This window comes from Sapajus apella, unplaced genomic scaffold, assembly GCF_009761245.1.
Source record: "Sapajus apella isolate SASKATOON/1434 unplaced genomic scaffold, GSC_monkey_1.0 scaffold49, whole genome shotgun sequence".
NCBI lineage: Eukaryota > Metazoa > Chordata > Mammalia > Primates > Cebidae > Sapajus > Sapajus apella.
This window is the reverse complement of record NW_022436989.1, coordinates 472204-544292: the sequence shown is the minus strand read 5'-3', so window position 1 is coordinate 544292 and position 72089 is coordinate 472204. Positions and strand designations below refer to the sequence as shown.

At 39.2% G+C, this 72089-nt stretch overlaps 4 protein-coding genes and 1 long non-coding RNA gene across 8 annotated transcripts in view; 2 read left to right on the top strand and 3 right to left on the bottom strand.

The window, feature by feature from the left end:
* LOC116525926 (olfactory receptor 1C1) overlaps positions 1-2491 on the bottom strand; it is an 18812-nt gene extending 16321 nt beyond the window's left edge. The window contains exon 1 of one of the 2 annotated variants that reach the window (XM_032242064.1): positions 1576-2491. In XM_032242064.1, coding sequence (XP_032097955.1) covers positions 1576-2147 — 572 coding nt within the window. In that variant the 5' untranslated portion in view covers positions 2148-2491. Of the gene's footprint in view, positions 1-1123 lie in introns of those variants that run through there. The other variant, XM_032242063.1, reaches the window with a different exon arrangement.
* Positions 2492-14539: 12048 nt separating this feature from the next.
* On the bottom strand, positions 14540-24683 carry LOC116525924. The gene is made up of 3 exons (XR_004257880.1): positions 24593-24683; positions 17304-17307; positions 14540-14550 (listed from the first exon to the last, which is right to left on the bottom strand). It is a non-coding gene; the product is annotated as an uncharacterized LOC116525924 (long non-coding RNA).
* On the top strand, positions 18592-39996 carry TRIM58 (tripartite motif containing 58). 3 transcript variants are annotated; one of them, XM_032242058.1, is made up of 6 exons: positions 18596-19062; positions 21426-21521; positions 25857-26018; positions 29634-29656; positions 29752-29852; positions 36629-37500. In XM_032242058.1, the coding sequence occupies exons 1-6, from the start codon at positions 18640-18642 to the stop codon at positions 37216-37218; spliced, it is 1395 nt and encodes a 464-aa protein (XP_032097949.1). In that variant the 5' UTR covers positions 18596-18639; the 3' UTR covers positions 37219-37500. The 3 variants fall into 3 exon arrangements, with proteins under 3 accessions (XP_032097950.1, XP_032097949.1, XP_032097948.1); XM_032242057.1 differs by having other exon boundaries at positions 18601-19062; positions 25788-26018; positions 36629-39996; XM_032242059.1 differs by lacking the exon at positions 25857-26018 and having other exon boundaries at positions 18592-19062.
* LOC116525923 (olfactory receptor 2L13) lies at positions 39803-41084 on the bottom strand. The gene has a single exon (XM_032242061.1). It carries the CDS (start codon positions 41060-41062, stop codon positions 40124-40126), a length of 939 nt encoding a protein of 312 aa, XP_032097952.1. The 5' UTR covers positions 41063-41084; the 3' UTR covers positions 39803-40123.
* A 17796-nt stretch (positions 41085-58880) lies between these two features.
* LOC116526166 (olfactory receptor 2AJ1-like) lies at positions 58881-60149 on the top strand. Its single transcript, XM_032242469.1, is given in 2 exon segments — positions 58881-59580; positions 59583-60149. Coding segments are annotated over 2 exon segments (942 nt in total). The 5' UTR covers positions 58881-59144; the 3' UTR covers positions 60089-60149.
* Positions 60150-72089: the final 11940 nt, after the last annotated feature.

The following is a 72089-nucleotide window of genomic DNA, read 5'->3' as shown; positions in this document are numbered from 1 at the left end:
CATTAGGTATACATGTTAGAAGAGCTAAAATATCTATGTCAACATTCTTGCTTTTTTGAAGAAACATTTTTTTCCCTGAATGGATTTAAATTTTCTTATGTATGCATGTATTTGTTCTTCCTTGAAAAAAGGGTGTATGTGTGTGTTTAAAAGGTTCTAAAAGTATTGTACATGTGTTCATTCAAGAAATTATTTACAGAGGTCTAAGAGCAGACATTTTAATTCTAGAAAAGGACAGGCAGAAATGATCTTAACTTATTCTTAGATGTGAAATTGTAGAAAGGAACTAGAATAGGTTGAATACACAACTAGATTGGATTGGATGGTTAATACCTTACATGGAGTCTGTTTAATTGAATGACCTAAAATATAATTATTTTTGCATATTGTACATTCATTTTTGTTAGGAAATCAAGATAAAATAAAACCCAAGGAATTGGGCATGAGGCTTTGTTTTGAAGGAAGTTAATGTATTCCCCACATGAAAAACACAACTGAGAGCCTGATCTCTTCCTTAAAAATGTTGTATACCCAAAGCACTCCTAGTTATTGGGGATATCAGCTAGCCTCTGCCCTATAAAGATGGCTGGGAGATTCTGAGTTCCTCCATGCCTCAGATTGATTAGGGACACACATGACAAGGACATGAGTCAATAGAATAAAATCATTGACTGTATTTGAAGTGAAGGGGCATTGGAGGAAAGCATACATACTTTAAAACTTGAATAAATTATTTGAGTGATTTTTTTTAAGATGACTTATTATTTAAAAAGTGAGAACCTTGATATTCTACCACATTGTGGAATTAACATACGAGCTTATGTCCCTTTAATTCTAAATCTGAACTCACAGACAAGAAGTTTAGGAAAATGTATCTTGATTGGTAGCATTTGGGGACTATATCACAGAGATTTTCATCACTAAGGTATATGTGTACTGGAGTCAGAAACTATTTATCAGCTGTGAATTGTATGCAGACTATTTAACTTCCCTAAGATTCACTTTCTGTATAAAGAATGCTATGTAGTTTTTATATATTTACTCGGAGGATTTAATGTGATAATTCATATAAAGTACTTAACACAATTTCCAGCATAAGGGAGACATTTAATAGCAGTTGGTTTCTTTTATCACTGTTATGAGCCTTTAGTCACATTTTCTTATCACCAGGTTAGTATTATTTAATTCAGTCCCTGAGGTCATTATTGCTGCTGAAAGACTATACACCTGAAAAGTATTTTCTGAAGTCCTCTCTTCATATCCTTATTCCTTAGGGTGTAGATGAAGGGATTCAGCATCGGGGCCACCACTGAATACATGACGGTTGACAGAGTGTCACTCTCAGGCGTATGGGAGGATGAGGGGCTAAAGTAGATGGCAATGGCTGTGCCATAAAACAGCACCACTACTGACAGGTGGCAGCCACAGGTGGAAACAGCTCTCTGTTTCCCCTGAGTAGAGGTGATTTTCAGAACAGTAGAGAAGATAAATCCATAAGATACGAGGATACAGACAAGGGGTGTGAGAGCCAGTAGACCTCCTACTGCAAATATGGTCATTACATTGAAGGAGACATCAGAGCAAGAGAGCTGTAGGAGAGGGTTGAGATCACAGAAGAAATGATGGATGATATTGGAGGCACAGAAGGACAGATGAGCTATTAGGGAAGTATGCAGGAGGGCGTGGAGGTAGGTAACAAGCCACAGTCCAGCCACTAGCTGGACACAAAGGCGCAGGTTCATTATGGCAGTGTAACGTAAGGGGTGGCAAATTGCCACATATCTATCATATGCCATCACACACAGAAGGAGGCTGTCCATATTCACAAAAGAAACGAAGAAGAAGAGCTGGGTGAGGCAACCTGCAAAAGAGATAGTCTTGGTGCCAGTCAAGATACTCACTACCATTCGGGGGACAGTAGTCGACGTAAAACAGATGTCAACAAAGGCCAAGTTACTAAGGAAGAAATACATAAGGGAATGGAGGTGAGAGTCAAAGCCAGTGGTCATGATGATGAACATGTTCCCCAAGGTGGTGACCAGGTACATACAGAGAAAGAGCACAGACAGGAGGTGCTGCTGCTCCACTGAGCTGGGGAGTCCCAGAAGGACAAATTCCCTGATGACGGTTAGATTTCTTTCTTCCATGTTCCCAACATATCTAGAAAAAGAAATTATTAATTGTAAAAGCCGGAAGTGTCAAGTCTCTTATTCAAGAGAGTGAGAGAAAGAGAGAGAAAGACAGAGTGAGAGTGTGTGTGTGTGCAGGTAAGTACAATCCAAACTCTTGCTTGCTTGAATGCTTGCCAGTTACATCTTATGTTTATGATATTCTGTCTGCATAGTCACATGGATACGCTGGACATGTCAGTATCAACTTCTTTCAAGATTGATTTCTTCCCCCAAAAGAAAATGCAAATTATATGAATAATAACCATTTTTATTTGGGTTAATTATTTTGCCTTGTTTACAGTAATCACATAATTCATATCGACTTTATATATAGGATTGTTTTTTTCTTTTGGTGTTTTTTGTTTTTTTTGATGGAGTCTAACCCTGTTGCCCTGGCTGGAGTGCAGTGGTGAGATCTTGGCTCACTGCAACCTCTGCCTCCTGGGTTCAAGCGATTCTCCTGCCTCAGCCTCCTGAGTAGCTGGTACTACAGGTGCACACCACCATGCCTGGCTAATTTTTTGCATTTTAGTAGAGACGGGGTTTCACCATGGCCAGGATGGTCTCTATCTCCTGACCTCATGATCTGCCCGCCTCCAGCTCCATAAGTGCTGGGATTACAGGTGTGAGCCATCGCACCAGACCAGTTGTTATTTTTTAGTAGTCAAGCTATTTACTCTTATCCAGTAGAAATATGTACCTTTAACAAATAATTTTCCTTTCAATCTGATGCTTATACTTGTGATGGAAGATATCCTCATGTTAGCTTTCTTTCCTTTTAATGTATTTGGTCACTGATAACCGCCAGCTCACCTCTGTTCCTTGAATACACCATTGCTGTTTTGGTCTCTGCTGGTCATTTGGTGGAGCCTCTAACTTGTGTAGTAAGTCATCGAGAGCCCAGTGTTTGTGGTCTGTGCTTTCAGGACCTTCTTTATAGCATCTTGGGTGTACCTCGTTATCTAGAAGATACCAGTATCCTCCCATACCTATCAACATTTTTTATAGAATATCTTGCTTCTTGACATCCCACACTGTACTCTCCAAATTCTCACTTCTGCGTCAATCCAATTTATACCTTCTTTTTAATTATAAAAATTATCAAATTACACAGATTGTTTTATAACAAAAAGCAAGCAAACATACATCATTTATGTAACCCCTTCAGCAAACATTTATTGAGCAACTTCTATGATCCAGGTGCTGGGCACAACTTATTTAGGACGAAAATTTTTTTCTGACTGAAGCAAAATTTGTGATGTTTTCCCAAACATTCTCTTTGACTTCTGAGGCCTTTCTGGTCTTTTCAAACCTATATTATTTCAGTTTGTGTTGTTTTAAGCCATATGGCTGTCAAGTAAAGGGCATGGTGTAGAAATGGGAAGAGATTTGAGATTTTTAGTCCAAGTATCATTATTTTCTCACAATGTTCCAATAGTTTTTCTAGGACTTTTATTTTATTGATTTTTATGACAAGGATCCTAATGAACATAATTTTTAAAATACTTCTCTATAGAGCTTGTGTTATATATATTTATTAGAAAACTTTTTTTTTTTTTACATTTCAAGGTTATCCCAAATTGATAATATATATGTTCTTTATTTGTTTAGAATTATTTACTTAAACATTATCAAATTATTGTATTCCACCAGATGTATTATTATATATAAGTAAGGAAAACATCTCCTTCAAGACATAGTCATATACACATGCTCAGAACAGGGTTGTAGGATCAATGCCTTAATGGAGGCTACTCAGGATGCCTCATTTTCTTTCTTTACCCATCATTCCTGCCATAAAATAATATAATGTAGCACTGTATAATATATATGTTCTGGTTTTATGCTAAGACAGCTGATTAATTCTAGAGAACACAGTACAGTATGTTTGTTTCTATTACAATGTTTTGAATTCCAACTTAATCAGAAACCTCACTAACACTAATTATTACATTCATCTTCCTCTGATTCCTGTCAGCTTAAATTCCATGTGTCTTCTCTTGCCCAACTTGAAGCATGTCAGGATAAAAAGTGTACTGAGAAGAAACTACACACTCTTGTACTTGCATGCCTTTGAGGGAGAAGCACTGTTTCAAAGACAGTTTCCTTCTCCTGTAGGCACTATCGGTTATATTATTTTTATTAATCTCATACTCTGTACAATATTCCTTTCATGACAAGCATAATAATTCCCCTTTTTCTTGGTCTACTTCATTGCAATTAGTGAAATATTAAGGAAATAATTGTTATTTATTATATTGAATTCTTAGGATATAACACATATAGGCATGTAGTTTGCACAGAGTTGGTGTGAAAGAGTGCTTATGGAAATAACATTCTGGAGAAACCATTTGAATATACAATGAATATATGAATTTTGGAAGGTATTTTTTAATTCTATATTCTTATTTGCAGCATGTCTTCTTAACTTCAAAATGTTCTCAACTAGGATTTGGAAAAAGTTAGCCCACCACTGAAATGCTTAACAGCTTCATTAAAAAACTTTCATACATTACAACTCAGAGGATTATATATTAGGTTTGTCTTTACTAAAACAAAGAAAAAAATGTGTGAATACATACCCTTTCCTGAGACCTTTTGCCATCTATGATTTTTCTCTGTCCTGAATATCCAATGACAAAAACATAGATGGACCTATGCATTGATTCAGATTTCTAGTCAAGAGTGAAAAAGAGAAGAATGAGATATAGACAAGTGAGTTTCTCTCAACAAAGAATAACAGTATGTCAAAAGGGGAGTATTTGCTGAGATTTGTTTATTTTTATAATACAAAGGGGCAGGCCTTTAACACGGCACAGTTTTATCCTTTGAGCTGAGCACCCAAGAGGCTTCATGAAGTTCTAAGTTTAGCTTCTAATGACTTTTAGTTTACAAATTACTTTTATTTTGAAGAGAAGACAAACACAGGTTAAAATATTGTTTATAGGAAGAAAGCATGAAAGCTCATGCAGTTTCCAAGATACACTCTTGTTTTCTTTACTGGGTGCTTGGGCAAATGAATAATACAAAAAGATGGAAAACTGAAGCCACAATTTTACAAACATATCTATGCCATCTCAATAAAACTTAAAGCGTATCATGTCTCCCCAGTGCTAAAGAGAGATATAGAGATACACTTTTGGAGTAAGATACATTTCAGTTCAAATCTTAATTTGTAAATAATAGTTGCTTGATCTTGCACAAGACATTATATTTTGTATACTTTAGTTTTTTCATCTATAAAAATATAAATACTACTTATCTCCTTTAGTTGCTATAAAAACACTATAATATTTATATAAAAACCTAGTATTGTGCATAGACCCAGAGGTTATCCTGAAGCCTCTGGGCATCTAATGAATTAATGGCTGAGATAATCAAATATTTGCAAACAAGAATGAAAATCAACAGAGAGTCTTTTTGGAAATGAGATTTTTCACTGTACATTAGATAAAGATTATGTGTGTGGGTGATTGCAGATAGATAGATAGATAGATAGTTAGTTTTAAATCATACCACGAGCTACACTGTTACTCCACAGGGCTATATAACTTAGTTCAAAGACTACAGCTAAACCAACCAATATTATTTAAAAACATTTGAAACATATGACCATTTAGCTGAATCCAAAGATGTATTTATTCTTCTTTATTGAAACCGATATTTTATTAAACACATAGGTTTTGGTTTAATGTATTTAGGTAAATATAGGAGCAGTCTACAATGACAAACATTCAAATAACCTTACTGTATGCTATACATGTATATAGATATATTATGTATACAGACACACACACATATATATGATGCAAGGTATACATTGTGTGTTATATACATATACAATTTGTGTATTGTGTATAAGTGTACATTTGTATTTACAAATACATTTATACTTTTTTTTGTAATATGGGAAAGACCTCTATATTATCAATTGAAAGGAAAGAAAAGAATGGAGATTCATTTACATTGATGTTTAGTGATAATGTATGTTTCAAATTTCATACAATGTGGATAACTTAACAGCTTTCGTAAAATTCTTCTGTAACATAAGTATTAAGTATTAGACTCTTGCAGAAGATCCATGAGCTACCGAGAACACTATAGATTTAGAAATCTGGAAAGGAGCAAAACAGGGATGATCTGTTAATAATTATCATGTGTGGTGCATTATGAAGTGGCTTTTAATGCATCCTCTTAGGTAATACCTAAAACAGCTTTGAGACAATTAATTTTCCTTTTAGAGAGAAAGAAACAACACTTAGAGAAGTTAAGAAGCATGTAAGAAGTATGTAAGAATGGAGGAACCCTGAATATGCTCTGTGTTTGCATGTTCTATTTGTACATGTTAAACCTTTTAAAAACACCCATGTAATAGTAGCTTATATTCAAGAAGACAAAATATATTTGTGTCTCTGCCAAACAAAATTTGATTTACCTTAACTCATGCCTATGAAGTGATGGGGTGAATGGTAAGCTTCATGTTAACAATTTGATATCCAAGCAAAACTCCAGTTTTTACGCATTTCTATCCAATATGTGTGTGTGTGTGTTTGTATGTGTGTATAATGGGAAAGGTCAGAGGGGGGTTGAAATAGACAATATTTTGTGGGTCTGTTGATAGGGCATCACAATTTAAAACTGTTTATGATTCAGGAATACCTGGAGTAGCCATGATCTGTCCACAGGCACTGCAGTAAGGATGTTGGAATAACACACATCTACTATATAAAATTTATACCGTAATAATAGACAAATTCAGTAAAGTTATGGTATACAAAATCAACTAACAAATACCAGTATTTTATACATAAATAATGACCTAGTTGTCAAAAAATATTAAGAAAACCCCATTTATTATAACATTAAAAAACCTTAGCAAAAAATTAAAGGAGTAGAAGATCTGTACACTGAAAACTATAAAAGATTGATTAAAGAAACTAAAGAAGACACAAGTAAATGGCAAGATATCCATCTTAGAAAAGGTTCATGGATCAGAATAATATCAAAATTCTCATAAGAAAATCAATATACAGATTAAAATTAATCCTATTAATAACTCAATGTCATTCTTGATAGGAAAAGATAAAATAATCTTATAATCTGTGTAGAACCACAGAGGACCTGGATAGTTCAAACAATTTTGAGACAAAACATAAAAAAATAAAACAACTAAGAGGTACATACTTTTGATTAAAAATTATATTACAAAGCTATAGTAATTAAAACATATGGCATAAAAACAGACACATACACCAGTGGAACAGAGGAGGGATCCCAGAGATAAATGCAAGCATATATGGTCAACTAATCTTTGAAAAAAGAAGAGCACGCAACAGAGGAAAGGATAATCTCTTCAATAAATGGTTCTGGGCCCATATATTTATCACAGCACTGTTAACAAGAGAAAAGACATGGAATTGACCCAGGTATCCATCAACAGTGGTTTGGGGAAAGAAAATTTGATATGACTACACCATGGAATACTATGTAGCCCCCCCCCACACACACAAAACACAAGAAATCATGTCCTTCACAGCAACATAGATATAGCTGAAAACAATAACCCCAAGCAAACTAACACAGAAACAGAGAACAAAATATCATATATTCTCAGTTACGACAGGGGAAGAGTGAAGGGTTGATAAACCTATTGGATACCATACTCACTGTCTTGGTGACAGATTCATTCATACTCCAAACCTCAGCATCATGCAATATACCTTAGTAACAAACCTGTACATATACCTCCTGTTTCTAAAACAGAAGTGAAAAAAATATTAAATAAATAAAAACAGTACTGGGACAAGTGGATTTGCACATGTAAAAGAATAAACTAAACCCTTACACCATACATAAGTCAACTCAAAATGGTTAAAAGTCCTAGATGTAAGACTTAAACTATATAATCACAAGAAAATACTATAGGGAAAAAGTTCCTGGACTTTGGCCTTGGCAATGATTTTTTTTTGGATATCACACCCAAGGTGTTAACATCCAAAATTTATACGGAACCCATGAAATTCAATAGCAGGAAAACAAATAAACCAGTTATAAAGTGGGCAAAGTACTTGCAGAGACACGGAAAAGTATAAAACATAGATTAAAGAAACTGAAGAAGACACAAATAAATGGAAAGATATTTATCTTGGATAAGAAAAGATTCATGGATCAGAAAAAATAATGTCAAAATGCCCCTAACACTCCCAGCTTTTCAGTTAATTTGGATATTAACCCCTTATCAAATATATGGCTTACATTTGTTTCCCCAGTCCATAGGCTGTTAGTTCATTTTGTTGATTGTTTTCTGTGCTGTGCAAAACTTTTTAGTTTGATATGTCCCATTTATTAATTTTTGCTTTTTGGCCTAAGCTGTGGGTGTGATATCTGAAAAAAATCATTGCCAAGCTTTTCCATGCTTTTTAACTGTTTCAAAGAAGACATAAAAATGACCAACAAGTATATGAAAAGGTGCTAAACATCATTAATAATCAAGGAAATGCAAATCAAAACTATTATGAGGTGTTATTTCACACCTGATGGGATGGCTACTATTAAAATGTCAAAAGATAGTAAATGCTGGCGGTGATGTGCACAGAAGGGAATGCTTGCACATTGTCAGTAGGAATATAAATTGCTGCAACCATTATGGAAAACAGTAGGGAGGTTTTTTTAATATATATATACTTTTAAGTTCTGGGGTACATGTGCAGATCATGTAGGATTGTTACATAGGTATATACTTGCCATGGTGGTTTGGAGCATTTATCCCCCCATCACCTACATTAGGTATTTCTCCTAATGTTATCCCTCCCCGATCCCCTCACCCTCTGCTTTCCCTCCCTTAGCCCTCCTATCCCCCAACAGGCCCCAGTGTGTGGTATTTTCCTCTCTGTGTCCTTGTGTTCTCATTGTTCAACACCCACTTACGAGTGAGAACATGCGGTGTTTGGTTTTCTGCCCTTGTGTCAGTTTGCTGAGAATGATGGTTTCTTTTTTTTTTTTTTTCCATTTATTTATTTTATTGCATTTTAGGTTTTTGGGTACATGTGAAGAACATGCAAGATTGTTGCATAGGTACACACGTGGCAGTGTGATTTGCTGCCTTCCTCCCCATCACCTACGTCTGGCATCTCTCCCCTTGCTATCTCTCCCCAGCTCCCCACCCCCCACCGTTCCTCCCCTATTTCCCCCCAACTGACCCCAGTGTGTAGTGCTCCCCTCCCCGTGTCCATGTGTTCTCATTGTTCAACACCCGCCTATGAGTGAGAACATGCGGTGTTTGATCTTCTGCTCTTCTGTCAGTTTGCTGAGAATGATGGTTTCCAGGTTCATCCATGTCCCTACAAAGGACACAAACTCATCGTTTTTGATGGCTGCATAATATTCCGTGGTGTATATGTGCCACATCTTCCCCGTCCAGTCTATCATCGATGGGCATTTGGGTTGGTTCCAGGTCTTTGCTATTGTAAACAGTGCTGCAATGAACATTCGTGTGCATGTGTCCTTATAGTAGAACAATTTATAATCCTTTGGATATATACCCAGTAATGGGATTGCTGGGTCAAATGGAATTTCTATTTCTAGGTCCTTGAGGAATCGCCACACTGTCTTCCACAATGGTTCAACTAATTTACACTCGCACCAACAGTGTAAAAGTGTTCCTATTTCTCCACATCCTCTCTAGCATCCGTTGTCTCTAGATTTTTTTAATGATCGCCATTCTAACTGGTGTGAGATGGTATCTCAATGTTGTTTTGATTTGCATTTCTCTGATGACCAGTGATAATGAATATTTTTTCATATGTTTGTTGGCCTCATGTATGTCTTCTTTTGTAAAGTATCTGTTCATATCCTTTGCCCACTTTTGAATGGGCTTGTTAGTTTTTTTCTTGTAAATCTGTTTTAGTTCTTTGTAAATTCTGGGTATCAGCCCTTTGTCAGATGGGTAAACTGCAAAATTTTTTTCCCATTCTGTTGGTTCCCGATTCACTCTAATGACTGTTTCTTTTGCTGTGCAGAAGCTGTGGAGTTTGATTAGGCCCCATTTGTCTATTTTGGCTTTTGTTGTCAATGCTTTTGTTATTTTGGTCATGAAGTCCTTGCCTACGCCTATGTCCTGAATGGTTTTGCCTAGATTTTCTTCTAGGGTTTTTATGGTGTTAGGTCTTATGTTTAAGCCTTTAATCCATCTGGAGTTAATTTTAGTGTAAGGTGTCAGGAAGGGGTCCAGTTTCAGCTTTCTGCACATGGCTAGCCCAACCATAATTTCAACCATGTTGCTCAATTTTGTTAGAACAAAAAAGGACTAAAACTATTTCTTTTCAATTTATCTTGAATTTTATAATTTGATGAGTGAATTACCTTGTTTCTTCTATAACTCTCTTTACAGTAAAACAAGATATGAAGCATGGAAAGGGGAAATTGGACATTAACTGAATTTATTCTTATGAGGATACCAACAACTGGAGTTGGTGGTGGTCTCCTCTTTGTGATATTTTTATCAGCCTATTTGGTGATGGTCCTTGGAAACACCCTTATTATTACCCTGATTCTTGTGGATTACAGGCTGCACTCACCCATGTATTTCTTACTCAGCAGTCTTTCAGTGAAATGTTAACCATAACCTGTGCTGTTTCTACAATGCTAGCGTGCTTCTTGCCAGGAAGAAAAACCATCTCATTTGGTATATGCTTTGCCAAATTGTATTTCTATTTTCTTTCTGGATGCACTGAGTTTATTCTTTTAGCTGTCATGTCCTATAACCGCTATGTGGCCATTTGCAGTCCTCTTCAGTACCCTGCAATTATGACCAGCTCACTAAGTGCCCGCCTCATCATCCTTTCCTGGTTGGGTGACTTTCTCCTCATCCTCCCATCTACCATCCTTAAGGCAGGACTGCCATACTGTGGTCCCAATGTGACTGATCACTTTTTCTGTGACAGCGCCCCTCTCCTCCACCTGGCCTGTGCTGACATTCATGCCATTGAGCTGTTGGACTTCCTCAGCTCCCTGGTCCTGTTCATCAGCTCCCTCTCACTCACAGTGGTCTCCTATGTTTACATCATCTCCACCATTCTGAAGATACCCTCAGGCCAAGGTCAACGCAAAGCCTTTGCCACCTGTGCCTCTCACTTCATGGTGGTCTCCATGGGCTACGGGATCTCCATCTTTGCCTATGTTTACCTGCACAGAAGAGCAGCCTGCACCTCAACAAGATCCTCTTTATCCTGTCCAGCATCATCACCCCCCTCCTGAATCCCTTCATCTTCATTCTGCGGAATGAAGCCATGACAGATGCATTGAAAGACGCCTGGCCAAAGGACAGAGCTTGCTCAAGAGTATGAAGCTTAAATGACAGAACGTTTGAGAATCATCCCCAAACTTGAGTAATCTCTGCCTTGCAGAGAATGAATTAGGGAACTGAAACTATGAATGCGGAAGAGTGGCTATGTTAAGTCCTATTATTTACACTCATAACACAAACTGTATTTACGAGTTATTTTTAATATGTCTAAATAAATATTAAACATTGTAGTTGGCAGTGGTGACAGTGATACAGTACTGCATTCACTCGTTTACCAATGTGCTGGTGGCAGATCTGTCTTTAGGATGGTCAAAGCAATAGTCAGTATTACAGATGGCCTCTATTGTGTATATTACTTTGTTGAATTTATATGTTGCAAATTCAGGAAAAAGAAAAAAACCTTTCAACTCTGTGATTCTACATGAAGTATGCGCAAACACATTAGAATATAATTAGTGTGAAATAAATTTTAAGAAACATCTGGATTTAAAGAATTTTAGATCAACAGATACCTCTTGGTGTGTTTGCTAATTAATAAAAATCAGTTTCTTACAAATAAAGTTTGTAAGAAAATGTTCATTTTAAGTGCTAGATAACGGAGAAAATTTATCACCTAAAATATGCCATCACTATAAGGTAAGCAAAATCTTAACGTGGCAGCCATTCTGCCTTTGCCATGGCCCTGTCCTATTTAGTTCTCAATGGCTTTATTTTTGTACTTTTGCAGAAGAAACTTAAGCAAGCTAGAACTGGAAGGTACTTTAATTTTTCATATATATTTGTTTTTCCTTAATGAAGGCTCATTTACTTGAAATGTAAAAACTTTCACTGAATACAAATAGAAAAAGTGATGTAAAAAATATAATTAGTCAATAACTTCTGAGGTATTTAAACCTCAACCATTTGCTGATGTTTAAACTGAATTAAACTTAAGAGTTTAATTAAACGAGAGTTTCTGCACAGCAAAAGAAACAATCATTAGAGTGAAGCCCCATCTCTACTAAAAATAAAAAATTAGCCGGGTGTGGTGGCGCATGCCTGTAATCACAGCTACTCAGGAGGCTGAGGCAGGAGGATCGCTTGAACCTGGGAGGCAGAGGTTGCAGTGAGCTGAGATTACGCCATTGCATTACAACCTGGGCAACAAGAGTGAAACTCCATCTCAAAATAATAACAATAATGTTGTTCTTAGATGTAGTCTTGCCCAGAGTAAACTAAATGGCTTTTTGACTTCTCGAGAACTAAAGTTGTCAGAGTAAGCTTTAGTTTAGTTGCCAGAGTAAATTAAATGACCTTTTGACTTCTCAATAACCTGAGGTCAGGAGTTCGAGACCAGCCTGGCCAATATGGTGAAACCCCGTCTCTACTAAAAATACAAAATCAGCCGGACCGGTGGTGGATGTCTGTGATCCCAGCTATTTGGGAAGCTGAGGCAGAAGAATTGCTTGAACCCAGGAGGCGAAGGTTGCAGTGAGCTGAGACTGTGCCATTGCACTCCAGCCTGGGTGACAGCGACACTCTGTCTCAAAAAAAAAAAAAAAACCAGAAGAAAAATTCAGGGTGAAGTTGCTTGAATGAAGACAAATGAGATACTTTTAAAAGCCAGAAGCAGGAAGGAAATGTTGACTCAGCAGCTGCTACATTTGAGGGCTGTGCTTTTTTTGGGGGTGGGGTGGGGTGGGGCGGGGGGCATTGTGAATTTGCTAACCCAATAGTCCCATAGCTAGTTTTTTTCTTTCTCTCTAAACATGGAATTTGACACTTCTTGTCTTAGAGTTTGAAACTTCTGTTTCATCTGAGTTCCTTCCTCAGGAAAGGACACCCAGGCCTCCAAATCACCTCAGATCATCTCAACCAGATAATGAGATGCCAGTCTAGTCCCTTATTCAACATGATTGCTTCCTTACATCTCCATAGTTCCTATTTTCCCACACAGTGTTACATTTCTTCCCTGCTGCTACATAAACCCTTAATTTTAGTCAGACAGAGAGATGGATTTGAAGCTAAGCTCCTATTTCCTCTGCTGCAGCACCTGATGAAAAGCTTCTTGTTTGGCAATGATTGTTGTATCAGTGATTGGCTTTCTGTGTGGTGAGCAGCAGGACCTAGACCGAACTCCTGGTTTGGTAACAAATTGGGCTGATTTGGGAGCTATGGAGCTAGGTGATTGTGAATCCCCAAAGCTGAAGCAAAGGGTTTGGCCAAGGAGATCTGAGAGCCTCCATGAAAGGGTTCAAAGTAAGGAAGAAAACACTGTTGTCCTGAAGAAATGGTTTCAGGAGCCCAAAGCCATGATGCCAAAGAAGTTACAAAAAAGAGTAGGGAGGAATAATGGTCAGATGACTGCAGATTTCATGTTTAAAGATGTCACAGAGTAGGGAGAAATATGGTCAGATGATTGCAGATTCCATGTTTTAATGATGTCACAGAGCAGGGATGAATATGGTCAGATGACTGCAGATTCCATGTTTTAATGATGTCACAGAGCAGGGAGGAATATGGTCAGATGACTGCAGATTCCATGTTTTAATGACGTCACAGAGCAGGGAGGATTATGGTCAGATGACTGCAGATTCCATGTTTTAATCATGTCACAGAGTAGGGAGGAATAATGGTCAGATGACTGCAGATTCCATGTTTTAATTATGTCACAGAGTAGGGAGGAATAATGGTCAGATGACTGCAGATTCCATGTTTTAATGATGTCACAGAGTAGGGAGGAATAATGGTCAGATGACTGCAGATTCCATGTTTTAATCATGTCACAGAGCAGGGAGGAGTATGGTCAGATGACTGCAGATTCCATGTTTTAATGATGTCACAGAGTAGGGAGCAATATGTTCAGATAACTGCAAATTCTATGTTTTAATGATGTCACAGAGCAGGGAGGAATAATGGTCAGATGACTGCAGATTCCGTGTTTTAATGATGTCACAGCAGGGAGGAATATGGTCAGATGACTGCAGATTCCATGTTTTAATGATGTCACAGAAGGCAGGACACAATTGGAGAGCAACATTAGAGAAGGAGGATGGTTGAGAGTGGTATTAGCTAAAAGACTTGCAACTCTGCAACCTGTAAATGAGTCAGAGGATGGATTTATGCTACAAATTAAGGAGGGAGTGGATTAAAATTTGGTCGTATTGACAAAAACAGAGATGCTTTATTCAAAAACCCAAAAGAACTCCCAGAAGACTATACAAATTTAAGTTAGATTATTCCTATTAAACCAGAAACTGCCTGGCGAGGCATTCCACATAGCATTTGTAAATACAATGACATCTACATATAATCCAGTCCACCACTTCAATGCATGGATGTGCTGTAAGGGAAATGTGTTTCTAAGAACAAAGCTACAGATGACATTCTGTCAGCCAGTTAGAGACAAAACAGCTTAAGCTCAGCAACTCTAGAACCAGCAGGAGAAGAAGCAAGCTGATCCACTCCATCATACCCTCCTCAAAACTAGAGTAACCCTCAACATCAGAAGCCAGTGCCTTTACTTAGGATCCAAGGCACTAGGAAATCTGAATTCAGGTGAGCCTGGTTATCAATTCGCCCATACATTTGAGCAAATATATTGTTTTGTTGTGTCTCTTTATGCCTGCAAAAGAGAAAAATGTTCCAGCATCTGCCAGAGTTACATAGAACCAGAGCAAGATCATATACGTAAAATGCAGAAAAACATGGATTTTACTTTTGACATAATCATCTTTTAAATTCTCTCTTTCAATAGCTTCTATGATAAACTGTACTAATTCTGTTCATTCACTTATTAACTTGTTTATTCAATATTTGTTGAGTGTCCATATGTGCCAGTTACTCTTCAAGGTCATGGGGATAAATAGAGCAGTGAACAAAGTCGAAAAAATCTCTCTACCTAACGCAGCTTACCTTTTGACTCACCATTCTTCCACTCATTTTGCTATTTCATTTCCTTTTCTTCAATTAAATATATTTAATACATGCCCAGGCGAAGTGGCTCACACTTGTAATCGCAGCACTTTGGGAGGCCACGATCAGCAGACTGCTTGAACCCAGGAGTTGGAGACCAGCCTGGCCAACATGGCAAAACCCTGTCTCTACAAAAAATACAAAAATTAGCTGGGTGTGGTGGTGCATGCCTGTAGTTCCAGATACTTGGGAGGCTGAAGTGAGAAGATCATTTAAGCCTGAAAGGTAGAGGCTGCAGTGAGTCACTCTGTGCAACTGCACTACAGCCTGGACAGCACAGCAAGACCCTGCCTCAATATATAGACATATATACATACAGATATATGCCAGGACCTATATTAAGCATGTATTATCTATTACCTCATTTAATACTCTGAATGGCCTTCTAAGAGTGACACTAACGCCTGTTCATTAACTGTCAGAAGAAATGCAGCAGCTGGGTGCGGTGGCTCATGCCTGTAATCCCAGCACTTTGGGAGGCTGAGATGGGTGGATCACCTGAGGCTGGGAGTTCGAGACCAGCCTGACCAACATGGAGAAACGCTGTCTCTACTAAAAATACAAAAAAATTAGCTGGGCATGGTGGCACATGTCTGTAATCCCAGCTACTCAGGAGGTTGAGGCAGGAGAATCACTTGAACCTGGGAGGTGGAAGTTGCAGTAAGCCGAGATCATGCCACTGCACTTCAGCCTGGGCAACAATGAAACTCTGTCTCTCCAAAAAAAAAAAAAAGAAAAAAAAAAAAAAGAGAGAGAGAGGAAGAAATGATGCAGCACGGAAATGTGGCACAGCTTGCCTCGATCTTCTTAGCAAGGGAGGGACACAGCCTTTAATTTGGAGCCAGAGTCTATTTTTCTTTGCTAAGCTTTCTGCTATTTATCTTTAATGTCACATCTTAAATGTTTTGCTAATACAGATCTATGTGTGTTTTCCAAGAAACTATTCATTTTAATTATGCATTTGGCCAGGTGCCTGTAATTCCAGCACTTGGGGAGGCCGAGACCGGTGGTTCACCTGAGGTCAGGAGTTCAAGACCAGCCTGGCCAACATAGTGAAACCCTGTCTCTACTAAAAGTACAACAATTAGCTGGGTGTTGGTATGCACCTGTAATCCCAGCTACGTGGGATGCTGAGACAGGAGAATTGCTTGAACCTGGGAGGCAGAGGTTGCAGTAAGCTGAGATCATGCCACTGCATTCCAGCCTGGCAAGAGAGGGAGACTGTCTCAAAAAATAAAAAATAAATTATGCACTTAACCTTTAGGCAGAAGGCCTCAAAATCCTTTGCTCTGGCTGCCACCAGAGATCCGGGCCAAGACTTTGTCCTTATAATAAAGATGCATAAACCCCACAGGATCGCCAAGGACCTGAGTCATCTGGCCAGGCCTCTCACTGCAGCCTTATCTGCTGCCACCAGTCTGGTCCCACCTGCCAGCCTGCCTGGCCTTCTTGTGTCATCTGGATATGCCTTGCTCCCTCCTGCTGACATTTACCCTGTGCCCTTCATGCCTTCTGGGTGCATGGCCTTGTGGAGTCCCACTTCTGGCTTTCCAGTTTGTGTTCACCTGCCAAAGGTTAGCTCAGAGACCTCAGGAGTCTGCCCCCAACCCTGCAGCCTAGTTCAGAGTCCTCTGTTCTATTCCTACAGGACTGGTGAGTGGCCTTCCTTGAAGTTATTAGTTCATAATTGTATGTTTGCATGACTTCATATCCACCTCTTCTAGTTGATCTTAAGGCTCCTTGAGAAACGGAGTCCTACCTCTTTTCCTTAACGTGTGTGCTTTCAGTACCTGGAGCAATGTCTGAGGCTCCTGGCCACAAACAAACGCAATGTGTGCTCAGGGACGGATCGATTTGCCAGAGGCACATCCCACCGTCCTTTAAACTCAGCCATACTAAAGTTATTCTGCATAGATGCAGACATTGCCCCAGATTTGTCTCCTTTCTGGACGACATTAGAGACTTTAGTCCTCCCATTGGATGAAGTAACATACTCTGTCAAATCATTTTGCTCCTGTCTCAGCCTCCCCCACCTGACAAGTACAACACTGAGAGGCTAAGCTTGAATTATTCCTTCTGATAATCTCTACAGCTTTGTCATCTCCAAGACTGGCTTTGCAACAATCCTAAAACATGTGTATTCCTTATAGGACCCTCGTTGAACAAGGCCAGATATTTTTTCAAATATTTAGAATTGTTTTTTGCTGGCCTACAAACCTGTGATTATACACACCTAGGCAGGCCTCTTCCCGGGTCAGGCGGTGTCTCATGTCTCTATCAAGGGGTAATTAGTGTAAGAGAAAAAATGAAGTTTGAAAGAAAACATTTTAAAGAGTGATTATGCCAGATAAAGGGGAAAAGGCTTTTAAGAAATGAAAGGCATGAGAAGACCAGTAGCTCAGTAAACAATGAAAGGGACTTGGAGGGTGGAAGGTGGGCGAGGATGAGAGATCACTTAATAAGAACAATGTACAGGATTAGAGCGACTGCTGCACTAAAGCCTAGACTTGATGCAATGTATCCAAGTAAAAAAACTGCACTGGAACCCCAGAAATCTCTACAGAATCTATTTAATAATGATGGAGGCCAGGCGTGGTAGCTCATGCCTTAATCCCAGCATTTTGGGAGGCAAGTTTGGGAGGCCGAGGGGGGGCGGATGACCTGAGGTCAGAAGTTCAAGACCAGCCTGGCCAACATGATGAAACCCCCGTCTCTACTAAAAATCCAAAAATTAGCCCTGTATGGTGGTGCATGCCTGTAATCCCAGCTACTTGGGAGACTGAGGCAGAATCGTTTGAGAGAGGTGGAGGCTGCGGTGCGCCGTAATGGCGCCACTGCACTCCAGACTGGGCAACAGAGCAAGACTCCTTCTCAAAAAAAAGATGGAAGGAAGAGTTTGGTAATTCTCCAAATCTACAGAAAGTGAAGGTGCAGCACGAGGGATTCCAGTTAGAAGCGCCCGGTTTCCTCCGGTTTCCTGGGGAGCAAGGCGGGATGTCACCCAGACTGTTAGTTTTATCCTCTCCGGTGGGAGGGTCGGGGCAGCAGCTCGTCCCAACGCTTTAACTGGAGCCAGCGGCCGCCGCCCACCAGCGCCTGCTGGTCCCGCGGCGTGGGGCTCCTCCCTGCCGCGCCGGCGCCCGCGCGGACATAGCGCAGCGGCCCCGACGCAGGGAGGAGGGCAGCGCCCCGCAGTCGGGGAGGCCGGTCATGGCCGCGGGGCCGCCCGCGGAGCGTCTGCGCGACGAGGCCCGGTGCCCCGTGTGCCTGGACTTCCTGCAGGAGCCGGTGAGCGTGGACTGCGGCCACAGCTTCTGCCTCCGCTGCATCTCCGAGTTCTGCGCCAGGTCGGACGGCGCGCAGGGCGGTGTCTACGCGTGTCCGCAGTGCCGGGGCCCCTTCCGGCCCGCGGGCTTCCGGCCCAACCGCCAGCTGGCGGGCCTGGTGGAGGGCGTGCGGCAGCTGGGGCTGGGCGCCGGGCCCGCGGGGGCGCGGCGGTGCGCGCGGCACGGCGAGGACCTGAGCCGCTTCTGTGAGGAGGACGGCGCGGCGCTGTGCTGGGTGTGCGACGCCGGCCCCGAGCACGCCGCGCACCGCACCGCGCCGCTGCAGGACGCCGCGGGCCGCTACCAGGTGAGGGCGCCTCCGGCGGGGTCGGCGCGCGCCGGGAGGGGAGACGCGGGCGGCGGCCAGCGCGCAGCCGTCGAGGCCGCCGCGGGCTCCAGCGGCTCCTGCAGCCCCGCACCCGCCCGGCGCCCGCCACCGGCCCCCGCGGCGCACGCGCAGCTCGGCCGCCCTGGCCTTTGCTGTGGGGACCCCCTTTGCGACCCCTGTTCCGGAGCGCGCACACACCCACTGTTTTGGACTGGACGCCTCTGCGGCAAGCCCTCTCTTGTCTTCTAATTCTAAGTCGTCTTTAATCTGCGGACATATTTAACCGAAGGGCTGTCAATCACGCTGTAATGCATTGCAAATACTAGCTTTCTTAAAATTTTTATTTATTTTGTTTGATTGTTTTTAATTAAGGTTTAGAATATTTTCCCCTTCTCTCTGCGTTTACCAGTGTCTCTCTTATTATTTCTTCTTGATTTTGGTCATTTGAGAGATTTAGGTACTAGGTAATTTCTAGCTAGACTTTTGTGATATGTTCTTGGCTTTTTTTTAAATCCAGGAAACACCATACAGAAGATTGCTAGTGTAACATTTCTTTTCTTCTTCTTCTTTCTTTTTTTTTTGAGACAGGGAGACTCCGTCTCCCTTGTAGCCCAGACTGGAGTGCAGTGGGGTGATCTCCACTCACTGCAACCTTAGCCTCCAGGTCCCATTTCAAGTAGTTCTCCTGCCTCAGCCTCCCGAGTAGCAGGGATTACAGCCACGCACCACCACGCCCAGCTAATTTTTGTATTTTTAGTAGAGACGGGGTTTCACCATGTTAACCAGGCTGGTCTTGAACTCCTGATCTCGTGATCCTCCCACCTCCACTTCCCAAAGTGCTGGGATTACAGGAGTAAGCCACCGCCCCGGGCCTCTACTGTAATATTTCTAAAGGTGTTCTCTGTATTTTCCCTAGTGATTCAGTGAAATACCAAATAAATATTATCTAAACTCCTGAGCCTGTCAGTGAAAGCTTTCTAGGGCCGTAAGTTATTTTTCTATAGCTCCTGTCTTAACCGACCAGGAGACCCAGCAAATTCAGCTGAATCACTGTTGTCCTAAGTGTGCCACATCTGCTTGCTTTTGCTGACAGTCTGTTTGGCCTGCGGGAGCTTTTCTCTATCTACAAGTGTCAAAGTGCTCGGTTCTTTGTAAACACCAAAACAAATGCCACTTCCCCGGCTGGGTCAAATGGTATCATGAATTCTACTGTTATTTTATGTATAACAATTATAATGTTCTCCTTTTAAAAACAATTGATGTGTATGTAGGATTTATTGAGTAACTTTGAGAATAGAATTTTTAAATTAAAATCCTGTTTTTATATGTATCTTTGTGGGTGTTTTCTGTAAATAAAATACACACATTTACCTCTAGCGAGGGCGCTATCATTAAAGGGATATTTAGTTCCCATTGTATTTTTACTTATTGTAAGATTTAAAGTATATTGTATTTTTTCATATGAAATATGTTAACCTACCAAGTTTCTTCTGACCTAATAGTACTACTAATAATACAATAATAAACGCGTGTTTTATCATAATCAATAACTTCAAGAAGTTGAAATATAGAGATATTATAGCATCACTCTTCAACCAAACACCAATAGATGACATTTCATCTAATATCCTTCTCATTTACATCAGCCCAGTTTCAATATATCCATTACAAGCACATTGTTTTCAAAATTAATGTTGTTTTGTAAAATATTCTTATCTATTGATGTTATTTTATTTCTTGTCATGAAACATTCTGTAATGTCTTATTTTAATTCTATCCTATTAATGTTTTTTCTCCCCTATTTTTAACATTTTAGTTATTCTATCATATATAGTGATGCAGTGAGCATACTTTTAGATAAATACTTGATTGTATCTGGCATTAAAATACATTTAGGGAGGTAGGCACCGTGGCTCATGCCTGTCATCCCAGCACATTTAGAGGCTAAAATGGGACACTCTCTGGAGGCCAGCAGTTTGACATCAGCCTGGACAACATAATGAGACCCCATCTCTACAGAAAACAAAATTAACTGGGTATAATGACATGTGCCTGGAGTCCTAGCTACTTGGGAGGCTGAGGTGGGAGGATCACTTGAGCCCAGGAGTTGGAGGCTGCAGTGAGCCATGATCGCATCAGTGTGTAACAACCTGAGTGACAGAGTGAGACCCTGACTCTAAAACTAAAATACATTTGTTTAGTTTTTAATGATATTGAACATTTTTATGTGCTTTCTAGGGACTGTTTAAGTTGATCTTTGTATTTCCTCTCACATCTGAGTGACGTCGGGTACTGACTGACGTCAGGCATCTGTAACAGCTTTGGAATATCTTCCCAAACAGGTACAGCTCCAGATGGCTCTGGAACTTGTGAGGAAAGAGATGGAGGAGGCCTTGACTCAGGAGGCCAACTTGGGGAAAAAGACTGTCATTTGGAAGGTAAGAGCATGTTGGGGCTTTAGGAGGCTTGTGTGTTTGAAGGATCCAGGTTTGGATCAATAAGTCTTCAAGCATCATCCATTCTCCAGCACTTTTGTTCCATCTCTATAGTTGCTCAAGAAGAACATCTCAGGGCCATCCTGGATCATCGCTGTCCCCTCAAATGATATGGTTCATTTTTGTTTTGGTCTCTATTGCCATCACCCAATCCAAATTATAATTCAGTAACTTTACAAGCTTGATCTTACTGTGAAATCCACTGCTGTATCCCTATCACATAGAATAACATCTTATACTGTCACTACTGGTTTAAAAATATTAGGTGAATGAAATAATGAATATTTCACAACTTTGTAACAGATGAAACTACAGCACAAGATGATCATCTTATGTACAGGGAATAATTTGAAGATGCAGCCTTTTTTTTGATCATCTATACACATATTCCATCTTTTTTACACCTCACCAGCTCTTTTTATTCCCTTAATGTTTCGTTTATGCACATGTGTGTGCACACATGTATACACACACACACGCATACACACAGTGATTCACATACACACAGTGATTCTCAGTCTGGGGCGACACCCCCCCCCCTTAGATACATTTTGCAATATCTGGAGATATTTTTGGTTGTCACAACTGAGGAAGGGTGGGTGCTGTACACCTATCATCTAGTAGAGGCAGGAATGCAGCTTAACACCCTGTAGTCCACAGGACAGTCCCCATAACTTACAAGAAAAACTGATCTGTTCAAGATGTCTATATTGTCAAGATTGAGAAACTATATATAGAAACTGTGTGTATAGTTCTATATATTCATATAGTGTATTACATAATACGATATATATATAATAGGTTATACTGGACAGAATATTCCTATTCTTTTTCCTTTTCCAAATAACCCTTCTTTTCTGATCACTCTATATATTTCTAATTCTTTCCTTCTTTTCTTTGAAAATTTAATCTTATACTCCATCTTTACACAGATATTACATAAAGACTTTTTTTTTTGAGATGGAGTTTCACTTTGTCGCCCAGGCTGGAGTGCAGTGGAGCGATCTTGGCTCACTGCAACCTCTGCTGCCTGGGTTCAAGCAATTCTCCTGCTTCAGCCTCTTGAGTAGCTGGGATTACAGGCACCTGCCACTGTGCCTGGCTAATTTTTGTATTTTTTTTTAAGTAAAGACGGGGTTTCGCTAACTTGATCAGGCTGGTCTTGAACTCTTGACCTTGTGATCCACCCGCCTTGGTGTGAACCACCAGGCCTGGCCATAAAGACTATTTTTTAACTACATTTTTCTACATTTACTACAGTACTAGATTATAATATATATACATAGTGATAGGAAAGGATAACACTTACCCCAGAAGAAAAATGTACATTATAGGTAAATACTGTACATAGTGCTAGAAAAGGATAAAAGTTATCAATATTAAATAATATGGTTGTTAATAACATCAGTACCTGACGTTACTCAGATGTGTGAAGAAGTAGTAAAACTTATTAATGTTAATACTGACAAGCTTGTTTATCAATATTATTAACAAATATTTTTAAACTAGTAGTGACAGTATAAGGTGCAATTCTAGGTGATAGGGATATGACAATGGGTTTTACAGTAAGAGCAAGCTAGTAAAGCATAGTTTGGATTGGGTAGTGGCAATAGAGATAAAAAGAGTAAGAACAAATCTTTACAATATTAAATAATGTACATTATTGACATGTAATGTACCTAGTGATAGGATGTACATTATTTTATTGTAATATTGATTAATAATGTTTGTTCTTTTCAGGCTGAAATACAAGTCCATTGTTTTCAATCCTGGCTTGACCATAGATCTATAAAATCAGAATCCCCATATTCGGAGATCTGAGATCCTGCATGCTTTAAGCCCTCTACCCATTATTCTTAAGTAGGGATGATACTAATATCTTTGTTCTAAGCCAGGTAAACTTGCATGATCACTACCATCAAGAATGTATCCGTGTGAGCCAAGTACAGCAAGCACATGTTTGGTAAAAAGGTTTCTAAATACTACAGAACAACCTTTCCTCTTTCTCTATCTGCAGATATAGTTGTGCTCAAGAGGGTGGTGTGAAAGGAAGATGAATTGCAGGCAAATCGCTTCCCACCACACCCTCCCTCACGCCCCAGGTATGACTCTACTCTTTTCTAGCGGCTGTGTTACTTGCCCCACCCCACCACAGCCCAGCCTCTGATATGAAGAGAGCTTCTCATATTTACATGAGTTACATCTTTCAGGAATCACCACATGGAATTCAGAGTTGACTGATTTCAGAAACAAGGTGAAGTCTTCTGAATCTGGTGATCTAGAAAATGGTAGAAGGGGCCAGTCATGGTGGCTTATGCCTGTAATCCCAGCACTTTGGAAGACTGAGGTGGGAGGATCACCTGAGGTTGGGAGTTTGAGACCAGCCTGACCAACATGGTGAAACCCTGTCTTTACTAAAAATACAAAAATTAGTTGGGCGTAGTGGCAGGTGCCTGTAATCCCAGCTATTCAGGAGGCTGAGGCAGGAGAATCGTTTGAACCTGGGAGGCACAGCTTACAGTGAGCCGAGATTGTACCACTGCACTCCAGCCTGGGTGACAGAGTGAGACTCCATCTTAAAAAAAAAAAAATGGTGGAAGTAGAGATGGAAAATGGAAGGAAGGAGTTAAGTCTTAGGGGATGTTTAGAGTTTAAAAAGGTGATAGCTTCTGCCTTTTAGTCAAAGCAAGAAGATAACCACATTTAAAAACAGGCAAATGACTTTACCTATGAAGCAATATAACAATGTAATAAAACTGCATTTGTACCCCATGAATATATACAAAAAATGCAATCAATAAAAACAGGACAGAGAATCCGAGGTATGGGTACTTCAAGGGAATGATTTGCCTGTCAAACTCAGTTTAAAGTTAGCTTCTTGTATACTCATCTTGAGAGAAGGAAATCTACCAAATAAACCTGTGACAAAGTATGTTCCTTAGGTCTATTCAAAAACTGTAGATGTGAGATTTGGGTAGCAGTCAGGATTAGTTCCCTGATGTGAACGCTGAAACTGTGGCCTGAGCATCGCTTAGTTCTTTCTTGGCTTTGTAGAGAACGTTAGGCTTATGGTTGTGTTCACTATTACCATATTATGAAACAGCATTCATATTTTCTCATCTCTAGGCCTTTCTTATTCAAACAATTCTAGGTCTCTAATATTTCTTCAAGATTCAGTTGTTTCGAGTGGTTCTAGTGAGTAATCTACTGGTAAATAGTAACTTCTGTTGTGTCACTGCTCTATGCTAATCACTGTTCTTGCAGTTTAATAGATATTTAACTGTAATCCACATATTCTTCTTTTCCCCACATTTTTAAAGAGATGGAGTCTTGCTCTGTTGCCCAGGCTGAAGTGCAGTGGTGCAGTCATCGTTTACTGCAGCCTCGAGCTGTTAGGCTCAAGTGATCCTCCCACCTCAGCCTTGTGGGTAACTGGAACTGCAGAGCTTACCACCATGCCCAGCTAGTTGATTTTAATTTTTTTAGAGATGGGGTTGCGTCTTGCTTTGTTACCCAGGCTGATCTTGAACTCCTGGCCTCAAGCAATCCTCCCGCCTCAACTTCACTGAAATCTCACATTTTGTGTATGGTGCTGAAACTTGAATATGAAAGTGCCTCACCCCAAAGCCTATGGCAAAATGGGAACCCCAGTCCAACATTATTTTTCAAACTTTAGTTTGAACACTTGGCTGGGCACAGTGGCTCATGCCTGTAATCCTAGCACTTTGGGAGGCCGAGGCCAGTGGATCACGAGGTCAGGAGTTTGAGACCAGCCTGGCCAACATGATGAAACCCCATCTCTACTAAAAATACATACACATACACACACACACACACACACACACACACACACACACGCACGCACAATCAGCTGGGCATGGTGGTGCACACCTGTAGTCCCAGCTACTTGGGAGGCTAAGGCAGAAGAATAACTGGAACTTGGGAGATGGAGGTTGCAGTGAGCTAAGAACGTGCCACTGCACTCCAGCCTGGGTGACAGAGTGGGACTCTGTCTCAGAAGAAAAGAAAACTCTACTGGGCTGCTTCTTATATGAATGGACTGCAGTCTGCCCATGTTGTTGGAATGCAGCCAGTCAGTCCACAGAGTTACGGAGCTCAGGAAATGCTGGATGTTGCCTTCTCCAGCATCATCCTGTACACAGCTGCAGGAGGCCAAGTGTGATGACGTGATCCACTGTGTCACCTCAGGAGAAAGTGGAAATGCAGAGGCAGCGCTTCCGCTTGGAGTTTGAGAAGCATCGTGGCTTTCTGGCCCAGGAGGAGCAACTGCAGCTGCGGCGGCTGGAGGAGGAGGAGCGAGTGACCCTGCAGAGACTGCGTGAGAGCAAGGGCCGGCTGGCCCAGCACAGCAAGGCCCTGAAGGAACTGGCAGATGAGCTGGAGGAGAGGTGCCAGCGCCCAGCCCTTGGCCTGCTGGAGGTGAGGCCGGGTGCCACAAAAGCAGGCAGATGTGAGACTGACGTGGGAGACAAGGACAGTGGCTTTCAGAGACAAACACTTTGGCATTTGTGTTCTTTAGGAAACGGCACCCTAGAATTTCTCAGAAGGCAGCTTAAACACCCTAGAATTTCTCAAAAGGCAGCTTAAACACCCTAGAATTTACTCAGAATCGTGAGATTCTAGAGAATTCTATAGTTTGAATCTGGCATGGTGGCACATGCCTGTAGTTCCAGCTACTACAGAGGCTGAGACAGGAGGATCGCTTGGTCCAAGGAAATTGAGACCAGCCTGGGCAACACAGCAAGACCCTCTCTCAAAAAACAAACAAATAGTGTATGGTTCATATTAAGGACTAAAGAATTGTTTAAATTAAAATTAATTTAATGATTTCTGAGAATGTAAACAGCTAGGAAAAGGACAGGCTGCCCTCTGCTGGTGACGAAGTGTTTCTTGAAACCTCACATTCAGGTTGTCACGAAGGCACTGCAGTTTTTCAGTGATGGCTAACCCAGAAAGTCTGCATGACACATTTCAGTGTCACAGCCAAAAGGGTGAATAATGATTTAAATTGTCCAGCTTGAAACTGTTATACTGGACTGTAAAGCAAACACTTGTTTCCTGGCCCACGTTGCATGCCTGTTTCAGGCACGGTGAGGAGGGGTTACGTGGACTCCTGTGTAGTTTGCTCCCAATCTATTTGGGATTAGAGAACAGAAAGACAAATAACAGTAAAATGAAATCTTTGCTTTTAATCCTCTGTGGAGACATCATATCCCAGTGAACAGTGAAAGCCGCAGTTGTTGATGAATCCGTGTTTTCTTGAGAGAATCAATGCCAACAGGAATTTATCTGGGCGACTTCTTTTTTTGGAGATGGAGTTTTGCTCTTGTTGCCCAGGCTGGAGTGTAATAATGACATGATCTCAGCTCACCACAACCTCTGCCTCGCGGGTTCAAGCGATTCTCCTCCTTCAGTCTTCTTAGTAGCTGGGATTACAGGCATGTGCCACCAGCCAGGCTAATTTTTTGTATTTTTAGTAGAGACGGAGTTTCTCCATCTTGGTCAGGCTGGTCTTGAACTCCCAACCTCAGGTGATCTACCTGCCTGAGCCTCCCAAAGTGCTGGGATTACAGATGTGGGCCGCTGCGCCCAGCCTATCTGGGTCGACTTCTGTCTCCTCCCCAATGACTCATTCAGGGAGTTCTAAACTAAGTGATTCATGTCCTCATTTAACAGCTGACCCACAGATTCTACCTTTTCAGACTTAGTTCTAGACACTGAAAGACCATGAATATAAATAATCATATTAATTATCTGTATAATATTTACAAGTACAGTGACTAAACAGTACTGGTGACGTGTCAGGGGAGCATTAAATGAATGAATTTATAAAGCAGTTTAATTTGTCTCATTTTATCTTTTATATATATATATGCATATGTATATATAAAAGATATATATATATATAAAAGATATATAAATTATATTTTATTATTATTGTTATGTTCATTTCCTTAGTAAACTAGAGTCAGAAAGGAGTTAATTTTCTAAATAGCAGATAGCAAATAAACACAAGAACTTTGACAGTTTCTTTCTTTTTTTTATTTTTTGAGACAGAGTCTCACTCTGTTGCCCAGCCTGGAGTACAGTGGTGTGAACTTGGCTCACTGCAACCTCCACCTCATGGGCTCAAGCGATTCTCCTGCCTCCGCCTCCTGAGTAGCTGGGATTACAGGCATGTGCCACTGCACCTGGCTAATTTTTGTTGTTGTTGTTGTATTTTTAGTAGAGACAGGGTTTTGCCATGTTGGCCAGGCTGGTCTTGAATTCCTGACCTTAGGTGATCCATCCACTTTGGCCTCCCAGAGTGCTAGGATTATAGGCATGAGCCCCCGTGTCTGGCTTGACAGTTTCAACAATAACATTTATTGCCTTAACTCACCATGTCTCACGTAACAACCATTTAAATTTAGCACTTTACCACCAAATAGATGTTATAAAACAAATTATAGGGAGGATAAATTCTTGAATAATGTATCTATCTATTTTTTTTAAAAGACAGGATCTCGTTCTGTCACTCAGGCTGCAGTGCAGTGGCATGATCATAGCTCATTGCAGCCTCAGTCTCCTAGATCAGGCAATCCTTGTGCCTCAGCCTCCTGAGTAGCTGGCTAATTTTGTAAAAAGTTTTAGTAGACATGAGGCTTGGTTATGTTGCCCAGGCTGTATATTTTTACACTTTCCTTTCCCTTTCTTCCCTGGTACTAATAAGCTACATTTTACCCCCAAAGGCCAGGACCAAGACCTGACATTCCCATACAGGGTAAAGCAGATTTTTTTTCCCTGCTTTTATGCCATCAGGACTTATCTGACTGGTGACTGTTTTTAAGGGGGGAGGGGAAATGTATCCCAAATACAATTATTAATGTAATAAATATATTACAGATATATTTATTTAATAATCTACTTTGAGAAAAATTGTTGCTAGTTATTAAAGGCTTTCTTTTTTTTTTTTTTTTTTTTTTTGAGACGGAGTTTCACTCATGTTACCCAGGCTGGAGTGCAATGGCACGATCTCGGCTCACCGCAACCTCCGCCCCCTGGGTTCAGGCAATTCTCCTGCCTCAGCCTCCTTAGTAGCTGGGATTACAGGCACGCATCACCATGCCCAGCTAATTTTTTGTATTTTTAGTAGAGACGGAGTTTCACCATGTTGACCAGGATGGTCTCGATCTCTTGACCTGGTGATCCACCCGCCTCAGCCTCCCAAAGTGCTGGGATTACAGGCTTGAGCCACCGCGCCCGGCCAAAAGGCTTTCTTTTTTAATCTACTTAGGTAACCGACTCGATATGAATGGCTCTGGTATGTTGGTTCAAAGAATTAGGAATTTGTAATTCTTATAAAGACATTTAGGGAAACATTTTGTGTCTTTATTTGAGGAACCTTTCCCTGCCCTCCAAATAAATTCTACAAGTTCTTAGGATCTATTTTATCCTATTCCGTCTGAATTACATGCAGAATGTTACTCTGCTACAATATCCAAGTGCCAGAATTATTAATTCAGAAGATAAATTGATAGATGTTACAGGAATTAATCTAAATTTTGTGTGGCTTTAAAGAAAAGAGATTTGGCCAGGCACAGTGACTCATGCTTGTAATCCCAGTACTTTGGGAGGCTGAGGTGGGTGGATCACCTGAGATCAGGAGTTTCGAGATCAGCCTGGTCAACATGGTGAAACCCTGTCTCTACTAAAAATACAAAAAAAATTTAGCCAGGTGTTTGGTGGACATCTGTAATCCCAGCTACTCGGGAGGCTGAGGCAGGAGAATCACTTGAACCTGGGAGGCAGAGGTTGCAGTGAGCCGAGATCGCGCTGTTGCACTCCAGTCTGGGCAACAAGAGTGAAACTCCATCTCAAAAAAAAAAAAAAAAAAGAAAAGAGAAAATAGTTTTATTGTCCCCTATAATTTTATCTTAATCGTTAATGTTTTCCAGTAATTTCTAAGGAAATTTTCATGGTGTCCCTAGTCTGACTGTGAAAAGCAATTTGGAGGTCCAGCTCATGCAGTTTGTGTTTTTCTTTCCTTTTCAGGGTGTAAGAGGAGTCCTGAGTAGGTGTGTCTGCTTTCTGAATTGGTGAAGGGATTGGGAGAGGCAGAGGAGCTGGTGGATGGCGCTGCTGACTTCTGTGGTTTCTGTGCTCTTCTCAGAAGTAAGGCTGTCACGAGGCTGGAAGCAGAGAACATCCCCATGGAACTGAGGACAGCATGTCGCATCCCTGGGAGGAGGGAAATGCTGAGGAAATTCCAAGGTAGTTTGCACTTTAGGGATTGGAAATTCAGTGCGTGGGGTTTGCCTAGTATTGCAGTGTGCCAGTCAGCTGCAGTGACCCACAGAACCTGAAGTCTCAGTGGCCCACATCAGCGGATATTTATTTTGAGACTGTGCTGTTGGTTTGTTACTGGGTGTGGGGCCTTCTGTGGTACCTCTCCTCACTCTGGGACCCATGCTGACAGAGCTCCACCTTCCTGCTGGTGCTGGGAGCCATACACAAGGGCAAGGTTATTAAAGGGATGGGGGATAAGTTCTCTTTACAGCATCAATACAGCATATCACTTCTGGTCACCAAAATGTGTGGGGATTTCTCCCGCAAACAGCCAATCTGTTCTCCAGCAGATGCTCCAGCCAGAAGTCCTTCCCTGCCATTTGATTTTGACACTATCTACCTGGAGATGGCATCAGGTCCCACAGGCTGAGGGTTTAGTCCCACAGACTGACCCCACTTCATATGCTGGTCACAAGCACAGGTTGTGGCCTATGATTCTGACCAACTGACTGTAAATTGGGGTTCCCACCACCTCCTTCTTGAGTTCACCTAATTTCCTGAAACAGCTCACAGAACTCAGGGACACATTTTTACTCACTTATTATAATGGGTGTTACAGAGGATACAGATGAACAGCTGGAAGAGATTCATAGGGTGAGGTTTGTGAGAAGCGGTATGGAGCTTCACACCCTGTAGGCATGCTACCTTCAGAACCGCCATGTGTTCAGCTATCTGGAACTCCTCAGAACTCAGTTCTTTTGGTTGTTTTTGTTTTTGTTTTGAGATGGAGTCTCACTGGAGTGGAGTGGTGCAATCTTGGCTCACTGCAACCTCCGCCTCCCAGGTTCAAGCAATTCTACCTCAGCCTCCAGAGTAGCTGAGACTACAGGCACATGCCTCCACGCCCAGCTAATTTTTGTATTTTTAGTAGAGATGCGGTTTCACCTTGTTAGCCAGGATGGCCTTAATCTCTTGACCTCGTGATCCACCTGCCTCGGCCTCCCAAAGTGCTGGGATTACAGGCATGAGCCATCAGACCTGGCCTCTTTTGACTTTTTATGGAAGCACTATGTAGACATGATTGATTAAGTCATAGGCCATTGGTTTATCAACCCACCCTTCTCTTCTTCAGAGGTGGGTGGGCGCGTGGCACACAGGACTGAAAGTTTCCAGCCTCTAATCACGTGGCTGGTGCCCCTGGTAACCCACACCCAGTGGGGGCTTTCTGGGGGTCACCGACTACAAGTCATCCCACTAGCATACAAAAGACACTTGTCTTTCTGGAAATTCCAAGGATTTTAAGAACTGTATGTCAGTAAACAGGATGTAGACCAAATATATCCTTCACAGTATCAGTGGTGTGGTGACTCATGCACTCCTCTTAAAGGCATCCATGCTGAATGGGGCATGTGACCTTGCTGAGATTTCATGGCTATGCCAAACTGTAAAGGAGACAGTGTAGAGGGCAAGGCAGAACTTTCCCCTTCCCTCCAGGAATGTTTGCTGAAAATCAACTGACCAAAGACAAATAGGAACACAGGCATAGAAAAGTTGTAACATTCATAGCACAGTGGAACTGTAGGAGAGTAATTACCCAGTAACTCAGTGGGATGCAGATGCTTACATACCCTTCTTTATTGGAGGAAAGGAAGATGGGGAGATGTGGGTGATTTTAGGGGGATAGTAAATGATTTTTTTCGAGGATTCTTTGGGCTTGATGTACATACAGTGGCTTGGGACAAAGTCTGTTGAAAAGTAGACAGTGGTTTGTGACTAAAGTTTGTCCAGGTGTGTTCACAGATTAAGTCTGTCTTCCTGCAGTATGAGCTAAATTATTTAAGAACACAGAGACTTTAGGCAGATAAATGACTGTTAGAATAAAGCTTCCTCCAGTGTGTGCTGGTCTCCAAGGACCTTTGCTTTAAAATAATGGGTTTACCAGGGTGCCATATGTTAGGGTAAAATTCCCTGCCCTCCTTCAGTGGGAGAGTACACCATGCCAGAAGAATAAGGATTGGTATATTCATGAAGAACATCAGAGTCACGGCCACCCATAGAGTCTATATTTGGTTAGAACAATGGGTGCAAAATTGTAGTTTATCTCCTATTAGCTGTGATATAAGTAACGTTAGTCCCAGTAAATTTCCATTTTTCCTTGTTTATAAAATGCTAAAAAAACTGTTTGGAGGACAAAATGAAACATTTGAAAGCACCCCACCTCCTGAAAGTAATCAATATGAAAGCATTGCAGTTATCAATTAACAAGAAGTTTGGTTTAATATACTGGCTGAGAATTTGATGATTTGCTTGAATTAGTCAATAAAGCCAAAAATATTGTTAATTATTTTTATGTAGGAATAAGCAGTATCACAAAAATTTAGTTTGTTCAGTCTGATTGTGTTATTCTTTAAAACAGTATAGATTCAGTATTTTTTTAAAATTTCATTTTAAAATCTAATTTATCCCAAGTAATGAAAATAGTCTATGTCTGAATGGTCACTTCACTACTTACAGAGAAAGATTGTAATGTCTCCTTAATGAGAAAACCCATCTCCTCACCATAGTACCCACGTTCTCATGGGCAGATGAATATGTACTAAATGCCTGACTTGATTAAAGTTATCATGTCACCATCAGACACAGGTAACCTCATATCAATATTTATTTCTATTGAATGAAATAATCAGTTCAAAATGTATTACTCATTTTATCTCATCCATTCTTTTAAACATTGGAATATATCATTCAACAACAGCAACAAAATACGCTACTACAGTCCATAGCTTTGTGTTGCAGATATTTACTTAATCAAAATACACAGACTGTAAGCGGATGATGCAGGTTATTGAGGAAAATTAAAAGGAGTGTGAAAAGGGTAACAAGAAGTTCTAGTTTTGAATAAGGTGACCAGGGAAGACCTTGGCCTGTAGCGGATAGCCCAGCAAACATGTGATCTGGAAGAAAGCATTCAGGCAGCAGAAATGAACACTAAGGCCTGACATGGAGGATGGCAGGTGTGTTCCAGGAGCCGTGAGGATGCCAGTGTGAGGACTCTCTGGCAGAGTAAATGACAGGAGGGTTGGAGAGACCAAGGAAGGGCTAGATAGGCAAGCCACTCTGAGTATGATACTTTATCCCTGAGTGACATAGGACATCACTGAAAGATGATTGGGCCAGGCACCATGGCTCATGCCTTTAATCTCAGCCCTTTGGGAGGCCAAGGTGGGCAGATCACTTGAAGTCAGGAATTTGAGACCAGCCTGGCCAACACGATGAAAACCCATCTCTATTAAAAATATAAAAATTAGCCCACACCCAACTACTTGGGAGGCTGAGGCAGGAGAATTGCTTGAACCCAGGAGATGGAGGTTGCAGTGAGCTGAGATCGTGCCACTGCACTCCAGCCTGGGCAACAAGATTGAGGCTCTTTCTCAAAAAATAGAAAAAGAAAAATAGTTTGTACTAATGTTTTCTGAGGATCACTCTATATGCATTCTTGTAAGTAAATTACAGAGAAGAGAAGACTGACATGGGAAAAACAGCTAAGGATTTTTGGAGTAATTTGGTGAGAGATGATTATGTTGGTACATATGTTATTACTGAAGGTGCCGCAAGATGGACAGATTGTTGTTATATACTGAAGGCAGAGCTGGTAAGATTTGCTGTTGGATTATGTATGGTGTGCCATAAAAAAGAACAGCCAGGAATGATTCCAAGGTTTTGGATCTTACAAACTGACAAAATGTGATTGCCACTTATATTGATGAGGAAAGCTGCACTTGAAGCAGAAGGAGGAGGTTGGGTTTTGGACACGTGGTTATTGCGATGAGTGCTAAATATCCAAATATTGGTGTCAGGTAAACAGATGAATGTACAATATGGAGTTTCAGGGTAAAGGTCAAACCTAAGGACATGCATTGAGAATCAGTCATCATATGAATGGAAGTTTATCAAAGCAATGAGCCAGCCAAGCCCCGGGTAGATAGGGAGTGAGCTGAGAGAGAAAGAAGAGGCCCAAGTCTTGGGACCACAGGTTTCTCCAGTGGTGGTGGACGAGGAGAGGAGAACAGCAATCAGGGCCAAGGAGTAGCAGGCAGAGAGGAAGGGGAGACATGGATGAGTGTTATCTTTGGAAACAGGAGACTTTTTGGACAAATGGATTCTCAGTAGTGTTGAGAGCTACAGAAACATCATTTAAGATGAACTATGACAAATAACCATTCATCAACGTGGAGGCCCCTGGGAAGATGGACATGAGCAGTTGGGGTGGAGTGTGGTCATATCATGATGAAGAATTGAGTTTAGGAGAGAAATGGTAGGGAGAGGAATAGGATATAGACCACATCAAAAGCCATTTCACAGTTCTCTTTTGTTAGAAATGACGCAGACAGGTGTGCCGGAGCAGGAATGGCGTGGGGACACATGACCTATGTTAAATGCACACTCAGTGGAGGCCTGCCTCCCAACCTCTGTTATTCATCTCTAGAGTCTGGAAAACCACATCAACTCTTTGACTCTGAATCTACTCTTGTGTAATGCGGGGATGACTGTGGTGACTGTCAGGGTGGCTGCGTGAGTTAATATAAATAATGCAGTGGGCAGTTATGTGACCACTCAGGTTGGATATCAAGAAGAGTTTACTAGGCTGGCTGTGGTGGCTCACGCCTGTAATCCCAGAACTTTGGGAGGCTAAGATGGGTGGATCACGTGAGGTCAGGAGTTTCAAACCAGCCTGGGCAACATGGCAAAACCCCATCTCTACAAAAAATACAGAAAACTAGCTGGGCAAGGTGGTGCATGCCTGTAGTCCCAGCTACTCAGAAGGCTGAGGTGGGGGGATTGCTTGAGTCTGGGAGGTGGAGTCTGCAGTGAGCCGTGATTGCACCACTGCACTCCAGACTGGGCAACAGAACAAGGAAGGCTCTGTCTCAATTTAAAAAAAAAAAGTTCACTAGAAGTGTTTAGAGGCAAATAAGTGTAGTGGCAGTGGCAGTAGTGGGTAGTACCATGGCAATAGCAGTAGCAGTAGAAGGAGTATTTGTTCTGATGTTAAAAATCAAACTATATTCACATGTTAGTCTGTTTTTGCCTTGCTGTAAAGAAATACCTGAGGCTGGGTATTTTGTTAATATAAGGATATGTGGTTTATTTTGGCTCATGGTTCTGTAGACTGTACAGGAAGCATGGTGCTCGCACCTGCATCTGGCGAGGCCTCAGGAAACCTCCAGTCATGGTGGAAAGCAAAGGGGGAGCCAGCATATCACATGGCAAGAAAGGAAGCAGTGAAGTGGGGGGCTTCCAGGTTCCTCTTAAACAAGCAGCTCTTGCAAGCTAAGCCACATTTCAACATGAGATTCCGAGGGGATACACATCCAAACCGTGTTATTAATTAACTTGCTACTTATGAGGAATGCTTATAAGGAAATCCACTGAATATTTTACATTCTCCCTTCTTCCTTGAGTTTCATATCTAGACATATTTATTTACTATGTATATGGGTCAGATGTCTCATCAGTCTTGCTGGGACTTCACAGTATCAATTTTTTTAATTGTTATATAACAAGTCACTGCAAGCTTAGCTGCTTAAAGCCATACCATTTAGTATCTCACAGTTCTGGAGATAGACATCCAGGTGGGATCAGCTGGCTCCTCTGCTTCCTCTGGTTTCCTCAAGGCCCAAATATGGGTGTTGGCTAGGCTAGGCTTCTCTGTAGGTCTGGGGAAGAATCTTAACCCCTGAGCTTATTCAGATTGTTGGCATAATGCAGTTCCATGCAAAGGCAGTACTGAGATTCCTGTTTTCTTGCTGGCTGTTGGTTGGGGGCCATTCCAGCTCTGGAGAGCACTCTCAGCTCTAGAACTCACTCGTCTTTCTCCTCATGTGACCTTTCCCTCTTCAAAGCCAGCAAAGAGATATCAAATCCGTGTCTTATTGACCTTTCCTGCTGCCACCAACCCAGTAGCCAGAGAAAACGTTATGATTTTATAGAACTTGTGGGATTAGATTCGATCCATCTAGATAATCTGTCTCTTGTCATATAATGTAACATAGTCATAAGGCTAACACCAGGGTGTGAAGGTCGTGGGGTCCGTCTTAGAATTCTGCCTACCACAGTAATATAATCTTGAAGGTAGTGGATTTCATGTTAATAAAATTCTCCTATAGATTTTAAGAAAAAGAAACCCCTAAGGGGTTTATAAATTTTATGTTAAATGCAGAGGATCCTCCTACGTGTACCCAAATGCTTTGGATGTAAGCCAGACATGGTGGTGTGCACCTAGAGTCCCAGATACTGGGGAGGCAGACACAGGAGGTCCCTTGAGTCCAGGAGTTTGAGGCTGTAGTGTACCATGGCTGTGCCCCTAAATACCTCTGAACTCCAGCCTGGGCAACATAGTAAGACTCCGTCTCACACACATACACACACACACACACACACACAAATGCTTTAGATGTAAATGAAACTAAATGATTATTCACTTGCTTTGTCATCATCACTTAATTGTTTTCATTGGGGAAGTTAATGAGTTCTGAGTTATGCAGAGGAAACAGTGGAATAGACCAGAAAGTAATATAGAATAAAGAATAATGAAGTAATAAAGAATATTTCACTTATAAGGTGAAATACTGATTTGTTTTCTCTAGGAGTTATTAGAGAGAGAAAAGTGAGGAACTGTGGGACTATTCTTTGCAGTGGCTTCCTAAGTTTCTGCCAGTCCTTTCTTTCCTTTCACCTGCTCCACCAAATTCTTTCCACAGTGGATGTAAAGCTGGATCCCGCCACGGCGCACCCCAGTCTGCTCTTGACTGCTGACCTGCGCAGTGTGCAGGATGGAGAACTGTGGAGGGATGTCCCCAGCAACCCTGAGCGATTTGACACATGGCCTTGTGTCCTGGGTTTGCAGACTTTCTCGTCGGGAAGGCATTACTGGGAGGTGCAGGTGGGAGAAGGAGCGGAGTGGGGGTTAGGGGTCTGTCAAGACACACTGGTAAGAAAGGGGGAAACCACACCGTCTCCTGAGAACGGGGTCTGGGCCCTGTGGCTGCTGAAAGGGAATGAGTACATGGTCCTTGCCTCCCCATCAGTGCCTCTTCTCCGACTGGAAAGTCCCCGCTGCGTTGGGATTTTCTTGGACTATGAAGCTGGTGAAGTCTCATTTTACAACGTCACAAATGGATCTTATATCTACACATTCAACCAGCTCTTCTCTGGTGTTCTTCGGCCTTACTTTTTCATTTGTGATGCAACTCCTGTTGCCTTGCCACCTATAACAGCAACAGAGTCAGGAAATTGGGCATCCAGGGATCATTTAGATCCTGCTTCTCATGTAAGAGATGATCATCTCTAAAATTCTGTTCCAAGATGCAGTCCTAGCCTAGCCAACGTTCCTGGAGGGGTGAAGGATGTCAACATGCTAAGTTTTAACAAATACCCTCATTTAGGCCAGCACCATATTCCTTGTTGCTGTGGAAATATTTCTATGGGACAAAAGAAATGATATGAAATATTTGCATCCGGGAAGATTATAGAGCATAATGATTTTAGAAATGGAGCAGCCTCAGCCTCTATTTCTAGATCACACTTTCTTGATGAGTCCTCCTTCAAATTAATGACCTTGGATTGCATAAGGATTTCTTTTCATTCATTAACATTTTTTATACCTTTTAATATCCTTTTATTCCAAATCTTCCATGTAAGAATTAACATGGCAATTCTTAAATGGATTCAGAATGCTGTGATACTATTCCAGTATCACATCCATAATTCTGTATTTCTCCTCCTTTTCCTGATTTTCCTCCTCATTCTCTCCTTTCCCCTCTATCTTTCTGTTATTCTCGCTCTTTGTCTCTCTCATTCCTTGTTTCTTACCTCTTATTGTTTAACCTGTTGTTTCCTTCTAAATTAATATATTTCGAGCCATTCCTTTATACATTCACATTGCCTATGACGTTACTCAGTTACTTTAAAAATCCTTTTTATTCTGGAACTAATTTTTAAGAATTATGAAGCTCATTCCTCTGAATCTAATATCACTGACTCCTAGACTTTTTCCTTTTTCTTTGGATATACTCTAAATAGAATTTATCAGAATTTTCATTCAACTTGTTCTTTGACCTAGACATTTACTAGTTATAAGACCTCAAGGCTGGGTGCAGTGGCTCACGCCTTTAATCCCAGTACTCTGGGAGGCTGAGGTGGGCAAATCACAAGGTCAGGGGGTTCAAGACCAGCCTGACCAACATGGTAAAAAATGTCTACTAAAAAAAAAAAAAATAGAAAAAATTAGCTGGGTGGCAGGTGCCTGTGATTCCAGCTACTAAGGAGGCTGAGGCAGGAGAATAGCTTGAACCCGGGAGGCAGAGGTTGCAGTGAGCCTAGATCACACCACTGCACTCTAGCCCAGGCAACAGTACGAGACTCGGTCTCAAAAGAAAAAAAAAAAAGTTCTCAAACAACACACCTGTTTTTCTTTCAGCTGCTTGTTATGGTTCCTATACATGGAACAGATATACTGGCCTCACAGTGTTATAGTGTATACTTAAGGTTATAATTGATATTGCTGGTTTGAATTCAGCTTTTCTATTTAAGTACTTTATGATGATGATGAAATGACGATAATAGTTAACATTTTTAAAGTAGGTTCTGTACCTTTCCAACAAAATTCTTAAAAGTTATTGAAGGCTAACCTTGCTGCCTTCTTTATATCAGTATCTTATAAATAATTGCTACACAAATGCTAAAATGCTTAAATGATAAATGCTTCAATGCTAACCAAATATTAATTAATGGCAAATTATTTAACATTATCTGGTAATAATCTGCAGAAGGTTTAACTTTTCCTTCTCAATTTGAAGTTCAAGATACTTTTCCAGGGAGATTTTTTTTTGACTGACATCCTTAACTTACCTTCCAGCTATATTACTAATGTAGCTTTCTTTCCAGATTTTTTAAATTGTCTGATCATGACTGAACACGTCTCTGTGTCTCAGCTTTGCAAACAGAGGAAATAACGCATCCGTATGTCCCTCTTGCTGGTGTTCCGCAGACCATGCTTGCCCTGGGCCTCCCTCATGCAAGGTCCGCATGGAGAAGATGGACTTCAGCTCGGCAGCAGCATCCCTTCCCATGGGGATGAGGAGGGATGATGGCAGTGGCTGGAGATGCCCCTTCCATGGGGCACCACCCATTCACAGAGACACCTTCCACTCTCTTCATAGGGGGAAACGAATCCCAGGAATATTCTGGTCTCAACTGTCTCCCTTGAATCTTGTCTCACTGTGCATTTTATTATGGTTTAAGTCAGTCAGTAACTGAAGTGAGTCTTCATCTCTTGCATTCAGTTCAAAGAGCTTTGCGTGTCTCCTATGATGACCTGTCCCTTTCCGTCTCCAACTCCTAAAAGATTTCCACTATTTCCTCTGGAATTTTGTTTCATGACCAGCAAAATCCTCTAAATCCATACCCATTTCCTGGCTTTCCCTATCCTTTCCTCTGAATGCCAGTCTTTTACATTCAGCTCTCCACTTGACATCAAAACAGACATTTTAAACTCAATATTCCTAAAACTTAACTCCATTTTTCCCCCAAGTCTCCCCACTTACACAGCAACAACAGCAACAAACACCACAGGCATCTCTTGTCACTGGAAGGCAACTCCATTCCTTTGATGCCGAGGCCAGGCGTCTGATGGAGTCCTCTCTTGATTTCTCTAACCCAGGTCCAGCCCATCAGCAAGCCCTGCTGGTCCTGCCTCTGGAACATGTCTAGGGTTCAGTTGTCCTGGCCGCCCAGCTGCTGTAACTGTGGTCGGAACTCCATCCTGCCTCTCTGGATTATGACACTTGTTTCCTCACAGTGGTCCTGCTTGGGCTCTAGGCCCTTCCACTCCCATTCTCTACTGCAGCTGGGCTGATCCTTTTAACACCCAATGATGTGTTGCCATCACAGTGACTTAGAAATGATATGCCAATATATGAGTATAAATATTATTACATTAATAGTAACATAGGTACAAACGTGTACTACAAAATATCACATAAAACATATTGAAAATGTATGCTATGTAATTAATATCAATATTGTTAATTATAACATTGTTTTGAATTAAATATTTTATTGAAATTAATTTTACTGCTTTAATGTACCTGCTAGAAAATTCTAAATTATGTTTTATTTATATTGGACAACCCTGCACTCAGGTGTTCGAATCAACTTGGAAAAAGGAAATAAAAAGGGAGTAGAGATGGCCATGATTATTCTTTCAGGAAAGAGAATATGCCAAACACTCTTGTCATGGCACCCAGCACTTCCTTATTCCTCAGGCTGTAGATGATGGGATTGAGCATGGGGGTAAAGATGGTGTAGAAGACTGCCAGGATCTTGTCTTCGGATGGTGAGCGGAGATTCCTGGGCCGAAGATAGGTGTAGACAAAAGGTGCATAGTAAAAGATCACTACAGTTAAATGGGTTGAAATGGTGGTGAAGGCCTTTTTTCTTCCCTCCTTTGAACGCATATGATAGACAGCAAATAGGACTCGGCCGTAGGAAGCAGTGATGCCAAGGAAAGGAAAGAGGAGAAAGAAGCTTGTACTTACAAAAACCATATATTCATAGACCCAAGTATCTGTACAGGCAAGAAGCAACATGGCTGGGACATCGCAGAAGAAATGGTCAATGGCCCTAGACCTGCAGTAGGGAATATGGAGGGCATAGACTGTGTGTGCCAAGGAGTTGATGGACCCCAGTGTCCAAGAGCCTCCAGTCATCTTCGCACACACTCTTTTACTCATGCGGATGGGATAGTGGAGAGGGTGGCAGATGGCCACGTAACGGTCATAGGCCATGGAGGTCAGGAGTAAGCCCTCGGAACACGCCATGGTCAGGAAGAAGAAGCTTTGCATACCACATCCCAGGAGGGAGATGCCTTTCTGCCCGGAAAGGAAGTTATATGCCATCTTGGGGACGGTGGTGGAGATGTATATCAGGTCCATGAGGGAGAGCTGGCTGAGAAGAACGTACATCGGCGTGTGGAGACGAGGATCCACGTGGATGAGGTGAATCATGGCCGAGTTACCCACCGAGGCCAGAAAGAATATGAGGATGATAAGGCACAGGAGAAATATGCCAGTCTGATTTGGGGGAAGCAGACCCAACAACATGAAATCATTTGACGTGTGATTCCATTTCTCCATGAAAACTCTCTGCTGTAACTGTGTTGAAAAAGATACAGAAACAACAGCAAAGCAGAAAACATGAAATGAAACACAACAGAAAAACAAAAAGGAACTGACTTTATCAATGTTTGTTTAGAATGAGTTATTTCTCCTCTAACACTGCAGGTTTTGTTGAATCGATTTCTAGATCTTAACAGAATGTTACCTTTCCAATTATTTCTGGTAAGCATCTCAGCAAGTCATAGATATCTGTGTGGTTTTTCAGTATAAAGTCTAGCCCTGTAGGCAGAAAAGATAAAGAATATAACTAAAACGTTCTTTTCTAGAGAACTGGCCAGTCACATCACTCATGAGTTATCAACAAGTCACAGGATTTGAGAAAGGCAGGGATACCTACCTCTCCAGTGTTTTAATCTAATAGGGCATAATCACAATAGAAACTTGATGTATGACTCAGAAATTTTCTATATACTTACATAGTCCTTTATCTTTAATTTCTGGTCTTTCCTCCCCAGCTGACAGTACTCCAGCCAGATAAACCAGATCCTCTCCTTGATACTCTGCCTTTCATATTCCAGACAGGCACTTCTGTGCCTTTCCTGCAAATGTGCTTACAATGCAAGTCACCCCTTGAACTGTAAGGGCTTTGTATGTCCAATAAGATCCACCTTAACTGTAAAGTATTATTTACATATTCTCTCTTCCCTAATAAGGTTTTCAGATATTGAAGACCTACAGAATGCAAAATCAAATGCATGGATAGTCAGTCACATACAGTATTATTTTCTTCATGTAAGTAAGTCACTCAAAATAAATGTCAGAGATTGCATAATAGGTTTATTTTTTAAAAAGTATATTTGCCACAGCTGAAAGCAATTACTAGTGAATTATATAGATAATATATATTATAGTATTTAATATATATAACAATATATATAATCTATAATTTTATAATATTTATTCATCTGTTACCTTTCTTATATGTGTATGTCTATGTACATATCTACCTATTCTCTCTCTCTCTATCCTATATATAGGAGTCTTTGAGGTACCATACATTATTACAGCTGTTCCTCACGTTATTTATTATAACCTTTCCACAAAACAAATTCTGTGAATTTAGGCATCTTATCTTCATTTTTCAAGTATTTAAAGTAGTATTTAGAGATGTAAAGAATAACCTTCTCAAATACTGTTAGTGATGGAATTAGATTTTGGTCCTGTGTAGCTGCTTCAAATTTCTAGTCATTTCAATTTTGCCCCAAATTTAGTAATTATTTGGTAAATGCCTTCCCGTGTGTACATTATCTCATTCAACTTAAATTGTGTGATTATTCCTCTTCTGCAAAAGATCAAGCCTACATCAATTTCAGACTAGTTTGGAGCATACGGAGGTTAGAGGGGTTGTTCACCTTCTGTTCTTGTAGTCTGGTTTTCATTACCATACATGACAGCAGAGTCAAGCAGCGTACAACTATAAAACTGGAAAAGCCAGCGTGAGCAGGAGGACATTTGTAATTCATGGCTCAAGTATGTCTTCCTATTTCATTAGGTAAAACAATGAAATTTGAATTAATAGTTAATAATTGAGAATAAAAAAATCCAACAGCCAAAATAAATCATTTTTCCCTTTCTGGAAAGTTTGTCTAGCTTTTTATGTCTAGACCTTTCATCAGGAATTTTTATTTCTGACTCAACTGTTTATAGTCTCTCTTTTTCTCTTTACACTGTCTCAAATCCGGCAATTCATTTTTTACTTTATGCGGTTTCCCAAGTATGCATAAACTGTAATTGTGGCATTTCTTATTTTTCAACATCTTTGTGACTTTCTTCATTACCTGGGCTTGCAGCAAGATGTCATGTTTTTGTGTGTTCTTCTGTCTGAGGCAGACACTGATGTCACATCCTGCCCAGCATATCGATTTGGGTAGTCATCTTGGCTTATTTATTTTCCAACTTTACTGCTGAAAAGCAATTAATAGTTGCAATTATTGACATTCGGTAACTTAAACTCAGCTGTTTCTTCATATAATCTCAGGTAGCATGAATGCAATTGTGAAAGAGAGCCTGCTGTGGAAAAATGACAGTGCATTTCTACAGCTGTCCAAGTGGCAAACACTATCAGTGAAACATCGGGAGCAGTAATGGTGCACAGTAGCATTGCACATGGGGGCCGGGCAGGGTCAGAGGCATACTCTGCTTCTTGTAGAGCATTAGAAATTAAAACTGATCAGAAAAGCACATGAAACCCATCATTATGTTACATTCATTTCCTCAAAAAATGTTCACTGAGTTCCTGTTTTATGACAGTGCTGCCAGCTACTGCTGTGCTTTTGTGATAAAACACAAAAGATTTTACAATATGTAATTAAAATTAAGTTCATTATACAAACAATAGACCAACAAACTCAACCATACAGTGCGATGTTGTGTGGTGATTGGTATTCTAAAGAAAAATGAAGGAGCAGAGAGATCATCGGATTAAACAAAGGAATTAAGAAGGTACTCCAGGAGACTTTTCTAATTTCCAGGGCATGTATGATAAAGATTGATTTTTGAACTGACCTGGCTACATTTTATGAGTAAGAACTATCCTATTAATTTAGTTCCAAGCAAGTATTTCATTCATTTTATCAGATGAATGTGTTGAGAGCCTTTGACGCAGCGGTCACTGTGTGAGGCAGTAGAGACAGAATGATTTATCAGGTGCTGTCCCATCACCAGATGGGCGACCAACTGTCCTGACATGCCCGGGTCTTAGGGGATCCCCAAGATGCCCTGGAAATTGGAAAAGCCTTTTGGAGTACTTTCTTAATTCCTTTGTTTAATCCAGGTTAAATCCAGGGGAAGAAAGATGCCAGCTGGACTCCCATGACGTGTTTCAAATAGCAAGCATGAACAAGCCGACTTGGCTGTAAGTTTGTGTGTTCCATCCAGGAATTGTTTTGAAGGGAGACATTTGATTATTTATTGCATAGACTACAGCTCAAGGGTATTAAAAAGGTTGTTTCATGGTAGTTACTAGAATAACAATTTTGTTTCCAAAAATGGAAAACTAGCATATTGTTAGGCAATGGAAGAGAAAAACATCTTTTAGGATCCTGCGAACCTAGGACTAGAAGTTTTAGGTCATGGGACACTGGAGTTTGAGTTTAGGATCCATTTCCATTGTTGTCCAGCAGCTTTCCTTATTAGACATGGGACCTTATTTAATGCGCCAGAATTACATGAAGCATCACTCTTGGTTACATTATAGCTGGGAAAATATTGTTCCTGTGGCTACCAGGTGAGTCTAGGGTTAGCAACTGACTTGGTTATTCTTGACTTAAAGTATAACTGAGAAGAACTTGAACAAATTTACAAGAGAAAACAAAAAACCCCATCAAAAGTGAGCAAAGGATATGAACAGACACTTACCAAAAGAAGACATTTAGCAGCCAACAAACATATAAAAAAAAGCTCAACATCACTGGTCATTAGACAAATGCAAATCAAAACCACAATGAGATGCCATCTCACACCAGTTAAAATGGTGATCATTGAAAAGTCAGGAAACAGCAGATGCTGGAGAGGATGTGGAGAAATAGGAATGATTTTGCACTGTTGGTGGGACTGTAAATTAGTTCCACCATTGTGAAGACAGTGTGGTGATTCCTCAAGAATCTAGAACCAGAAATACCATTTGACCCAGCAATCCCATTACTGGGTATATACCCAAAGGATTATAAATTATTCTACTATAAACACATCCACACGTCTGTTTATTGCAGCACTGTTCACAATAGCAAAGACTTGGAACTATCCCAAATGCCCATCAATGTTAGACTGGATAAAGAAAATGTGGCACATATACACCATGGAATACTATGCAGCCATAAGAAAGCATGAGTTCATGTCCTTTGCAGGGACATAGATGAAGCTGGAAACCATCATTCTTAACAAACTAACACAGGAACAGAAAACCAAACACTACATATTCTCACTCATAAGTGGGAGTTGAACAATGAGAACACATGGGCACAGGGAGGGGAACATCACACACCAGAGCCTGTCAGGGCTTGGGAGGCTAAGGAGGGGAGAGCCTTGAGAAATCCCTAATGCAGATGACAGGTTGATGGGTGCAGCAAACCACCATGGCACGTGTATGCCAATGTAACAAACTTGCCTGTTCTGCACATGCATCCCAGAATGTTGTAAAATATAGTAATTTTTAAAAAATAATAAAAGAAGAATGACACTGAGAAAAATTAATACGGAAAGTTTATTTGGGCCTAGGTTGAGATCCGCAGCCCAGAAACACTTCCTTGGGAAGTTTCCTGGAGAACAAAAGACCCAAGTTTTTAAGGAAAAGAAAAGGAGGAATCAGAAGAGGGGACAAATTCTAAAGTTCTTTGTCAGCAAGTCTTACTTGTTGCAGAAACAACATTGATCAGTGATTGGCTATGTATTATTTAACTATAGGCTATGTGGTATAGGGTCTTGATAGATTAATTCATGGGTAGTTCACACAAGTCAGTCTAGAGCCCGCATAGCAAGCAGCATCAACAAATGACTTCCTAGCTCAAGGAAGAGTGAGATGTGACTGCAGTCACATTTCAGTGTCTCTTTGGACCTGATAATTTAAAGGAGGCTTGCATCCTTCAGCCAAAACATTTCTCTCTCATTCTAAAAGATACATTGCTGAAATTTGTAGAGTTAAGAAACATCTTTTTTCACAGGAACTAATAATACAAGTGTAGCAAGTATAGGGCTCTGAATTTATTTTGTAAGTGTTACGAGTAGTGAGCACTTTTTAAAACTCTTGTAGACAATCAGCACAAGACCAATAGCAAATTCTCATAGGCTCAGCTACCTCAATCTCAACAATGTACAGGACAGCTGTATTTAGAGACTTCTGTGTGTTCAGCACATAGCAGATTCTTAGTGTCACTATCCTTTGCCCATTCCCTGTCTTAACTATTGAGGCCCTGAGAAGTTGTCTGTGTTAATGTTACATTGTTTGAAAGCTGCATATAGTATAACTCTAACAAGTTTACATTACCTCATTTTACACTTTAAGTTCACTCTTGCTTTTCCGGTTTGTTATAGAACTGTCTATTCCCTGTGAAGCAGAGTTTACTTATGATAGGAAAACAACATTTCTATAGTAGCTTTCTAGATTAAAACCAAGCCAAATCAATTCATTTTAATTATATCGCTATGACTCACCTTGTCTGCTGTTCTTCAGTTTGTATAGTAAGATAAAAAGTAGCTTTATAGTGACACTGTTCTCTGCTAACCTTCCATATAGTTATTTAAAGCATGTAAGCATCAAACTGTGTTCCAGTAGTCTGTCAGGCTATCAATAAGATTATGTCGCTGATCAGTAGGCCTTGCATTAAACCAAAACTTTCTGAAATGAGAATCTCTTCTTTATCTGCCAAAATTCATGAGAAAGAAATTCCAGATAGCACTTTATAGTATTAGTTCTGTACAGCTCCTGCAGCTAGTCATTCCCTTATGGTGAAATCAGAAAACAACTTCACCAGCTCTTGTGAAATGTGTTCCTGTTTGCATATGTAGAGCTTAGATAAAACCTCTTTCTTTCCTATTACCTAGTTTCAGTGAAAACAGAATAAGACATATTACACTTAATTCCTTCAGGTTCTACCACTGGAAGACAGAAGAGTGAATTGCTATATATTATATGCAGAACCTATGTCACCAACACTTAGTTATTCCTCTTCCTCCTCTAATTGATCTCCAATGTCCAGGTCCATGGGGGCCAAAACTTTTGTCACTTTACTTGACTTTGCTGATTTGAGGATCAACTCAGTTCTAAACTTAAAGCAAATCAACCAACCCAATCAACTTTGCTGCATTCAGCTGATACCCAGAATCAGACTAGAATATTAATATTCCAGAACATGAGTTCAGAGCTATAAAAGGTGTTATGTTTATGAAAATTCTCTCATTTCGTGAGTTAGAGAAATCAGGATTAAATAAGTGTAGGAACCACTTACACATTTTCGACTAAGTAATAGCAGAACTAGTCCCAGGGACAGCTTCCTGTCTACCGTCTAGTCAGTTCCTAGGAGGAATGATTGGTGATTTGACTAAATTATGCTGTAATAAAACACTTTCTTTTCCTTGTTAGGTGGGGGGAGATAATTGATACATGAAAATATTTATCCATTCAGCTATTCTACTAAAGTGAAAGTTGACCCTTAGTGAGATGAAATGAGCATTTAGACTCAGAGAGACTAGTCTAGTCTGACAGGTATGCCACTAATTAAGAAGCTGAGTTGGGAAAAGTACTTAAGATTTCAGCCTGTTCTAATCTTTATAACTGGACTAGTTTGAGGGTCATTCTAAGCCAAATGTTTACATAGTGTCTGTTGCAGAGGAAGGGCTTAATAAACTTTAAAATGTCTTACCCCTTTAATTCATAGATTGGTTAACTAGAAAAGTGTGATGTACATTTTTTCGTATAATGTGGTTGTTTTTATTTTTTAACACACTAACTGTGCTATATTTTATGCCTTAAATTAAAAATAATTGGTACTATAAATGTCTACATTCTTTTTCTCCTTTAACTTTTTAAAATTATTATGATTATATAATAGTTACATATATTCATGAGGTACATGTGATGTTTCAGTACAGGCATGCAATGTGTAATGAGCAAATCAGGGTATTTGGCATATGTATTACTGAATGCATTTGTCACTATTTTTGTGTTAGCATAGTTTGAGTAGTATTGTTAAAAAAATTTAGTACAAGGTATTATATCTTTTTTTCTCATTTTGATGGTAATTCCATACAAAATAATATATATTATTATTAACAAAGGTGAGCATTATTCCCTACTATGTGCGTCATTTTCAAAATGCACACTAATACGATATTTATCCCAGGTCATGACTCCTTGCTCTCAGTGTCTACACATCTCTCATGATTGAATTAATGGTAATGTGGACCCTGTTTCAAAGTTTTCAGTAGAAAATGTTTAAAATTCCCTGGCAAAGAAAATTACCTCAAAAGTGCATAGAATTTGTCATTCCAAGACACTCAAAAAGTGTTCTTTTTTTTTTTTTTAAGACTAAACAGCTGGTTTTTCACATTAAAACACAAAGCTTTGAAGATGCAAACCAAAGTGCTTATTTTATCTTCCTTTAGAGGACAAAAAGTGTCTGTTGTGGCATCACTTCATGAAACACCCCAATAATCTGGAGGAGATGTTGACTCTTACCAGGATATGCCAGCTTTTCTGTCCACAGACAATGGTGTTTACTTCATGGACCCCTTTACAAAGTAACTGGTGGCTTTGATGGAGTCACTGCATGGGCTGAACAACATGAACTTGGCCTCACCATGGTTAATTTGGTTGATGCCAAACTTCCATTAGGGCAAACCAAAGGTAAGTCTCTGATGCCCCTTGATTCACCGAGGGAGCGAGCCTGCCACCTGGGGAGAGGCTGATTATCTTGGACTCTTCCATGCAAATGGGGGCAGAAATACATTCTCTGAAGGATGGGCTCAGGTTTTAACCTTTGTATTTCATAGCGTGTGTATTTGCTTTTCTGGACAATAGCATATTTCTGGAACCTCCATATTCCATTATTCATGGAAATACATAGTATCTTACCCATGGGATCCTGTAGCACATGGCCCCTGACAAGCAGACAGGTTTTTATGGAAATGAAAATGGGCAATGCACTCATTCCCATGTAAGCCCCTGGTCTTTTCATATTCACCATCACCCAAAAATATCTGTCTTGTTACAACAGTGGATAGACATGGCAAAGGCTCACTGGTGATCCTGCTGGGAAAACACTCTACGAAGTGTTTTTCTACAGGCTTAAGTATATGAGTTAAATCTATGACTAACATGTGGTGGTGTCTTCTTTGTGCTTGGTTCCATTACCAAACAGCAGAAGTAGAAGTGGCTGCTCTCATTATTACACAAAATAACTTACTTAAATATGGTTTTCTTTCTGTTCCTATGTTATGTAAAAGTATATTGTTAGGTCAGACACAGAAAAATGCCACATGTTCTAACTTATAAGTGGGAGTTAAATAGTATGTACACATGAAAGTAGAGTATGGAGTGTTATACAGTGGAGACTCAGAGGGCAAAGGGTTGGGGATGGTGGATGATGAGAAATTACTTAAGTATGGGTACAAGTATGAGTCAGTGTGTGGCTTACGTCATGAATAAGAGTACATATATTTGCCCTAAAGTTCAAAATTCTACAAAGTGATTGTGTGGAACTTCCTAGAGATAAGGAATTTACACTTTTATGTCTACATCTGGTGTGTGTGTGTCTTTGAATTGCAGATGAACCTTCATTCTTTGGGTTCATTTACTGAGCTATCATTATCCAATCAAATTGTGGATTTTTAAAAATCCATGAATCAGTAATCCTCAGTAAGATGATTTTACACCATACCCTACAATAATTTTTGTTCAAAGAATGAATTAACCATTCAAGCAGTTTTGAAGGTTAACTTTTGCCATTTGTTTAAAATAGAGGTATAGTTTTGTGCAGTAGAATCCTTGCATTTAAGGTGTTCCTTTTCAACCAGATTCCACAAATATCTATGCTGGTAACTCAGCCATTAGCAAGAGACAGCATTTTCCTATCTCAGAAAGGTCCTGCATGCGCTTTCCAGTGATACCCCAGGACTAAGACACAACCACTGCTCTAATTTTTATCCTTATTTGAGAGTTTGGGCTACTCTAAAATTGCATATCAAAGGAAACCAGTAGTATCGTCTTGGCATCTTGTTTCCTTCTTTCAGTTTAATATATTTCTAAAATCCCTCCACATTTTTACCTCATCGATGCTTTGCTCTTATTTTACTGCTAAGTAAAATTCTATTTTCTGAACATTTCACCATTTGTTTATCCATTATTTGCTGATGCACATCTTGGCTGTTTTCAGTTTGAAGCTCTTATGACTAAAGCTTCTATGAATCCCCTATTTGTGATCATGTTTTTATTTTTCTTGGTAGAAGTCTGATGAACTCTTTAGTAAACTGTTTTCAAAGTGGTTGTTGACTCTTATACTCCCACTGACAATGCACACAAGTTCCAGTTGCTCCAGATATGTTTTCTTCATTTTAGCAATTCTTCTGAGTGTAGTAGGAACTCAGTTTGCTTTTAATTTGCATTTTCCTGGTGACTGATGATGTTGAGGCCTCTTGCATTAGCTTATGTCTATTGCCTATTGGTATAAACGGTCTACTTCAGATTTTGAAAAAAAAAAATGTCTGTAGATGCTTCCAAAGCAAACACAACTTGGTCATTAATTAATAGGCAATCTATGACATTCATGGGACCAACTGGAGTTTTGGAAATAAAATCATTTATTGGGTTAGTTGTTGTTATATTTTCTGACACATCTGTTATTATTCAATGCCTCAATTGTTGTTACTTTATTTGAACCAGGTATTTATGTAATACATCTTTTCCACCTCCCGCATTTTGCTAAAAGCTAGATATCTGTTTGTTTTTGTTATGAATTGTAATGAAATATTTTATTTCATTGGAGGAATGATGCCAGTAAAAAGCACACAAATTGTATTAATTTTACATAGATTAGGGTTCTTCACAAGAGCATGAATTCTGAAGAAGTGGCCAAAGAAATACAATTTTATGTTTTTCTGAAAAAAATGATAAATGTGAGAAGAAATGACAGGACAAAGGGGATGTGGCTAATAGCAATAAATTTCTAGGTGAGTTGCTAGGAGGTATATGAAGGGGTGTAAAACTCATAGAAGGGTTACTCAGGTAACTGTATTTGTTTAGATCCATTGCAGCCCCAGATCCCAGTGTCTGGTGTAAGGGCTATTTTCTCACCTGGTACATGGCGGGTCACCTCCCAGGGAATCTGTATGGCTTTGTGCATGCAGGAAGACACAGGTCAGCTGGCCCTTTCTGAAACAACCATTGCTCCTTTGCTTTTAATTCAAAGAAGTCAATATTTCAATTTGGTATTGGGGAGTGGCATGTCCTTCACTCGTTTACTGGTGAATGATTATGTAGTTATACTTATTTTCAGTCAAGAAATTTCGCACTTTTGAAGAGACTATTGATTTGAACAAGGAAACAAAGATAAACATATTTATTTCTATATCAATTTATTTACAAATATTTATTACAAATATATTCTCATGACCAAAAATTAAATCCCAAAATCAACTGCAATTCCATAGTTTAACATAATTAGAGACTTTGCTTTTTTTTTTAGTCTGATTATTTTCTTTCACAACTTTTTCTTTTTTTTCCTTGAAATAGGAGCAGAGTAATGTTGACCAGACGCTGTCAGGGAGCTGCAGCCTCCAAGATCCAGGTAGACAGGGCCCTGCGGTTCTGTCAGGGAGCTGCAGCCTCCGAGATCCGGGTCGACAGGGCCCTGTGGTCCTGTCAGGGTGCTCCAGCCTTCGAGATTGGGTTGGCAGGGCTCTGCGGTCCTCTGGAAGTGGCGGCACCCAGGGATTGTGGAAGAAAGGCTGGTCCAGGCATTTACCCCGAGCCTGCAGGTGTGCTCAAGGGTATCTAACAGACTCAGCCAATTTATTACACTTTAAACCTGGTTTATTCACATAAACAGAGGCATGATTTGATCATAGGGTAATTTCATCAAATAACCTACTTCCATATTCTCTTTCAGGCACATTAAGTGAATTGGTTTAACCCTCACCTAGATGGAATAAAAAGAGTATAACTTCTTAGGAAAGTTATTACTTTGTAGCTGTATTTTGCATAATATTTCACCTTCATTTTATTCTTTTAGTTATAAACATAACATTCCAGAATCGACTCAGTTTTAATTCTCATTAAAAAAAAATGGAGACAAACTTATTGGGGCAAAATTCATTGTCCACCTTTATACAGAACTGAATCCAGTTGTCTGCCTTTAAAAAACTTGCACCTAGGAAAGGGCTAGTTGTCATAGTGTTTAAGTGAACACACGCCTCCCCCCTTCCCCTGTACACTCATTTGAAATAGCCATCTTTTCTTCTACTAGAGTCAAGATGTTGTCAAATGGTTTTCCTCCTTTCACACAAGCTATTTCTGCATGTTCTTCTCCCTCTTACCTCAGGCATCCCCTAGGGACATGGCTCCTCATGGTGCCCTATGAAATGGGGGCTGTTTCCTCTCCCAAAAACCACACCCTACAGTACTTCTAGATGGGAAGGTGTCTTTCATCCTCTTCCTTTCTCCTTTCAAACCACATATCCCCTTCTCCCTGCAAACTGTCAGCTAATCTGAAGGAAATCGCTGAACTATCACCTAATGCCTCTGAGTCACTGTCAAGTATGTGACATTGAAACAAACATCTGAGCAGCATAAACAGCAGCTGGACACCAGGATGGAGGAAGGGGTGTGAAGCCTAGTGTGCTGGATGTGAGTGGCCCTGGCTGAAGTGTCCTGTGCCAAGCAGAACCTGGTAAGGTCAAAAGGGTGGAAGATGAGGGCCTTGGGAGGACTTCAGGGGTCAGTTCACATAGGAAGGCTCAGGTCATGTTCAGGGTGCTCTGGGGTACACGTACAGTCAGCCCCTCATCAGGAAGGAGAAGACAGTCCCCCAAAACATGAGCAGCTAAACTGTAGATTAAATGTGAAGTTCTGACAGAGCAGGTGCTGAGGCGGGGAGAGTCATCCTCTTTAAGAGAACAAGGAAGTCTCCATAGAGGGAATAGTTATATGTAAAATCTTCGGAGAATGGAAGAAATTGAAGCCCTTAGAAGTGCTAAGGAAGAGTGTTATGTGCAAGGAGGAACCCAAATTATGAAAAAGATGCAAGATGGCTCAATTTATGTAAATATAAATACTTCAGAATCACCGGAAATGTAAACTAAACGTAGGTAAATTTTATAAATTTTTTAATTTAAGAGAATGTGACCCAGCAGAATGTCTGCAGACTCAAAACAGTGGTTCCAGAAAGAAGAATCTAGTATTAGGACTGAAATGTATTTATATATGGGAAAATTTGAGGCAGGGAATTAACTCAATTGTTATTTGTGTTTCTATCCTCTATGAGCAGGTGCTAAATATTTTGAGAAAACATACTGGAATTATAGTAGATTGAAGATTACCCCCAATATGAAACCTAATAGATATGTTAAGGGTAGCAAATGATTGTTACAGACTGCTGTACTAGTTTTTCTATTCCCAGATCGACTTACTTGCCTTCTTCAATGATTCTTTCTCATCAGTATATTTCTGCTGTAAATTCTGATCACAAATAGCATAACATTCTAAAATAATCTACATACACACATGATGTAGTAAAGTGAATTTTAACAAAACTATAAGAGATGCCTGTAATAGGTTTGATTTTTATAAGCGTATTCAATAAAGCAAATTTAATAGTGCAGTTTTATTTAGATAAATAAAACACCATTTGAAACTATTAGAAATAAGAGAAATATAAACTTATCTTTAACATAGAATTTTAGTTTTGATTTTACTATAAAAAGTTGGAAACTCAATGTTACTTATTACATTACTTTTACTATTAAAAACTGAAAGGTAATATACATGTAACAAGCAAGATAATAATTGACTAAATTGTTGTACATGCCGTTGAAATACGCTACATAAACAAACAGTAATCCGAAAATCTTTGATGGACAGGAATGGTAGAGAGTTTCTCTGCTGCCATTGGAGAATCATGTCGGTTAACTTGTCATATACCCCTGAATTTGGCCTCTGAAAAGACTGTTTGTCCAATGTGTTCTTTTAACCTTGACATTGCCTTTGGCATTAAATTTTCTTTCCCTGCGCATAATCCTATTGCTTTTTTCATCTGTAGGGGAAATTAGAGATTCTACAATGATGTATACAATTTGTGGCCAAATTCCTGCTACTACAATCTCAATGGTCTAGGAGATTCTTACAGTTCTACAATACACACACACAGAGTGGTGCCAACCAGACTTAGGTTTCCTTTGGCAGTGTGGGTGCTTCAGAAACAGTTGGCATCTATTCATTTCAATTTGAAATCAGTATCAGCCAAAATCTACTGCTAAGATAGAGTTTTTAATGTCTTCATTGCTCCCAACATGAGTTAAATGTGACTACATTGAGAATAGTTTCAACAATAGACTTCAGTAGGAACAAACTTAGCTTGATTCTTTGTGACAAGCAAGGTACCCACTGTTTTTTGCAGCATTCTGAAGGGAAAGTGCTTGATGAGGTTTGAGCCCTGGAGTCATTTCCTTGTCAGGCTGACACTCCCCATCTGCTACTTACAGCTGCCTTTGTTTCAATACAGCCACAGTGGATGTTTTCAGTCCTGCAAGCCTTCTAAATATGAGACTTGGGTGATGTCGATTTCATGTTTCAGACAGAGAAATCTTTGATCAGCAAAGCTTATTTTCTCATTTCTGCTAACTCTAGCTTGGTTCATCTCATACTTGCTGGACTTTGCCATGCGTTCTATTGTATAAGAGGCAGCAGAATTAACAAATAACTTGCTAAGTACCACCCAAAATTCATTTCCCTAATTTCTTGAAATCACCTCAGTTTTTGTTTTAATCACCCCTATTATAATAAGAAAATAGCTTTCTTTTTTTCTAACGCCATCACTAAGAGTTATTAAGTGCATAATAAGAGAGAATTCAGTTTTGTCATCAGATCTGGTAAGTAGGGACTTAAACACAAAACAAGAATTAAAAAATTGATTGTCACATAATACTTGTACATGTTTATGGGATACTGAGTGATATTTGGACACATACAATGTAATGATCACTTCAGGGTAATGAGCATATTAATAACCTCAAACACTGATTTTGTATGTGCATCTGTGTGTGTTTGTGTGTGTGTGTGTGTGTGTGTGTGTGTGTGTATGGTGGGGGTATTTAATGAGTCTTATTTAATGTCTAATATCAAAACAACTATCAGGCAGGTATTGTCATGATCTTCATTGAACAGAAACTCATTTCAGATATAATTTAATGGATATTTATTTCATATATAATTTCATATTTGGTGTTTCATGTAAGTAAGACAGAAAATATTTTCAGGATATTATATTTGCATTACATTTTCTTGTTTATCTGTTTCAAAGCACTAGGAAATTGATAATATTGCTATTTTATTAATAAAATATTTGAGCCAATAGCATACCAATTCCTGGGCTAGGTGACAACCATTATATTTGTATTATACCTGTATCTGCTCTAGATAAAGTGATAGTTAAATTTCATCCATATTTAGGTTAATTTAGTATTTGACTTTTGCCTCTCCTATGAGATTCCACTCTAGTTCAGTGAATTATCAGTGACCACTTTTTTATTAGTCAGTCACTAATTCATCAAGTCTGATATTTGAAGCTTTTATGATAAAGCTTATAGTTATAATAGCAAGTAGGACATTCATATTATGGGTTTATAGAAAGTTGAAAAGATAAAAATATCATTCTCATACAGCGTAACATATAAATATGCAAACCTATTTAATGTTCCCTAGAAGTTCCATTTCATATACTTTTCAAGATAAGTGTTTTTCAGACAAAGTAGATTCAATGATTTGTTCTTTGTCTAGTGTTTGTCTTGCAGTCAGACATTTAACGTAAAGAAATAATGTAGGAGTAAATAACTGCTTAACATTTGACTGTAAAATCATATCAATATTAGTGAACAATTGACCTCTAAGTAAATAAAAATTTAAAGAAACATGTTGTATGCTTTATCAGTATAATGAGAGATCTGGCAACAGTATATTTTAGTTGAACTAAGTCTAAATTAATGAATATGTAGTGTGTTTTACCAAACTTCATAAATATAAAATGCTCAAAAAGATATGAGTGTAGTGAGTCAATGAGTGAAGAGTACAAAGGAGACTGGGATATGATGGTGTCTATACATAGAAAGTAATTTTCAAGCAGGGGTAAATTCAAGGGAACATTTTCACAGTAACCAGAAAGGAACAGTTTAATTCACTAATGGGAATAAACATATTATGACTCTGAAGTGGTTCCACTGACAAAATTAAACAATTTAGCTACACATACAAACTATTTGAATAATTGGCTAAATAATTTAAGGAGCTGAAATTATTGTTGTAAAATGAAGACATTTTTAGATGTGGTAAGGTCTCACACACACATACCCACACTTATACCCACACACAGACATTTAATCACATACACTTATCATTTGAAAGAAGTATGATGCATCTGGTAAAAACCGTGACCTATTCTTTTGTTTGTATTAAACTTAGTATGAAATTACATACACGATTTATGCTGGTGTCACTTTTTCTTTCTCCATAATCATGACCTGTGTTTCCTCAAATCAAAGTGACTCTCTCATGCTCAGTTTATGTGAAGTATAATGACCACTGGTTAAATTTTAGACTGAACTGTCTGACTGCTTCTTCCAAATGATAAAACTTTAAGTATATGTAAAGATGTGAACAGATTTGGAAAACATAAGAATTTCCTGAAAATTACAGATCCAAAAAACTGAAAAAGTTAAAACAAAATCCTGAGAAGAGCATGTTCTCTGATTAATCTCCAAGCTTATAAAAAAGAGATGGATGTAGGGTGTATTTTATATTTTTGGCCTACATTTAGCATTATTAACAACGAATACTTGGAGCTAGATGGGTGAGAAATGAACTTTAGCTTGGCAAAGGGTTGCATGTGTGGGGAAAAAGCTACAGGATAGGTGATATGTGTTTTCTCCACTTTCAAACATGGAATTAAGAATGCTTGTAATAGAGCTCAGTAATAGAGCATTCCTCTTTGTATACAATGGCAAATTTCACCCAAAATTGGAATACTCCTGAGCAACATAGAAGATATGCTTTCTTTAATCATTCCATCACCATGGGAGTATATTTCAGAGCCCTGATTGACTGGTTAGGCCAAGAGACATGAAAAAAAAGTTGCAGAAATTTCAGGTGCCTCATGATAGTTGTCATAAGTCTTGGAAGTAAGATGAATGAGGCAGATAATAAATAAACTGTGGATTTCTTCCGATTTATGAAGAAAAAATACAGGTATTACTGTGTAGGTGGTATGAGCTCTAAAAAATGTAAAAGCCCATATGAAATACAGAGAAGGAGAATTTATGTTTAGCTGAAAATGTTTTTACTCAAAGACCACTAAAAAATTTAAATCATTCTTGTAAAAAGGAATTAATGATACCTAAAATGAGTGAGGAAGTCATGTAAGAATTGATGATGCAGTAAGACATGGAACTATGATAATAAATAAATCATTAATTAAACAAGTAAAGCCAGAAGAATGATATGGCTCCAGGGAGTGGGGAAAGTTAAGAACTTTGGATAGAGGTATGTTGATTTTGAGTTGCCAGCAATATTTATTCATTTTGTAAAATTATTTATGATCAGCTCATGCAAGGCACCACTGCCCTTATGTCTAAATCTATGCATATCATCAAATTTTACAAAGCGAAGCATCAAAACAGGAAGGACTGGCTGGGCATGGTGGCTTACACCTGTAATCACAGAACTTTGGGAAGACAAGATGGGTGGATCACTTGTAGTCAGGAGTTTGAGACCAGCCTACCAACATGGTGAAACCCCATCTCTACTAACTTGGCTGGATGTGGTAGTGGTGCCTGTAGTCCCAGCTACTCAGAGGCTGCGGCTTGAGAATTGCTTCTCCTCAGGAGCCTGAAGTGGCAGTGAGCTGAGATCACACCTCCACACTCCAGCCTGGGCAACAGAGCAAGACTCTGTCTGAAAAATAACGAAAGAAAATTAAAAGGCAGCCCTAATTACACATACATCTGTAAACCTTATTGAGGTGCTTATCGTTTCTAACTCTTAAAGTCGTAACACACCACTGTTGCTATTCAAGGAAATTAAAATAGAACTAAGTGGTCTGTAATTTATTTATGAAGAATCTCAATATTCACAAAAATTAAAATAAAAATCTATATATTGTTGGTGACCTACTTTTGGCTTTATCTTACAAAAGGGAAAATCTAAGCCCATTTTATTCAAACTTAAGTAGTTGTTAAGATGGAAACTGATTTTTGAATGTTTGTTATTTGTTTTGATGATTATAAAATTTATTGAAGGAAAGAAACCTGGACTGATAGAATCATAAATTTTATAATTTACATTTTAATATTTGCATGTGTATATATATGTATTTATGCTGAGGGAAATGTACATACAGGAGGAACACAAATAACTATATTGTAACAATTTAAAAACCACTATCAAAATATAAATAAACACCTACTATTCTGCACATAGAATTAATAAATTATAATTCAATTTCTACAGGTTAACAAAACAGGAAAATGTAAATCATGTCCTTAAAGATACATTGTTCATGTTGACTAAATGATACTTCTATTTTTTACATTTAAAATATAGTGTTTCAAATTACAAACATATTGGGTTTTGTGACAATATTTCATTACTTATTTTGGAAAGTCTTAGAATTATACATTTTATTTTCTATAAGTTAATATAAATAGTAAATGCATTAGACAGAAAATTAAGTTCCACCGTTCATTCATGTCATTCAAATATTCCACAAACATTACTGAGCAACTGCTATGCACCAGGCACTGTTCCAGGCATTTGGCTATACCAGTGAACAGAACAAGGATCTCATTGTTAAGGTAAAATTCTGTCACAGAATGAAAATAAACAGTTAATATAACCAATGCGTTTATTATTTAATGGACTAGAAGGTTTAAAGTGATATGCAAACATGGGAAAATGGAGCAGAGCAAGGAGGACCAGGAAATTTGGGTTCAAGTGGGAGCCTTACAATTTCTTAAAGGGTGTAGCAGGGTAGGCCTCCTTAAGAAGGTGACATTTGAGAAAAGAGTAGGCTTGAGTAAATTATACAGAATTAATTAAGATTAGGAGACTCACCATGGAGCCAAGGGCCCACTCAATATACTGAATATCATCAATTGCTCTGAACAAATAAATGTCCATCTTGTAAAACATGCCCACTCCAAGGACCGGCTAAGAGTCCTTTCATGTTGATCACAAAACAGGCATCACTCACTCTCATTTTGTTATGCAGGTATATTATTATTAGATTAAGATTTATGGTATTTTTTCCTCTGTTATTTCTTTTTAGGTAAAAAAAATAGAGAGTTCATGATGGGCTGTCTGAATCACACTTTCAGCAGCGATTTCACACTTTTGGGACTGTTCTCTTCTTCCCCAACAAGTCTGGTCTTCTACTCACTTATATTTGTCATTTTCATTATGAGTGTAACAGAAAATGCCCTAATGATTCTCCTTATTCACAGTGACTCACGACTCCATACGCCAATGTATTTTCTGCTTCACCATCTCTCCGTTATGGATATCTTGCATGTTTCCAACATCGTTCCCAAAATGGTCACTGACTTTCTGTCAGGCAGCAGAACGATTTCACTTGCAGGTTGTGGGTTCCAGGTGTTTCTGTCCCTCACCCTCCTGGGTGGTGAGTGCCTTCTCCTGGCTGCAATGTCCTATGATCGCTATGTGGTCATCTGTCACCCGCTGCGCTATCCGATTCTTATGAAGGAGTGTGCCAGTGCTCTCATGGCTGGAGCTCCTGGCTTCTTGGGGCTTTGAACTCCACAGTCCACACAGCTTACACACTGCAGTTTCCCTTCTGTGGCTCTCGGGCAATCGATCACTTTTTCTGTGAAGTCCCTGCCATGTTGAAGTTGTCTTGCGTAGATACAACACTCTATGAACGAGGGGTTTACGTAAGCGGTGTGATCTTCCTGCTGATCCCTTTCTCCTTGATCTCTGCTTCTTATGGCCAAATTCTTCTTACTGTCCTCCAGATGAAATCCTCAGAGGCAAGGAAAAGGTCATTTTCCACTTGTTCTTTACACATGATTGTGGTCATGATGTACTATGGGCCATTTATTTTTACGTATATGAGACCTAAATCATACCACACTCCAGGCCAGGATAAGTTCCTGGCAATATTCTATATGATCCTCACGCCCTCACTCAATCCTATCATCTACAGCTTTAGGAATAAAGATGTTCTGGCTGCAATGAAAAATATGCTCAAAAGTAAGTTTCTGCATGAAAAATAAATAGGAAAATTCCTGAATGTGTTCTATTTCTACATTAAATACCTGAAGGATACTCGTGATAGGTTTTCTAGAAAGACAATCAAAGCTTCTATCTTGTCCATATGGAAAGAAGTGAATATTTTAGAAACCTTGTTAATAATGTGTTCGTGTTGTAAACACATACCTCTAAAAATGTATTCTTCCTTCTGTGGTACCAGTTATAATCGTGCAGTAGTTACAGGAAGTAAAAATTATCCAAGGTGTCCTACTCCCTAATACTAAAATTGTAAGACTTGATAAGAATATCTTTAAAAATACAATCACACATCCATTGCTTATTAAAATAATGTTTATTTTCGAAAACTTTGTAAAATTATATTGCTAAAAATCATTTATCAAAAATTCACAAATTTCATGTGAAATCTCCACTATTCTTTGCTTGGTTTGTGAACACCTTTGTTCAGTACAATTATATATATATATACATATATATGCACATGCACACACATATATACGTACACACATATACAGATATAAGTAGTGTTAACATTGAATTACTCATCCTATGCTAGAAGCAACTATACAATATTAAATAAGACTATCATAAAAAATGTCTGATTTCATTTATACATATAGGATTATATTTTACAAACTCTTCTAGCAATTTATCCTAAAAGTTATTTCAAAGAAGACAATAAATATTTCTATTGAGAATTCGTTTTTTAAAATTTTTTAACAAACAATAAGATGCACTTTACAATTGTAAACATAAACAGCTTGTGTCAAATCTGTGTTTTCTGGCAGCTGGGCACCAAGTCTGCCCCCTGCAGGCTCCTGGCTTCCTTCACACTGCACTGTCCATTGGGTGGTTCTGGCTTTAGGACCTGGTGGTGGGGCTGGACAAAGTGGGCTGGGCAGCCCAGTCCTGCTTTTCTCATGCGGTGTCCTGTGCCTGTCATCTCCTTGGGTTGGGGCTTGTGTGGAAGGACCATTCCTGAGGGGTCAAGCCAGCAAAGTAGGGGTGCAGAAGAGTCTCAGCCAGTGTGGTGTGCTGGGCAGGGTCCGATTTTACCACCCTCCTCATCAGGTCAAACAGCTATACGTGTTCCAGAGAGTCTTGGAGCCTGTCACTCTCCAGACGTTTACAGTTCTTCGCGTACCGGCCGTCTGAGATGTTCTCATCCCAAATTAGGCCCCCTTTGTAGAAAAATTTCTGCTTCTGTAAAAAAATACAGCACATTATGCGTGATGGGATGGGCCCTAGGGTGCTTTTGGTTGTCATACGTCTGGAAACCCTGGCAGTACTTAAAGAGAATGCAGCCCATGCCCCACATGGCAGGGGCGTGTCCGGCCCAGCTCAAGGATTGCTTCAGGCCGGCGACAGGGCCGGTGGCCACCATGGCGGTGTGATGCTCAGGTCAGAGGTGGCGCCGTGGAAGCCGCCACCCGGACGCTGGTGCTCCTCGGCCCAGCCGCTGTCGTCACCGCTCCTGGAGCCAAGCGCAGACCCGGGGCGGCAGGTGGCGCCTCCTTAGCATCTTCCGCGCCTGCGACGGGCTCACTTCCGGGCTCCGGGGGACGCGCTGCTGCAGGATGCAGGGGGCGTCTTCGGCCGTGGGCGTGGGCTTGTGGGTCCAAGATAGCCCCGCTCCGCTGACGCCGACCACGATGAGAGCATCAAGACTCTCTCCAAAGCAAGGGCTCTGCTCTTCACACTGGTGTCTCCTCCGGAAGGGCATTCATGTGCATGTGTCTTTATAGTAGAATGATTTATAATCCTTTGGGTATATACCCAGTAATGGGATTGGTGGGTCAAACGGTATTTCTGGTTCTAGATCCTTGAGGAATCGCCACACTGTCTTCCACAGTGGTTGAACAAATTTACACTCCCACCAACATTGCAGAAGTGTTCCTATTTCTCCACATCCTCTCCAGCATCTGTGGTCTCCAGATTTTTTAATGATCGCCATTCTAACTGGCGTGAGATGGTATCTCAGTGTAGTTTTGATTTGCATTTCTCTAATGACTAGTGATGATGAGCATTTTTTCATGTTTGTTGGCCTCCTGTGTGTCTTCTTTTGTAAAGTATCTGTTCATATCCTTTGCCCACTTTTGAATGGGCTTGTTTCTTTCTTGTAAATCTGTTTTAGTTCTTCGTAGATTCTGGATATTAGCCCTTTGTTAGATGGGTAGATTGCCAAAATTTTTTCCCATTTTGTTGGTTGCCTATTCACTCTAATGATTGTTTCTTTTGCTGTGTGGAAGCTGTGGAGTTTAATTAGGTCCCATTTGTCTATTTTGGCTTTTGTTGCCAATGCTTTTGATATTTTAGTCATGAAGTCTTTGCCTATGCCTATGTCCTGAATGGTACTGCCTAGGTTTTCTTCTAGGGTTTTTATGGTGTTAGGTCTTATGTTTAAGTCTTTAATCCATCTGGAGTTAATTTTAGTGTAAGGTGTCAAGAAGGGGTTGAGTTTCTGCTTTCTGCATGTGGCTAGCCAGTTTTCCCAACACCATTTATTAAACAGGGAATCCTTTCCCCATTGCTTGTTTTTGTCAGGTTTGTCAAAGATCCGTTTTTGTCAGGTTTGTTGTAGATGTGTGGCGTTGCCTCTGAGGCCTCTGTTCTATTCCATTGGCCTATATCTCTGTTTTGGTACCAGTACCATGCTGTTTTGATTACTGTAGCCTTGTAGTATAGTTTGAAGTCCGGTAGTGTGATGCCTCCAGCTTAGTTCATTTTACTTAGAATTGACTTGGCTATGCAGGCTCTCTTTTGGTTCCATATGAAGTTTAAGGTGGTTTTTAACAGTTCTGTGAAGAAGGTCATTGGTAGCTTGATGGGGATAGCATTCAATCTATAAATTCCTTTAGGCAGTATGGCCATTTTCACGATACTGATTCTTCCTAACCATGAGCATGGAATGTTTCTCCATCTGTTTGTGTCCTCTCTTATTTCATTGGGCAGTGGTTTGTAGTTCTCCTTGAAGAGGTCCTTTACATTCTTTGTTAGTTGTATTCCTAGGTATTTTATTCTCTTTGTAGCAATTGTGAATGGCAGTTCATTCTTGATTTGGCTCTCTTTAAGTCTGTTATTGGTGTATAAGAATGCTTGTGATTTTTGCACATAGATTTTGTATCCTGAAACTTTGATGAAGTTGCTTATCAGTTTCAGGAGATTTTGGGCTGAGACGATGGGGTCTTCTAAATATACAATCATGTCATCTGCAAATAGAGACAATTTGACTTCCTCCTTTCCTAATTGAATACAACCGAAGGCAAAAAACCCTTCAAAAAATCAATAAATCCAGGAGCTGGTTTTTTGAAAAGATCAACAAAATAGACAGATCACTAGCCAGATTATTAAAAAATAAAAGAGAATAATCAAATAGATGGAATAAAAAGCAATAAAGGGGATATCACCACAGTTCCCACAGAAATACAAACCACCATCAGAGAGTAGTACAAACAACTCTATGCACATAAACCAGTAAACCTGGAAAAAATGGATAAATTCCTGGACACTTGCGTCCTTCCAAGCCTAAACCAGGAAGATGTCGAAACCCTGAACAGACCAATAAAAAGGGCTGAAGTTGAGGCAGCAATTAAGAGCCTACCAACCAAAAAAAGCCCAGGTCCAGATGGGTTCACCGCCGAATTCTACCAGACATACAAAGAGGAGCTGGTACCACTCCTTCTGAAACTATTCCAAACAATCCAAAAAGAGGAAATCCTTCCCAAATCATTTTATGAGACCAACCTCATCCTGATACCAAAACCCGGCAGAGACTCAACAAGAAAAGAAAACTTTAGGCCAATATCCATGATGAACATAGATGCAAAAATCTTCAATTAAATACTGGCAAACTGATTGCATCAGCACATCAAAAAGCTTATCCATCATGATCAAGTTGGCTTCATCCCAGGGATGCAAGGCTGGTTCAGCATACGCAAGTCTGTAAACCTAATTCACCACATATACAAACCGAAGACAAAAACCACATGATTATCTCAATAGATGCAGAGAAGACCTTTGACAAAATTCAACAGCGCTTTATGCTAAAAATTCTCAATAAACTAGGTATTGACGGAACGTATCTCAAAATAATAAAAGCTATTTACGACAAACCCACAGCCAATATCATACTGAATGGGCAAAAACTGGAAGCATTCCCTTTGAAATATGGCACAAGACAAGGATGCTGTCTCTCACCGCTCCTATTCAACACAGTATTGGAAGTTCTAGCCAGAGCAATCAGGCAAGGAAAAGAAATAGTTTTTTGTTAATGTCTAAAACAAAAAAAAAGGTTCTTGACTTTGTAGATCTAATTGGAAACTAAGATGTCTTGTTTTTCTTACCTTAGACACTTAACGTACCAGTTACTCTTACTGTCAATTTAGGGAACTTATTATTACAGGGATTTAGCAGAGGGCTCATCAGGGATTCTTAAGTCCTGATACCACCCTGGATGGCCTATAACAAGTTTATGCTTTTTGTAGGGAAATGAATCCCAGGGAAATGATTTAACATCAGGTATATTTTAGATCAACAACAAGTACTGCAAGGTGCCAAGAGTAATTAAGAATGATTAAGTTTAGATCTTTGACCCATTTTTAGTTGATTTTGGTATAATGTAAGAATTGTGTGTTTAGTTTCATTTTTCTGCATATGAATATCCAGTTTTCTCAGCACCATATACTGAAGAACACCACATATATTGTCTTTTTCCCAGTGAATGTTCTTGGCACTGTTGTGAAGTGTAGGTCGACTGTATTAGGCACAGAAAGACAGGGTTTGCTTGTTTTTACTCTTATGTGAGAACTAAATTTTAAAAAAATTGAACCAATAGAAAAAGATAATCGACTGATGGTCTCCAGAGGGTAGGAAGGGTATGGAGGAGGGGGGATAAAGTGATGATGATTAATGGTTGCAAAAGTTTAATTAGATAGAATCAACAAGAGCCAATGAATAGTACAATAGAGTGATTATAGTAAACAATAATTTATTTCAGAATTTATTCTATATATTAAAAAATAACTGAAAGTGTGTAATTTGATTGTTCCCAATGCAAAGAAATCATAAATATTTGAGGTGATGATTACCCCAATTACCTTGATTTGATCATTTCACATTGTATGCCTTTATCATAACATCACATATACTCCATAATTATATATTACTATTCTGAATCAGTAGTAATTAAAAATAAAAATATATTTAGATCAGCTGTAGATATATCAATTTATTTCTAGGTTCTCTGTTCTGATTCATTGTTCTGTATGTCTGTTTTTATGCCAGCACCATTCTGTTTTGGTTACTATATCTTCATAGTATAGTTTGAAGTCTGTTACTGTTGTGCTTCCAGTTTTTTTCTGTTTGTTCAGGATTGCTTTGGCTATTTGGGGTCTTTTATAGATCCATACAAATCTTAGAATGGTTTTTACTATTTATGTGCAGAATGTCATTGATATTTTGATACACATTGTATTGAATCTATAGTTTGGTCATTTAAATAGTATTAATTCTTCCAATCCATGAGCATTGGATGTCTTTCCCTTTGTTTGTATTCCTCTTCATTTTCTTTCATCAGTGGTTTGTATAAATAAATTCTGGTGTTCTATTCCATGACTACAGTTAACAGTAAAGTATTACATAGCTAAAATTCTTTCAATGTTCTTTAAATATCATTTCTATTTCTAAAACTGTGGATATTTGTTTTGCAGTGTTGTACCAGTTAAAAGATAAATTTTGAACTTGTTTTATGAATCAGAGTAAGTACGTGTTGTGCTTTGTTGCAATGAGCAGTGCATATTTTTATTTTGTAATGATTTACTAACAAAGTTTACTGCCTAAGATTCCTGGCATTTCCTGTCCTGGATTCAGTCAGATAGGTCATATTCCATGAAAATGACAGGGATGGGCTCTGAGAAAGTGGGAAACGATGACTCTCATCACCAGTCACTTACTGCTGCCAGGGCGAGCACCTCCTCTCTTCCCAGTTAGGGACACTTGTACCTACTGCCACCTGTGCTGCTGCTTCTCTCATTACCACAAATCTGAGCCCAGTCAGACCCGAGACACTCCTTGGGGTCCTGTGGTACTATGAAGTATTACAAGATGTGTGTGTGTGTGTGTGTGTGTGTGTGTGTGTGTGTGTGTGCACGCATGCATGCGCGCATGAGAAGGCCAGTCCAATTGCCCCATGTGGGTGTTGCCTGAGCATACTTGTGTAGTCACTACCAGTGGACCAAAACTGTAAATGGCATCATTGAAGTCCCTTATACTGATATTCTTGTATAGGCAAGGGTAATCCTGTTTTTCATGCCCATGACTCCGGTAGTGGAGATAAAGAGGTCATCAATGAATACTGAGCATTTCAAGGCTGTCAGAAATGACTTTTAAAAGTTCTTTTGCCCCAGTAGGCTCTGGCTCAGAAAAGCAAGAAGCTGGTCCCCTCTGACATGGCATCTGTAATCAGAGGCCACCTCTTTCCCCTTAAGTTCATTAAGAACAACAACATAGAAACAAGTCAAATTATCCAAATCTGCTGTCATTTGCTACATCGTTAATGAGAATGTACTCCAGATAATTTTGAAAGTTGGACAATAATTCCTCGTGGTGGAGAAGCTAACAAATTCATTACTTCATAGAGTCCTTGGCTCACTGTTCATGGTGCCTCGTTTTAGCCGTGTTACTTTCCACCCAGATGTTATGCTGTAGTTATTATCTTACACTTCACAGACATTCTTTAATTGTTTCATGCCCTTAGACTAGAAGATGCAAATTTTATAGCACATGGTATCTCTTTGGATTTCACAACATACACTGTGTGCATTTAGAAATTTCTTATGTATTAAATTAGGAAAGTTTGATTTATGGAAAGGGACATGAATATTCTGTCTATTTTGAAGGATGAGCATCTTTCTCATCACAACAAGCTGTGGTTTGATAGTGAAATAATTAAAGTGAAGGTGTGAATGACATGCCATCCACAAATATGCTGATTTGGCATATTTATTAGTTTGAGCTGAAAACGTTGGAGAAATTTTGGTTGACATTGGAGAAAAAGGTTATCTGACTTGTCTTTTTTCTGCATGCAGCAAGCTATAAAGATTCCTTCAGGAATCTCTGGTACATTGATTCTTTTCTGGTACCCTCCCTTTATCAGAATAGAGAACAGCCATTATCACCAGAACTTGGGAATTGGAGGGATGCAGGGGACCTGAATAAATAAAGTTCCAGAATTAACTTTTATTCTCCACTAGCTTTACAACCCCATATACTTCCTAGTGACTCTCCTAGAATGTATGACTTCGAGCCAGTTTCTCTCTTTTTTTGTGATGTTTCCTATAAGTTATCATTTTTTGTCTAAAAGTATAAAAACATCTTCCTTTCACCATTTTTTTGGACTTCACACCCTTATGAAGATTCCCATGCACATGTGAAATGAATAAAACTTATATGCTTTTCCTCATTAATCCATCTGATATCAGTTTGTTTCCTAGACCTGGCAAAAAGCTCACGTAGGATATAAAGTGAGTGAGGTGGCGGTGACCTCTCATGTTTCTATAGATGTAAAAAGTAACTTCCCTTTCTAAGATTTACCTCAACCACCACTACTAATTTTTTTACTTGCTTTTAAAATCTGGAGAAAATAGGCAATTATAGTACAGACTAAATATCTTATCAATCACTGAATACTTCTTCATTACTTATAGCATTGCAGGAGAATATAGAGATGTATATAGGGATCAGAGAAATTGGATGGAGGCCAATTTGACATTTGGGACTTAATCTCAGCCATTTTTTCTCATTACCACAAATCCAATCATAAGATCCTTTCAATTTTGTCTACTAAATATTTTAAAATTCATTTGTCTCCTCAATCCTTGTGACTGCCCTTACTTTTCATAAAGTTGTCTAGTTAAACTAACATTAAGAATCTGATTGTATCAAGCAAGGTTCTTAATTGAAAGTGAAAGAAAAAAATTATTTTTATTGAGATATAAAAGAAACATTTTTAAAAATCTGGTGGCTCATGAATCTTCAGAAACAGAAGAATCCGGCATGGTATATGCACATTATGCACAGTGCCCAATATGTGCTTGGGAGTAAATTCCAGACATCACCGGGACATAGAGTAGGTAAATGGGGATAATTTCCTGCCTGAAATTGTCAGATCAAGTAATCTCAAGGTCGAAGGAGATAGATTCTGTAGATATACAGAATAAAATACTATTCAACCATAAACAAAGGATGAAATCCTTTTATTTGCAACAACGTGGGTGGCACTGGAACTAAAGTAATATTGGATACTTGATTTGTCTTGGCAGCCTTTGTCCTAGGAAAAGGTGATAAGATCAGACTCAGTAAATGTTGGATTCAAATAAGATGAAGTACAAAACTGAACAAAGCTATTCCAATGCTTTAAATATGGACAGGGCATAAGTAATTATCACATACAGATTTTTTATTGTTCTTTTTTTTTTTTTAAAGAAAGAAAGAAAGAAAAAAGAATGAAGGAGAGGAAGAAAGAGGAAGAGGAAGAGGGAGAGAGAACGGAAGTGTTGCTTTATTGCCCAGGCTAGAATGCAGTCTAAAAATGGGTATTGAAAATCTCTTTTATGCTTAATAATGAAAACAGGGAAAAAAAGTGAGGGAAGAAAATAACAATTTTTTAAATTTATTTTTTATTTTTTTATTTATTTTAATTTTTATTGTTCTTGTTGGTCTTTGGTTCGTAACTTCTGTGTTTTTTCCTGCTGCAATGTGGTGCTCTTTGCATTTACTTGGCAAAACTCAAATCCAGGTAAACCCCATTCTCAGCCTGTTACCATGTCTGTGACATCCATACACAATAATGAAACATGACCGCAGGAAAGCTCAAGAAACGATGATGCATCTCACCTCAAATTTATGACAACACATCTCAGAATCTATGATTCCTGTTGGATTATCAGAATTTTGGAACCTTAAACACATATCCCCATGCTTTTAAAGTGTGCATTATTTCTCGCTTTACCTGTTTTTGTCACTCACACTCAGTATCACAGTCATTCTAGACCTCCCGCCTTTCTCTATAACTCTCTATTTCCCTGCACATCTGAGCCTTTTCACAGACCTTCTCTCACTTCTGGAAAGTTCTGTTTTATATGGCTTATGACTGTCAACCTGAATTGCACATATTCATTAAGACATTACTCAAAATTTACATCTTCTTTTATGCTCAGCTGATTTCTCTTTTCCCCACACTTACACTCCTGTTGTACTTGTGATAGCATTTTATTAATGCATATTCATATCTATGTCTCTCTTATTTTAAATTGAAGCTCATAGAATATTTTAAAAATTATAATTATTAGGATTATAATTATTATATATTACATCATAAATATAATTAATATTATAATAATATAAATATAATTATATATAATTGTATATTATATATAATTGTACATTATATAATAATTGTTTTAAATTTTATAATTATTTAGTTATATAACAAGTATTTAATATATAATTATATTTATAATATATAAATATATTATTATAATCCTAATAATTTTAAAATTATTATAATTATTAATTATTAAATTATTAAATGCATTTGCCACATCTATAATTTAACCTTCACTACAACACTATGATTCTGATATTTATTTCATGTTTAGTGAGCACTTTGAGTCTCTGTGTGGCAAAATAAACAAGAAAAATTCTGTCTTGGGTCAAAGACCTGGGAAGAAAGGAACTCAAATTAGAAGACTTAGGCCAGGCACCATGGCTCACAGCTGTTGTCTTTTTAGAGACAAGGTCTCACTCTGTTCTCCAATCTGGAGTGCAATGGCTCAATCACTGTTGACTGAACCTTCGACTTCCCTAGCTCAGCTGGGCAGACACTCTTTAAACTTCTGTGTTTATGAAGATTTATGAGCCACCAGATTTTTAAAAAGATGTTTCTTTTATGTCTCAATGAAAATAATTTTTTTCTTTCACTTTCAATTAGAACCTTGGTTGATATAATTAGATTCTTAACATTAGTTTAAATTTAACTAGAAAACAGTATGAATAGTAAGGGCAGTGATCACAGCGATTGAGGAAGACAAATATATTTAAAAATATTTAGCAGACAATATTAAAAGGATCTTATGTTGAATTTGTGGTAATGAGACAAAACGGCTAAGATTAAGTCTCAGATGTGGAATTGGCCTCCATCCAATTTGTGTGATCCATATATACATCTTTGCATTTTCCTGCAGTGCTATAAATGCTGAATAAGTATTCAGTGATTGATAAAATATTTCATCTGTAAGCAATTACCTATTTTTCTCCAGCTTTTAAAGGCAAGTTAAAAAAATTAGTAGTGGAGTTGAGGTAAATCTTACAAAAGGAAGCTAATATTACTTCTATAGAAACATGAGAGGCCACCTCCACCTCAGCCACTTTATCTCCTGTGTGAGCTTTTTGCCCAGGTCAAGAAAACAAATTGATACAAGATAGATCAACGAGAAAAAAGTATATAAATTTTATTCATTTTACATGTACATGGGAATCTTCACAAGAGTGTGAAGTCCAAATAAATGGTGAAAGGAAGATGTTTTTATACTTTTAGACAAAAAAATGACAAATTGTAGAAAAAAATTAGAGAAAAAAGAGAAACTGGCTGGAAGCCATACATTTTAGGGTAGTCACTAGGAGGTATATGTGGGTGTAAAGCTAGTAGAAAATAAGGGTTAATTCTGGAAGTGTGTTTGTTCAGGTCCACTGCATTCCTCCAATTCCCAGGCTCTGGTGATAAGGGCTATTTTCTATTCTGTTACAGGGAGGTTACCGGAAGAGAATCAGAATGTATCAGAGATTTCTGCAGAAATCTTTATAGCTTGCTGCATGCTGAAAAAGACAGGTCAGATAACCTTTTTCTCCAATGTTAACCAAAATTTTTCCAATGTTTTCAGCTCAAACTATTAAGTATGCTGACTCCGCATATTTGTGGATGGGGTGTCATTCACTCCTTCATTTTAATTATTTCACTATCGAACCACAGCTTATTGTGATGAGAAAGACACTCATTCTCCAAATAGAATACTCATGTCCCTTTCCATAAATCAAACTTTGCTAATTTAATACATAAGAACTTTCTAAATGCACACAATGTATATTGTGAAATCCAAAGAGAAATCATGTGCTATAAAATTTGCATCTTTTAGTCTAAGGACAGGACACAATTAAAGAATGACTATGAAGTGTAAAATAATATCTACTGCAGAACATTTGGATGGAAAGAAAAATGGCTAAAACGAAGCACCACGAACAGTGAGCCAAGACTCTGTGAGGTAATGAATTTGTTAATTTCTCCACCAAGAGGAATTATTGTTGAACTTTCAAAATGATCTGGAGTACATTCTCATAAATGATGTAGCAAATGACAGCAGATTTCGATAATTCGACTTGTTTCTATGTTGTTGTTCTTAATGACCTTAAGGGGAAAGGCATGGCCTCTGATTACAGATGCCATGTCAGAGGGGACGAGCTTATTGCTTTCCTGAGCCAGAGCCTACTGGGGTAAAAGAATTTTTAAAAGTCATTTCTGACAGCCTTGAAATGCTCAGTATTCACTCTTGACCTCTTTATCTCCACTAACGGAGTCATTGGCATGAAAAATAGGATTACATTTGCCTACACAGGAATGCCAGTAGGAGGGACTTCACTAATGCCATTTACTGATAAGGTACAAGGCATCCATATTGTTTTTCAGTAAACTAACTTCAGAGAGACGGAATGATTTCCCCAAGACCATGGTATGTCACAGAAAATCATAGAGCTAGGTCTCCTGATTCCCTCTGGGAATCACTACCTGAAATGGTAACGGGTCTAAACTGGGCACCACTGGTAATAAGGGCTGTTTTCTATTCTGATACAGGCAGTACTGGAATGATTTCCTCAAGGCCATGGTATGCTTAATTCAGTGCTCCCTCGGGCTCTTTCCAATAACAACTAACAAAAAATAGCAGCCATTGTGTCTTA

What these genes read in the sequence shown, in the direction of transcription:
- TRIM58 (XM_032242057.1), top strand. Translation starts at nt 18,640, where the DNA reads ATGGCCGCGGGGCCGCCCGCGGAGCGTCTGCGCGACGAGGCCCGGTGC. An exon ending in AAAAGACTGTCATTTGGAAG is followed by an intron (nt 21,522 to 25,787) that starts GTAAGAGCATGT and finishes GTGTCACCTCAG; the next exon opens with GAGAAAGTGGAAATGCAGAG. An exon ending in CAGCCCTTGGCCTGCTGGAG is followed by an intron (nt 26,019 to 29,633) that starts GTGAGGCCGGGT and finishes TTTCCTTTTCAG; the next exon opens with GGTGTAAGAGGAGTCCTGAG.
- LOC116525923 (XM_032242061.1), bottom strand. Translation starts at nt 41,062, where the DNA reads ATGGAGAAATGGAATCACACGTCAAATGATTTCATGTTGTTGGGTCTG.